General features: G+C 38.8%; 1 protein-coding gene across 3 annotated transcripts; it reads right to left on the bottom strand.

Annotated features, from left to right (window-relative positions):
* Window positions 1–14,730: 14,730 nt before the first annotated feature.
* Window positions 14,731–70,373, bottom strand: arhgef39 (Rho guanine nucleotide exchange factor (GEF) 39). Of its 3 annotated transcripts, none has more exons than XM_058417607.1 (12): window positions 70,297–70,373; window positions 64,227–64,428; window positions 63,430–63,524; window positions 57,051–57,171; window positions 52,980–53,098; window positions 39,249–39,319; window positions 32,071–32,199; window positions 26,042–26,271; window positions 21,000–21,088; window positions 17,990–18,119; window positions 17,729–17,838; window positions 14,731–15,867 (listed from the first exon to the last, which is right to left on the bottom strand). In XM_058417607.1, the coding sequence occupies exons 2-12, from the start codon at window positions 64,374–64,376 to the stop codon at window positions 15,828–15,830; spliced, it is 1,284 nt and encodes a 427-aa protein (XP_058273590.1). In that variant the 5' UTR covers window positions 64,377–64,428; window positions 70,297–70,373; the 3' UTR covers window positions 14,731–15,827. The 3 variants fall into 3 exon arrangements, with proteins under 3 accessions (XP_058273590.1, XP_058273589.1, XP_058273591.1); XM_058417606.1 differs by lacking the exon at window positions 70,297–70,373 and adding an exon at window positions 68,654–68,800; XM_058417608.1 differs by lacking the exon at window positions 70,297–70,373 and adding an exon at window positions 65,344–65,782.
* Between the last annotated feature and the right edge of the window lie 1,716 nt (window positions 70,374–72,089).

Raw genomic sequence — 72,089 nt, 5'->3', positions numbered from 1 at the left:
AGTAGAAAAGAAAATCATAATTATTTAACACTGATCATTGCATGTGTATACAAGTGTGGGAAATGAGCTTTCCCACAGAAGAGAGATTGATGAGTGCATCAACATCTGTTGCATTAGTCTCCACTTTAATATATTCTCTAATTAATACTCAATCGAGGCATGGTGTGTACAAAACATAGGCTTTCTATAATTGGTAGCTTTTGCATTGTATGCTGTTTGTCATTCTGTTTAGTAACTTCACACTCATACTCTTGTATGTTGTTGTTGATGTCACTAAAGTACATATGTTTATCCAGGGATGATTTACGCTATAATATAGACATTTTAAGCAAAAGGTAACTTTATTTCTAAAACATCCACTACACACAAAGTTGTCTCTCCCACTCATGGTCTCATGAACTTGGTCAACACATCTGGTGTTATGCATGTAGTTGTACTTTGAATGCATTCCTTTAAATGATCTGTGAGCTGTATCTTAGAATAGAAGAGAATAGAAAGCCTTTATCGTCACTGTAGAGCTCTGCACACAACGAAATTTGGAGCACTGTTCCTGAACATACACAATTTGTAAATCTTATCTGGAAAATTATGTTAAATGTTAAATTTTGAAGCACATTTTGCTAAAACGTGTTAACTTCCCAATGTATAGAGATTTTTGGGACATCTGAATATTTAATTTAGGAAACTAGTGTAACAAAGACGTCAGCTCCTGACTCCTGTACGTCTCTTCTTCTTAAACAATTTTATAGGCACTGTGCCTCCACTCTTCTTTTAATAGTCTCCACTCTTCTCTCTTCTAGAAAGGCTTTCAACAAGATTTTGGAGCTTGGCTGCGGTGATTTGCGAGCATTTGTGAGGTCAGGCACTGCTGCTGAGTGAGGAGGCCTGGAGTGCAGTCAGCGTTCATCCCAGAGGTGTTCAGTGAGGTTGAGGTCAGGAATCTGTGCAGGACACAGGACAGCTTGGCACATTATGTCTTCATGGCGCTCACTTTGTGCACAGGGGCATTGTCATGATGCAACATGTTTGGGCCTCTTACTTCTAGTGAAGAGAAATTGTTATGTTAGAGTACACAGAGACATCCTATGCGATTGTGTGTCTCCAGCTTTGTCCAACATTTTGTCCTTTCTTCTAAGGTGTGCCAAAAGTTATGGAACTGACAGTACATACAAAACAAATGGGATTTTATTCGGTCTTCAAAAAAATCTATCAACTACACCACAGCCATTAATGCACTGAGTTAATAACTTCCATAAAGGTTACTATAAATGAGTTTATATTCATGATTGGATTTAACAATATTCATAACAGTGTGAATTAGCTGAAGCCTATAGGAGCCAAGAAGATATACAAATAGATAAAAAGGTTTACAAATAGATATCCTTTCCTTCTACATCTGCAAACCTGCTAGAAGCAGGAACAGATGAGACTGATATATCACTCTGACATTTTCCTTCTCATACACCTGGCTTGAAATCAGTGCTTTGCTACATTCCCTGTTTTGCTGGAGAGTTCTTCTTCAGGCGATTGGTCTTTGAGGCTATGAGTTAGGTTGCCAAATCCTCTTCTCGCTGCTGGTGTTCTGCCCTGGATCCATTTATCATGGTGGATTATCTGACTTGTGTATTGTACACTGGGTTCTTTTTGGACCTGAATCTGAGAAACTGACTTATTACAGGGGGAGATGTGGAAATCATTGAAGCCATCAATTTGTACAACGTCTTCTGGAGTTTATCTATGCCATAAAACATACAACAAAAGTGCTAAAAACATAATGTGACCTATTACTCAAAATTCACAATGTATAGTGAATAAAAACATTAACAAATAAACATGTGATGCAATATAATGAATGCTAATGAGCTAAATAAGATGTTTGGATTGTATTACTGTGTTATTTTAAAGTCCCTGCAGAGATTACAAGGGTATTTACTAAGAGGTTTCTATGATAAGTCGAGACATGATACAAACCAGTCGAATTAAAAGGAAACTGTTGTACAGTATCTAGGTTATTGAGGTATAAACATATAAACAAAGACCAGGGATGTAACCAAAAATTAATATGTTATTTGGACTGACAGATAATGTGTGTAAAACAATGTAATAGGATGTGCACTATTTTTTATTTTTATTTTTTCTTTCTTGAAAGCATGCCAGAAAGGTTCTCGGGGCATCTGGCTGAGACTAGAGGTGTGCTTTGGGATTGGGATCCTGCCAACTGCAGCAAAAATGTTTGACTTTCATGGAGTTACAAATGGTCAGGTATAAAAAAAATCATGTTCTGGTATCTAAAAGTACAGTGGTCATTTATCAGTGTTCTGAACCTCGTATCCTACAGAGGGGAGCCTGGAGGAGGAAACCAGAGAATCCAGAGGAAATCCTCCAAGCTCGGGAAGGACATACAAACAGGAGGCAGGAATTGAACCCCCCAACCTTGGAGGTGGGAGGCAAATGTGCTAGCCATAGTGGTCATTCCTTCATCCTTATTAACTGTCTGGTCTGAGTTATGGTGGTATAAATTAGAGTATATCTTAACAGAACCAAAGAAATAAAAAAAAATATTGTACACGGATAGGAACAAATATAATAACTGTGAGAGTGGGAGTAAAAAATGCACAATGAATTATAAACTTGAGTGATGTAACGATACTGATAGTGTTTTTTTCCCCCAGTGCTTTGGGGGACATGGTAGTAGGGTCAGTTTAGACCACACCTAGATTAAGTTTATCTGAATACGTTTATTCATTAAACTGATACAAATACGCACATTGCATTACATTCCTAATATTGCTGCATCATTTCTTGGCTTGTTTTATCTTAATTGTTGTTCAGCTACAATTGAGTTCATGCAATAAAAACAGCAGGTCAGGATAAATCTGCTGCACATGTGTATTCATTTCATGTGTATAGCTATAAACGTTTTTTTTTTTTTTTTTGGGTAGATGAAGCAGGTTTTCTGGAGCCTGTGTTTGTCTTGGCTGCCACTTTAAAGCTCACCTCTAAATGGAAAATAGCTCAGAGAAAAATGACAACTCAAAGCACCGGAGACTTCTCAGCCCCACAATATCTCCCCAGCTAATCCACACAAATGGATAGGGATACAATGAGACTGGCAGTGAGGACATGTGAAGAATAGGATCTCATTTTTTCACTCTCCTCATCAGACTGATGTATCACTTTATCTCTGGCCAAGATATTCTTCCTCTAAAATCCATATCCCATTTTGCACACAAAGTTCCTATCTGTAATAATCTCCCAGAAACACAGCGAGCCAGCCAATGATTGTTTTCCTTAATCAGTGTAAATGATGCTGTCCGCCAGTTCCACCCTGGACTGATCAAGTCACTCATTAAAAAAAAAAAAAGGAGTACTATTAGAGAACACAAAATTCATGCAAAAAGCCAAACTCAGTGATTTACGCCAAGAGACTAAAAGGCTTCCAAACATGTTTTGCTTTTGGGCTAGCCAAGCCTGAAATTATAGAGTCATCCAATTAATATAGTTTGTTAAAAATGAATATCCTTTTTCGAATGAAATTTGTGTAGTTAAAGAGTAAATACCTGTGTTTAGACAGATGTCAGGCACCAAACAGGACAGCCTTTTGTCCCTGCAGACTAGTATAGTGGATATCCAAAGTAACAGGCTAATGGTCTATAAATGGCACTGAGCTTTCATTATCTCTAACATTGTCCAGTTGGCCATAATTCTGGCACTAAATGCACCCTTAAAAGTGGATGTTGTCAAGATTGGCCACTGTCTCATCATTAAATATTTATGTCATTTGTATTTTCCCATTTTATGCCCATAGCAGTGCTGGAAACTATTACCAGCCCTCTTGTACAAGGATAATCTATTTTTAATTCTCAATTTATAAAAACTCGTCACACACAAGTGTTCTGATAGCATGAATATAAATGTTTTAAATGTGAGTTTATACAAATCTTGATTAGATTGCTTTTACCAAATCCTCTTGGGAGCAGATGTGTCTTATAAAAGTGGAATAATTTGGGCCAAACACTCATTCTGCTTATAGTTTATTCATAAAATCACGTGTTATGGTGGCCATCTACACATTTTGAAAAGTACTTCCATGTTTCCTATAATAATGGTTCCACTTGTGTTTCTATCCTAGTAGCTCACAGATGAACTTTCATTCAAAGTTTCACAGAATTTCTATAAATCCATTGAAAGTTACATTAACCATTACTAACATGTCACTAGGACTGAGTCATGTCACTAGAATTGTTGTATTAGATAATGTTTGACTCTGTAGTGTTGCTTGGCAGTGACTCTTAGTCTGTGTTAATCAGTTTTATCGGGTGGTTAATCAAGAGTAGTTTCAGTCTATCCGAAGGTGTAAATTGTGGGAAGTGTGTACTATCTGTTTGACTTGTTTGGATCTAGAGTCATGTCACAAGAACTGATGTATTGTATAGTGCTGTTGATAGTGTAGTGTTGCTTGGAAGTGACTGATGGTCTTCTTAAAAAGAAGAAAACATTGATCCTGAATGCTTTTCTATGGTATTCAGCATTTATTCTGAATTGACCTTAAACTTCTTAACATGTTAGTTAATGTTAGTCCAATACTGTTTGTGAGTGACTACCTGCTGATAATGGTGCCAGTGGGAATTAGCTTCACTACATCTCCACTGAAAGAGAGTGATGCAGCAGAGCTTTAGTGCCTTGGTTTGTCACCTGCATCTGTACTTAAACAGATAGGGCGCATGCAGTATCACCATCAAGCACATCATGCTCGTCATCTCATAGATCTCTGACTAGTCAAACCGAGTCTCTGCTATAACTCTGTGTTCTGTAGCTGTGTTGTAGTCTGCAACTTTGAGTCCAATATTTGCTGTCTCCACAACTTCTACACTGTATTTCTCATTAATCAGACATTTGTATGTTTTTGGAAAATAATGATTCAGAAAAGAAACTCTTTGCTTTGTTTAGTTTAAGATATACCAACAGCTAATATTTGAGATTCATAAAACTTGTCATCTTATTAAACACCCTGATAATTCCACTAGCAATGCCTTCCTGTGACATCAGCATGACAGACAATCAAATAATCTAACAATATTCTTTAACTCATCACAAATAGTTTAATATAAATACTTTAAACAATGTAACATGTTTCATGGCTGACTTTTCTTATAATCCTTGAACTCCAGGAACTCTTGTGCATGCTTAGACTATGCCTCATGCCCAAATTATTCTGCATAAAAGTCTGAATTAATAAATGCAGAAAACCTTTGTTGGCTATTACGAAGTCAGCTTATAAACCCACCAGTACAAAACACTGTGCAACACAAAAACGTGGAGGAAAAAAAAAGATGAAAGCACAGTGCCGCTTTTTTACATACAAATGCAGCCACGCACCCTTTTGAACTGAGTGCCACTCAAACATGAAAATCCATTTGGCTTCAACGTTAAAGCTCTATTTTTATCTCCTCTTGATCACTGAGGTTTAGTAGAGAAAAGAACAGAAACTAATCTGCACGCAAAGCAAGAATGATGTAAAACATGGCATGATCCCTGGCTTGCAGTTCATCAGAATGTAGTTGAAAGGTTTAAATATTCATTAATATCTATATAAAGGTGGGTAGCATGGTGGCTTAGTGGTTAGCACTGTTGCCTCACAGCAAGAAGGTCCTGGGTTCGAATGATGTAAAAACATGGCATGATCCCTGGCTTGCAGTTCATCAGAATGTAGTTGAAAGGTGTAAGGGGCCTTCTGTGTGGAGTTTGCATGTTCTCCCCGGGTACTCCGTTTTCCTCCCACAGTCCAAAAACAGGTACGTTAGGTTGATTGGTGACTCTAAAATTGTTCATAGGTGTGAGTGTATAGTATATGTGGCCCTGTGATGGACTGGTGACCTGTCCAGGGTTTACCCCTGCCTTTTGCCCAGTGTGTGCTGGGATAGGCTCCAGCAGATCCCCGTGATCCTAATTAGGAATAAAGCAGGTATAGACAATGGATGGATCTATATAAAGGGATATTCATTAATGCAACATTAGGGATAAGCTGTGAATGCAAATGCTATTTCTGAAGTTATCTTTATGTGGATTACTTTGCATTTTATCATCATACAACATGGCCTACAGTATGTTTGCGTGATGTTTATCCATTGTTGCTTTCAGCTGAGCCTATATCATTTTAACGCGCCTAAATATACTACATCATGTAACCAGCAGAAGAAAAACAAGTGCTACATGCACAGTGTAAGCACCTAAAGTAAAACTCGGCCATGTTTAAAACCTAAAGCTTCTACATTATGCATGAATAGATGTAGGAGTATTTTATGGCTCAAAGGATTCAGCTGGCTGTGAGTGTTGGTGCTAGAGGCGAAACATACCAGACAGAAGAAGCAGAGATTTCTTTAACTCATTACATCTGTTATCACAGAGCTTCGAGAAAGCCAAAACGTGACATCATTGATGTAGGCTTTACTCTTTCATCCTGTTCATTAGCACAGAGCAGAGGAAGGCACACGGTATTTTATTAACAGCCATCAACACGAAACCTGATATCAGTTTCATTTCATTGGATGTATAACACTTTTAACAATAGACATCATCTCAAAGCAGCTTTGCAGAAATCCAGATGTGGATTTCGATCCCTAATGAACAAGCCAGGGGTGACTGCGGCAAGGAAAAACTAACACACACCAAGGCGCAGCTATATTAAATGATGTGTAATAATTTGCTTATTCAGTCATGCAAATTACATGAGTAGGCAGAGGGGAATATTATGGGTGATTTACAAATAACAATAATGTAAATTTAATCAACTTTCAAACATGATGCAGGAAATAATATGCAAATCAGGCTTTTTGTGAGCGCTAATTGTTCTCAACAGCTCAAGCAAGGTCAGCATTCAAAAAGTGCCTCTGGAAACTGAGACTACAGAATTAGAGGCAATAGTTAAAGAGATTTTGCTGCATGAAGAAGTAAATATCTCAGAAAAGAAAGCTGCTAGTTAAATAAAGTAATCCTTGGTGCAATGCAAACCTTACACACTTTTCTCAGGTAAATCTCACTCCAATATGTTTTTCAGTGTAGACCTTAGACATGTCCCACACAGTCCTGACAGATTTCCAGCGCCTTTGTGGAAGAAACAGTGATATAAAAGCAGAAGCTCTTCTTTTATTAAAGGGGATATTTATTGCTTAGTTGCTGCTTCAAAGGAAGACTGGATTTTGTAACATAGACACTCTTTCATGTGAATCCATCTTGGAGGTCACAGCAGGAATATGAAGATAAAGAGGTTGTTATTGTTTCCTGGTGCTGAACATTAGAGCTTACTGTGTTGGAAACCATTCTTTCATAAGATATCACACACCACACACACATGCACACACAATCCCAAAAAAAAAAACAAGGCTTGCTGCCAGAGGGAAGTATTTTTATTAATCTCCATTCATCAGACATATCTCCAAACACTCCACACACAAACTCTCTCCAAACTTAAACCTAGCCATCGTCCTCCCTATCTCAGAGCAACAACTGTATACGTACAGCGTACGCTGTGTTATTTTTACGTTATCTAGAAATGAAGAGGAAAGATAACTTTATATGAAGATGTATTGCTAAATGCAGACAGAATCAAATGGAAAGAGGTCATTAGTGTAGGAGAGTGAAATCAGACCCCGGCTGCTCAAACTGGGACTAAATACAAGTAGCAAATAAATGAACAGAGAATATTAGGAATGGAATGGAATTCCCAGAAAAACTTCCTTCATTTGATATCTGAACCTGGGTTGTTTTAATGCTGTGGGATTACTGTGCAGTGATTAATAATGCATTATCATACTGTATATACAGGTTGAGATTCTGAACCAATTCACCCCGATTTGGCACAAATGATTATCTGCATAGATGAAGGACGTATAACAGATCAGTTCTGGGGAAAATCAGTGTGAATATAGAGCTCTATATTTAATAACAGATACAAATGCTCTGTTCTGATTTTGAAGTTTTTCCTACAGTATATGACATGGCGATCTTTAACATGTATGCATATGAAGTATGTATTACTAACCAATAATTCATTAATAATCCCACAGCAGGAATGCAGAATTTATAAAATTAAACTAGCCAACATTTGAGCAGACCCTAAAATCCACAACAAAACCCAAAAATATTACTAAGGAACTTCAACGCATTGGCTCAGATTGTTAAACGAAAAAGATAGTTAGTAGAGGTAGCAGAAAGTTGTGTACTAAATTAATTCCTGTACATATGCAAATAAGCTAAAACACAAAGTTATTATGGGCGTTGAAATTAAGAATGGAATTCTCTTCATTGTCTTTTCACTGCTCACACATTATTTACATAATTCTCTATCTCTGTCACACCACACATGCTGTTCCTGAGAAAGCAGAGATCCTGACCCCAGGATCCTGATGCTGATTGCTAATCCTAAAATATGGGTTTTTGCTCAAGTCTCTCAATATCATATTCAGCCACTCTGGATCAGTCAAATGGCTGTATTTTGGACACAGCTCTCTCATAATCATACATGCAGTGAGAGTAGAAAATAGAGAAAAGACTAAACGAAAAGACTAAAACTAAACTAATGTCCTGGAATGAATAAAATAGGAAAAGTAAGCAGTGAATTATTCAAAAAGCCAGGGCCTGTGTTTTGATCCTAAGTTCTGGTTAGTCTATGGGCAGGTTTTCTGCTTTTTCTGAGTGGTGGCTCAATGGTCAAGGTTACTGGGCTACTGACTGGAAAGTCAAAGATTCAAGCACTGCCAAGCTGCCACTGTTGGGTGCTAGAGCAAAGCCTTTAACCCTCTGTCCATGGCTGACCCTGTGCTCTTAACCCAGCTTCCTGACAAGCTAGGATATCCCCCCAAAATAATAATTTCTCTGTGCTGTAATGTATATGTGATGAATAAAAGTTTCTTCTAACACATGTTAGTAGGTTAATGGGCTATGCTTAAAAGGACGCATTACCACTTCACCTATTGTGTTCCCAAGATAGACTCTGGACCCTGACCAGAATGAAGAAAATGACTGAGCAAGTGATAGCATATTAATGACCTTCATGGCCTGCTTGGTAAATGGCAAGAAATTACTTTAAGTGGAAGCCGCTCATTTAGAGTGAACTGGTAAGTAAGGGTAAAATGCCAAGTAAAAACACACCATAATCACTACATTCTTGTAATATTTTATGCTCATAAAAAATGTCAAGAAACATGAAACATAGTTAAATTTAGAATATAACACAATGTTCCAGTTCCAGTGCTGTGATTCTGCATTAGCTACAAACCTGTATTTGAAAAAGACACTGCAAAAAAAGGGCATCGTCGAATAAAAAATTCCCTCTTAGTGATCTGAAGATCCTAGTTGTTTAAAATGAGGTCGCTTAAATGTCAACTGTGCACACAGACATCACCAGACTTAGAGGGCAGCCGAGTGAAGTGTCGTACCGTCACTCTGTCACTGATGTGAGCCTCAGCCCTGACTCCACTGTTTGATCTGCTCCCTCATGCCTGGAAGCAGCAGGGGCTCGGAGCAATGACCTACGTCACCACAAGCTCCAACATGAAGGAAGGCAAGTAGGACACTCCACGGTGGGGGGGTGATCCATCAACCATTTTCATGCTATCATGGGGAACCGAATTCAAAACAAAATAATGAGCATTAGATGGATATTGAAGTGACATTTAGAAAAAAAGTGTGCCAGTTACTTTTCTAACTGTAACCTTTATACAATGCAAAGACAGAATCCCATGTAGGTCGTGTTATGAACTGTTTTAACATTGTTTGAAGGGTGCCAGTATTTTTGGAGTAGACTGCATTGTGTGCATGCATAAAAGCAAACAATCAGGATACACTCAACAGCATCACAACCACATTGCTCCTGCATGAGACAGAAGGGAAGATGTTGTCTTTAGAAGTCTTTGCGGATCACAATATTTCCTCCAACATGAGGAAAGTTATCAGGATTTGGATCGTGTCCATGGTGGTGGAAGACAAATCTAGGCGCCAAAGTGGCCGCAGATGTTTATTACCTCTGACTGGATCTTATTATATAGGGAATATTTTTAACGTGCAAAATCCCCTCCTAAAACACTTCCAGAGAAGTAGGAAGATTTCCTGCATGATAAGGATCTGACGCTTTCTATCAGAAATAGTAACACAACAGGTCAGACCGGCAACGGCTCAGAACCGTGTCGAGTGAGGGTTTGCATAGCTCATAAGCTAGACACATAACTCATAGTTGATCAAAATGAATAAATAAGAATATAATCTCCATGGTACTTTGAGATTATAATAAAGGATAAAAGAAGAGAGGAGAGCAAGAACAAATCATTTATGAGTCATTAATGGCTTTTAATAACATCTTTCCCAAGTACTGTATATCCTCATTGTCGTGGCACAAGTAAACAAACCATAAAAATTTATGATGCAACTGTTCATGGCAACAGCAGTCCAAAGTCATGTGCATGTTTTCTAAGCGGAACCATCCACAGCAATCCCATGTATCTCCAGTCTGTCCATGTGGAGTCATCCTCAGCAGCAGTGAACAGCCTTGAAGTGACCAGACTCCAGCCAGAAGGATGGATCAGGCAGGTCTGGAGAGCAGGATCTCTGCTTTCTCAGGAACAACGTGTGTGGTGTGATAGAGATAGAGAATTGTGTAAATAATGTGTGAGCAGGGAAAAGACAATGAAGAGAATGCATTCTTCATGCACTTTTAATATAACAATATATTTTGTAGTACATGTCACTTGGGGGACATAAACTGCTATTTAGATTTGAATAAAAGTAAAACAATTTAGATATCTAGCAGCAAAAGGTTGTTCATAATACATCCAGGTTACACATTTAGATTATGTGTTTAGACAGTGAAACACTTCAGGAAAACTCTGCTCCTTGTTATGCAGAGGCAAGATCTGAATCTGTCCTCATTCCAATTATAAAAGCAAAACCCTCCCTTTACTTAGGTCCCATTGGAAAAAGTAATAAAATGAAGATATACAGTTTCTGATCATTCCCGATAACTCACTTATAAGCTGATTAATTAGGAGTTACCCTTTAAGACCAATCGCAATGTCCGCCATTTGACTCAAAAACATCCATTTATCTCCATGTCATCATTTTTTTCAGCGAGAAAAGAACAGGACATAATGAGAGAATAGTTCACGTAGCTCAAAGATTGTTCATGAGCCAAGGCGAGTTTGGTTTCTAACCTGAGCTTCTTTTGTATTGTGCCAGAGCTTACACAACTATGGTGCTGAACATTTCCTCTGGACGTTCTGCAGGACAAAAGAGGTCATCTTCAGACACTGTATTTTTTTATTTATTTTTTGCTGATGATTATAATGGAATATGATGTAAATTTCATTTAATCATTCAATAATCCAAGCAACAAATCAGTGTAAAGATATCTGGCACCATCTACTAATATTTGCACCTGGTGAAGTAAATCATGTTGTTCTGCACATTATTATTTAATCTCTTTTCAGTACAAATATAAATCAGCACACTGTTTACATTAGAACTAGATTAAGTGAGCTTTAATGATGTGTTTTTCTCCATAATCACTTTCACTGAACTATTACTCTTATGTAACTTCTGTCATTTTGTCCATACACAACCACACACAGAAGTATCAGGCTGCAGGGTGACACTTTGTGTTGCCTCGGCTATTTCTAGACCGGTTTATTTAATCTCTGCAGCAACGTGTTGCAGTGCAGAGAGCCAAGCGTGGTGTTATCTGGCCAATTTCTTTTTCTTCCGATTATCCAAGACAACTCATCAGTTTGAGATGCACAAATTGCGATTTACTGTACTCCTGCTGAGTAACACAAACAAACATTACCCAGAAAATCACTTCTGTAGAAAAGTCCTTTATCTCTACTGTTTTTCTTTTTTGTACTGTGGATATAACAACTTTATACCACAGCGTTATTGAATTTTTTAGAGAATGATTGAAGATGATTCACAATACATTCAGAGGGACCTGTATTGCAGATGCTTCACATAATCCAAGCCTAACAATATACAGATTAAAAACACCTTAGACAATAGGAATCAGAGTTATGGTATATTTGAACAGGTTCCCCCTAATATTGCAATAAATCTAACACTAGAGATCAAGACTAGAATCCTGAACTCGGACTTGTGTTTACATGTGACAGACAGACATGAGCCTAATTTACTTTACAACAGTAAAATATCTGGCTGGTTACATGGCTATGTTGCCTAGAGAGCACAGTTAGTGGCAAACAGTATCAGTAAACTTCAATTAATTTGTATATATTGTCAATAATCACGCCACGGTCCTTCATTGTGACACCTGATGGAACTACTTCTGTCTTGTTTGAACATATAAGGAAGTTACTCAGGATCTGTGGTATAAAGTGCTTTGCACATTGTTTATTAAGCTGTTTATTGTTTATTGAGAGGTAGCATATATGGGGGTGGGGTGGGGGGGTGGTATAGGCTCTAAGACTATGTGGAACCTCACTAGAGAACTAGAGAGAAATGTTTTCAAACTTGAGAGAACAAAGAAAGAAAGTAATTATTGTATATAGAGGGAGGTAGCATTTATGAGGGGGGAAAAGTATAGGCTCTAAGACTGAGCCTTGTGGAACCCCACTAGACAGAAATATTTGTCAAACTTGTGAGAATAAAGAAACATGCCGCGGACTATCACAAGAGGTAATGAACAAACCAAGCATGGTGACCTCTATCATTTATGAATGATGCTTTAACTCCAAATGACAGAGAGACAGAATATATAGGGAGGGGAGATACATTCTTTTAAGCATCTGGTTAATTAAAGGTGCACAGGCAAAAGTCAACTTGGTTATACAACAAAACATTGAGGTAACTGAACCAATTTACTCAAACGTGTAGGTGAGATAAATTAAGATAAAGACTGTAGAATCGTATACAGTATTAATATCAGACAAAGAAACACTGGCTTTACACATCCAACAAAGCAGCACTGCCACCTTGTGGCTATCTCTAGCACCACAAAGCCACTTTCTGCCTGATCATAGATGGTATTTTTCAATGCCTCATCAAAATGCCTTTTCCAAAACGTTAAACCACAGACGCTCCAATGCGGATATCCTCAAGTTCCTACAGACTGATGACGGCTAAAGGAAGCTAACATTTTTTTCTTAGTTGGCTAGGGTTAGTATGTTTGCCACAAACGTCTGTAAACAGAGAGAACAGTTGAAGGATGTAATACAAACCTTATGCTAATACAAATGAGCATGTCTGACAGGGATGATGGACTGATAAGGATATAACAAAGTAGATACACAAAAAATTGCAAACAAAGCTGAAAGCATGAATCATGAACATTCTCCAGTAACAGACTTTATATATATATATATATATATATATATATATATATATATATATATATAAAATACAACTTTGTGGGAACAGTTTGGGGATGGCCCCTTCCTGTTCCAACATGACTGTACACCAGTGCACAAAGCAAGGTCCATAAAGACATGGATGAGCGAGTTTCGTGTGGAGGAACTTGACTGACCTGTACAGAGTCCTGATCTCAACCTGAAAGAACACCCGTGGAATGAATTAGAGTGGAGACTGTGAGCCAGACCTTCTCGTCCAGCAGAGCTGAAGCTGTTATAGCTGCAAAGGGCGGGCCAACTCCATATTACATTCATATGCATGTAAGGGCAGACGTCCCAGTTTTGGAATGGCTCAGTCTCCACTCTAATTCCTACAATTTTGGGAGCATGAAATTGTCCAAAATGTCTTGGTATGCTGAAGCATTAAGAGTTCCTTTCACTGGAACCAAGGGCGCCACTCCCCTCTCTTTTCTAAGTATTTACAGTCTCAGATCTTCTGTAGGCCTCTGTCTACTCTCTATTGTAGCCATGAACTACATGCTATTTTTCCAAGATATTTGGTGTTGCCTCACAGCACCATGATCAGTGGTCAGCTCGATCCTAATCTCTGGTGTCTGTCTGTGTGAAGGGTCATTCACATGCCCGTGTCTGTGTAGACTTCCTCCAGGTTCTGTGCGATCGAGGTCCAGTAATTTTGCAGTCAGAGTATACCAGTGTTTCACCTCCCTCATCAAAAAGTCACATACACATTTATTTTTGCAGCCCTTTAGTGGATTTGGCCCTGCATACCTTTATAGCATTCATCTGGCCCATTTCTTATAAGTTACACTGATCAGATTTGTTATGGTATTTTTCAGTGCACAGTTTAGTGCTGGATCCACATCTGGATATGTACACAACCAGTGGTAGCTTAGAGGTTAAGATGTTGGGCTACTGATCAGAAGGTTATGTGTTCAATTCCTGTTCTTCCAGTGACTGTTTGAACATGTACTACACTGCTGGAACACCTCCTTGTACCCAGTGTTTCATAGAGAACTTGACCAGGAAAAAGCACTTAGTGAAGCTGAATGATTTCCATGCTTAGAAGTGGTTACAGTGGTCAAATTCAATTGATTCCTCATTCATTTAAAAAAAGGACAATAATTGACACATATACAGTGCTTTGTCACCAGAAATCTTGAAAAACTTGCAGTATGGTCTGAATATATTCATTTCTGACAACAAACAACATTTAAAGAAAAAGGAAATAAAAATACAACCACCTTTCCCAGGCTAGGCCCCGGATCCTCCACGAACATGACTAAGATAAAGCAGTTCCTGAAGATGAATGAACGAATAATTAATAATTTATATAGTTAAACAAAGAACCTCTCACTTTTTTCTTTTCCTCAAGTAGTATTTTATTGGTTACTGATAAATGGCCAGTTAGTTTATAATGAAAGAAAGAAAGTCTAAACCAAGATTTGTACCTTGCCATTAAATAGTTCTGCACTGTGTACATAGTTGGATAATTACATTGACCACAAGAGGGCGCTTTTGGATATCTAATGCACCAACAATGCACCAAGAAGTTCTCCCAACATGCTCAGGTTTGCAGGTTTAATAAAGCAATGTAAATGATCGCAATATAAATAATAAAATATTAATATCCAGAACCTTCTCTGTGACCAGTTCAAATGTATTTAGCTCAATGTTGGACCAGGTCTGACTAACTGATCAAACCTTCCTCATAAAATGAGCCTAAAGCCAGAAATCTTCCACAGCCTCCAATTATAAGTTTGCAATTTTAATCTGTAATCACATTAAGAGTCACAGTGACTTGACCGATTTATTTAGAAATGATTCAACTGTTGTTTGGTGTAACAGCTTTCAGTAACATTAATGCACCGGGTAAAGAGGGAGTATTATAAAGACAAGACATTACGCACATTACAGTAATACAGCACACAGTGAAAATCAGTTCAGTTGCTTGTGGATGCAGATCACTGATGATTACATACTATGTTAATATAATTTCCCATGATTCGCAATCAGTAAAACTGATCCATACACAATCAGTAGTAAAATCCCTTCATGCACTCACTTTAATATTGCACTTCATCTTTCCTCCCCAATAATAAGAATACAGGATGATATGTTATGGTGTTATAAATAACTGTAGGAGTGTTGGTTATTAGTAGCCTTAATGATACAGAGTAAAGAGATATGATACGTTATAAAAGTGTTCAGTCGACAGTGTTATGCCTGATGAACGCAAAACAAAAGACAAATAAAACTCATTCGTACATAAACACTGCGTTTTTGTTCTTTGGCATTTAGAAGCAAAAATAAGACATAAAACATTTCAGAGAAAATCACTCTTAAAATGCTTGAACTCAAATATGAACTCATTCCTTCAATAAAAATGATACTAATCTAATATGTGGATATATCAGCCTCCCAGCAATAGCACCAGTTTTTCTCAGCATCGGCATCGGCTCACAGAATGACGCAGCTCGAGCCGGACGATTCCTGGGACCTGTTTGTGAAAGGTGCACATCTGATTACACTTTCAGAAACACAACAGAAATCCCTGCAAATAAAACAATCATTCTACTATGCTGAAATAATAAGAGTGACTCACTTTCACCAAGCACTCACCGAAGATAGAAGCTCTTAAATCACAAGTGCTTCATAGAATTATTTCTAGGCATGCACTGATCCTTAATTTTTGAGATGATACTAAATATCAGAGCCCTGAGTCATGGTCTTTTGACCTTCGCTTTATTTCAGCGAATGATGAGCCCAAGATGGAAAATAATGATCTTAAGGAAGCGGCTCGAGTTTGCATAAAATCATGATTCAAGATTGAAGTCATCCAGTCTGATCTGAGAACAATTCAGCATTTGAGGCTTATACTGGTCTAATACTGAACTCAGTACTGAATTGATATGGATTAAAATTACAAGTAGTTTCTTAAAAAAATAAAAATATTTTCTTTAGTACTTTTTCAACACTAACCTACAAAACAATAAAAAAAAAAATAGTAAGAATATTAAAACATATGAACACTATTTACAGGTCTATATTTTATAATACAAAAACTTTTGCATCTACACTTTAATGCCATGTATCTGGTTTGAAAAATTCAAGAACCAAAATAACTATAAACAAATAAATATTGTTTATTGACACAATATTTGCATAATTTAAAAAATATATATAAATAATTTGCCAAATATATTTCTAAAATATATTTGTGCTGAAATCATGTCAATATAATCATACTGATACTATGATAAAATATACTTCTTCTTCTTCTTCTTCTTATTATTATTACTATTAAAATATACATAATTATTATTTTATTATTATTATAACAAATATGAACATAGCTAATTTTATGTTTAATTATTTTTAATTTTAATCCTTATTTAAATTTAATAACACAAAATGCTATTTAATATTATAATTATTATTATTTTGGACTAAATACTTTTATTTGATGTCCACAAAATTATATTAGCATTGAGTGAGTTTTTCTAATAAGTGTCTAATAGAAATATCTTTAAATATTGTTACAGGATTTTGGGTGTGTGTGTGTGTGAGAGATATTGTCCACCCCTAGTGTGTGTGTGTGTGTGTGTGTGTGTATGTGTGTGTGCGTGTAATATTCTCACACTAAACGGAAAGAGTCCTTGGCTATGAAAAGTTTGACCTCTGACCCAGTGTGTGTTGGAGACAAAACATGAATGGCTTAAATAATTGTGAAGGTTCTGCAGCTGGCACCTTTTGGAGCAGGAGAAATCCTCATGTGAAAGTGTTCATGTTAATGTGGATAGAACCCTTTCTATCCTGATAACCTTGAGTATCAGCCAATACTGAAATCTAATAGATTTATTTTTTGCTTGAAAGCTAGTAAGCTTAAAAAAATTATTTTTAAAAGCAGCACTTTTGAAAAAATACATGACAAAAAACACATATCTAACACACTCCCATCTACTTCTCCTATACAAAAATCATTGCATATATCGTATAAACACAATTAAAATCAATTCATAACAAAATAATCTTTTCCAAATCCATTTCTAATGCTTTCCATTTGTTTCAGGATTGACTTATTTTTGTTCCACTATTTTTTTGCTGGTATTCTGGGTTCTGTGCTCTCTCTAGGTGTCAATGTGTATTTGTTTTTTTTTTGTTTTTCAATTATACACTCTTACTAACAATTTATAAATCTTATGTATATATATATATATATATATATATATATATATATTTATATATATATATATATATATATATATATATATATATATATATATATATATATATATATATATTATATAACTGTATCTCCAAAGGCTAGTATCATTCTTTGGAGGGATGTGTCTGTGTACCTTCCAGAAGGAGCCTCGGAGAGTTTTATCTTTTTGGATGCGCTGCCTGCACTCTCTCCAGCTGGTGGTCTGTAGTTGTTCGAGCTGCTCTCAGTCCCCTGTTCACTCGCCTGCACAAACACCACACGCATGTACAAACACACACACACAGACACACACACAAATTCTCTATGGAGAGTAACAGAGGATCGGCTGAATAATTCACCCCTTCAGTTTACTTTTCTTAGCATTCAAGCGAGTGTGATGGTGTGAGTCTCTGACCATAGCCCTCTTCCTGCTGTGAGTTTGGGACGAGGCCGGTGCGCTCTGCTGGCTGTGTGTGGCTGCACGGAGCGGCGGTCGGAGAAGCTCCTCTCTCCTGTGCACTACTGTGCTCTTGGTTTTTAGCTTTCTGTTAGGAGACACACACAGAGTGCAGACAATTTAAGCTGGTATATAGCATCAAAATGATACACACGTGTTCTTTGGTTACATGTTTGCAAACACGCAGAAAATATTTGTGGAACACGTGTGTGTGTGTGTGTGTGTGTGTGTGTGTGTGTATGAAGGAATGTGCAGCACTAATTGACCCTAAGGTGTCCTGTGAGATCTCCTCAGCTTTCTCTTACAGTCACCCCAATCTCCCACGGTACTGAACCCCAGACAAGGTAGAAGTGTCTGTGTGTTTATATTAGAGTGAATTTTTCATCTAATGCCAAATCTTTAAGCACTTTATTTCAGCTACTCTTAGCAAGAATGCACAAAAACAACTACAAAAACAATTATCCACGATTGTATTTCACTGAAATCAAAGATTATAAAACAGTCAGTGACATGAATATCTACTATTGCTAGAAAGCTGAAATTTCTCGAGCATGACCAAAAAAGCGAAACATGATCCTGATTTTAATAGCAGAAATCTGCACATGGAAAGAAAACATTATAAATGCATTACTAATAAATCACAGGGATTTGAATTTTATAAGCCAACAGGCAGCAGTGTGACACAGACCAGAGACATCAGCAGTTTTAGGTACAAATGCAAGAATGGGAAGGCAATAAATAAATAAATAAATAATTAAACAAATCACACTAAATAAATAAATTTTTTTTTTCAAGATTTGCTTCACACTTAAGAGCTTGTGGAGACAAAAAACCTCTGATAGAACCACTCTAGCCCTGTCCCGAATGCTCTCTCATCAATACCGTGTTTTTGCTCTATGTGCTCAATAAAATATTCAAGAGTTTATTGTCATATGTACAGGAAACAGTGTTACACCATACAATGAAATTCTTGCTCTGTGAATCCTACAGCAGTGTATGACATAAATTAAGGACATAAGAAAGGAAGAACAGAATACGCCAAATGCCAGAGACAAAAAGTATTGCCTGTATTAAGTGTATGGTTTGCAATATAACAAAGTCATGCAAAGTCCTGTAGAGGAAAATAAGTCCATGTTGCTTATTTGCATTAAACCTGCATTTGTATAAAACCTGCCCAATATCAGTACAGATAAATCCATGTCTCTATCCGGATATCTGTAAAGCTGCTTTGTGATAATGTACCATAATAAATAAAACTGAATTGAATAAGTGCTCCATGCTTTTAATTGCAGTGTCATAAAAGACATTGCTTTTGACAGAATCCTCATCACTGCAAAAATCATCAGGCAGTGCTCTGAAGACTCATAGGATGGCTTTATACTTGCTTTTAATTTCCACAGAAAATTATAAATCATTATGTTTGCAAATAAATAATAGTTCTGTGTCTCAAATTGCACAATAAGGTAACTAATTGAGTCTATCATTCCACTATTATGGTTAGTAGCAGACTCAATTGTTTTGGGATGCACTGCGAAAATCTCTATTTTACTTAAGACAACGATTCAAATATTATTATTCTTCAATTTTCCTGTCTCATAATATTTTTTAAATCGAAATTGTCATTAAATACTAGATTATTCAGCCTAGCCCTGCTAGTTTTTGTTAAAGAGATTTAACCACGTTAACCAATTCAATATAAGTTGCGGATCATTCAGGCTAATAACTCTAAACCTCGATAAATAAATCTAACGTGAAATACGGTGTGTTGTGGCTTCAACCTGTACAATAACCATAGCTACACTTCCTTGAGCCCACTGTGAGAGCTGTAATAGATTTAACTTTTAATTTGGAAGATCATGATATGCGATTGACGATGACAACAAATACAACGATGGAGTAAAGTTTGAAAGAAAATCTAACAGAAGATGCTTGTGTGTTTAACATCTTCATGCTGCTGCACAGAGGGAAATGTGTGTCCCAAAATAGGTTTACCAGTTAACATGGAAACTTGGCAGACGGAGATGTTTTGGCTGTGAACTTCCCTCTACTGAATATCGTCTATAATCCACCAGATGTACAAAAGGTATAGAGGAGAAAAAAAAAAACGCAGCTTGTGTATCTGCTGCATTCGAGCACACGCTTGCCCATTTCTATTGCCCTAAAGACTTGTGATGTGAAGGGAGTATGAAGTGTACAAGTTTGCAGGTGTTGAGTCATAAACGCAGGGGTTTATTATTATTTTTATGCGATTATTGGTCATCGGTTTCTCTGGGAACAGAGGTCTGTGTTTCTGTTGTCTATTAATGCAGTGGACACATCCGTCCAATTTAAGATTCAAATATACAATCCTTTAAAAAGTTTTGGCTGAATAGGTTTTCTTAATTGCAGGTTGAATTTTAACAACTAGTTCTTTTTTCTTTTAAGCAGCAGAGAAATAAAAAAAAAATCGCTCACTTGACTACATCTCAACAGGTCATTTGCTTTATCTTTCTATTCCTCACAAACAAACACACCTTTTCCTCCTCCTGCGGCTCGCCTCTGACCTCGGCCACCACAACCTGTCCAGCTCGGTGGCTAATTACACTCCCTTGAGCTGGTGCTTTGGGCACAGGGCCAGCGGCGAGAAGGCTCCTCACTGTGAGGCCTCTGTGCTCCGCCATCACTCTGACAGGCCTATAAACTAATTAGCCTAGCCATGAGAGTCGGGTCTTTTCCCCTGTGAGGAGCTCGCCCTGATGCTAACCTCTTTGTGCCCCCACGTCCTTTGAAAGAAGACAAGGTTGATGCTAAACTAGCCGTGACTTGCCTTGACTATAGGTTAGAGCTCTGGAGGAGGGGACAGAGAGAGAGAGAGAGAGAGAGAGAGAGAGAGAGAGAGAGAGAGAGAGAGAGAGCGCGAGAGAGGAGCTCTGAGCTACACAATTAAGTTTTACAACAGTGGAAAAATATGGACGAAGCGAGCGCATACCCGATAGCCAGGCAAAGACTGCGGTACCAATCGTTAATGTCCTCCTGATGGCTGGACATGAGGAGCAGCTTGGCATTGGAGAAGGTCAACTGCAAGAGATGAGGGAAAACAGAAAACATGAAAAAAAAAAAGACACTTTGTTGTCAAATTCTCTATTCTGATTGGTAGAAAATCTACAAGTTTAATAACAAATATATTATTGTTATTTAAAATAGCACAGGTGTTAATTTGATGAAGCTTTCTTTTAAGGAGACTTTTATTTTTTTTATCTGGTTATGGAAGGAGTCAGCCATGTTAGCACTTAACTAATAAGTAAGAATTCTATAACAGAAAAGCCTTCAAGACAGAGGACTCCTGGGTAACATGACAATGTATGTTATTGTTATTATTATTATTATCATTATTATTACTATTCATTAGAAAAGAAAGAAAAAAAGAAAGGCTGGTGAGGAAATGACAATTGTCTTCATGCTTGTCAAATAGCAAGTGATAACAGGAAATAACAGAGACCTACACATCATTAAATCTAACCATAAATGGCTAAAGCGCGATGTGTTGTTCATAAATAATTTAAAAAGTAGTAATTATGGAAATAAGAAAGACAAAACACTAGAAAGCCTGCTGTTACAGGAAAAAAAAAAAGCAACTTCAGGTAACTCGGCTTCGTGTCAGGCTGCGTCACACCACTGCTTTGATGAGTATTTTCCCGTAACAGAATACCCTGTCCTGTTTTATTCCTTATCTATACAAGTACAGTAGAATGAATTCCTATTCTTCCCAGCTTGTTAGGAAGCTGAGGTCAGAGCGCAGGGTCAGTGATGATACTGCACCCCTGGGGCAGAGCGGGTTAAGGGCCTTGCTCAAGGGCTCGGTAGTGGCAGTTTGGTGTTGTTCAGAGGCTTCTGATTGGTACAGAACCATAAGCACTGAGCCACCACTGCTCAGAGAGAAAGAACAGAGAGAAGGATCTTTTGTCGCTGGTGACGGTTCTGAAGACGTAGCCGCTACAGGAGCACATGACGCTTTGTGCTCACTAGAGGGCAGCCCTGAACCACTAACGGCAAGACTTTCCCCGCACTACCTAGAGGCAAATGAAGATTGTTTACACTACCATAATTAGCCATGCTCTTCACAGAAATGAAGGGACATTAATTACCGAAAGTAATAGCAAGGGCAAGACAACATCTGCGGCCTTCTGTGCGTCGCACGTCTCCTGCAAGAACCGAGCCTAACCTCATGAATCCACCTTCGACCACGCCGATTGTTCATGTACATGCCAGCATGTCAACTCACAAAGCAGGCCATCGACTAGAGAATAAAACAGCTGGATGAAAACCAAGAGAGACACCTGTCGACCAAAGATGCACATTTGATGCTAATTTGGCGGCCCCCCTGCACTCGAGAAGTTAGTTCTCTAGCGTCTCTCTTTTCCTCCTGCTATCAGCCTGCTCATCCTCCGAGTCAACAGTAATTACCATCACTCATCCATGCTGAGGAGACTTTAGCGAGAGATTAGGCATGTCAAACAACACAATGGGTGCTGTCCAAGACCAAACAAAAGGCACGGGCTTTATCCTTGAATAATTACAAACCGGAACCCATTAGAGTGGATTATAATTGGGGGCCTGGAAAATATTAAATGACCTTTCACATTTACCTGGGGCCATTGGAACAGAGGAAACAGCGGCGGTTACCGGCGGCATATCAATAATCAGCTCTAATCTTTATTACAGCCAGGTACAGAATCCTAACGACGAAAAGACAAGAAAGCAAAGGATACTCGGTAAAAATAACTGGTGGAGGGGGTAAGGTTTTGATTATATATTAAAAAGATTAAGATTCCAAATGTACTATCAAAAGTGTTATCGAATTACAGAGTTCAGTGAGCGAGGAACAAGCTGGTGTGAAGTGCCATTTATATCAGGCGGCCACCGCGTGGGGGACGGGAGCCTTGATTTATGCACACATAGATCCTGCTTCCATTGCGAGGCGGTAATTAGGGATTTGTCACGCTATCTGACCCTCTTAGGTAAGAATGACTATGTATAATGTGAACGGCGGAGCACGGAGGCTATATTCATGGTGCACATAATTTCGCTTGATTATTTATACATCAAAGAGATTCTGTCATGGATGCAGCATAATATTCAACAGGAGAAGGGGGAGACAAGGATAGAACTGAAAGATAGGAGAGGAGGAATTAAAAAAAAAATAGACAAACATGTGGAAAGGAAATCTTCAGTGTCGTTTTTTTCTCCTGAAAGAACCTCCTTTTTCCTTTTACTTCTTCTTTCGAACTTTGCATATAGATTGCCATGGCATTTCCAGCTGTCAAATTTAATTTGCCTTTAATTCTTCATGGCATGGATGAGGAGGGGCCTGAGAGTGCTGACAGTCTCTTTCGCCTCTGGTCCAGGTAGGAGGTGGGGTAGCACCAGGGATCGATAATGTGTCCTTATGAGAAATTACGCCTAATGCTATTGAGTATGCATTTGAGCCCTGGGTCGGATAACAAGCTAATGAAATGCCATTTCTTGCCATTAGATAACGTGCAGCAGCGGCAGCCCGCAAAGAGGCAGGCTAGAGTGGGGCTGGAAAACGAGAAGAGCAATAACAGTGCTTGAGGAAGATGTATTTGCTGGTACAGAGGATGAGATGGCTCTCTGCTCTAATCTGATGGAGTGGTGCGAGAGGGTTCCTCTTATCCCATCAGGACAAGCGTTTAAGCAGTCCATCCAGCCAGCTCTAAATGATGCCCAAACCATACAGGACATCACTAGGCCACTCACATGATCTCAGCGCTTCTCCCAGCTGAAATGATAGATTTGTGCTATTTGATGCTTTGATAATATCAAATGATTTTTGGTGTTTATGAAGCAAACAATGTGATATTTAATAAAATGTAGGATATGCTTTAAATTCTGCATATAGATAAACATATACATTCAGATTGTTTCATTATAAAGGATTAAAAATGATAAAAAAATTTATATTTATATTATATATTTTGTATATTTATAAATAAAATAGTTTCCCCCCCTTTCTTTTCTTTTCTTTTTTTTTTTAATTTCAGCATAATTGATCAGAGAGCAGAAGACAGAGATTACAGAACCCCTCGTTGTAGTAACACTGATAAACACAATGCTCAAACTGTTTGGTTGGGACTGCAGTGGTTGAAAGTGCAATACGTTCAGCTGAATGTTTCACGACAGCACACAGATCATTTAGATGTAATTTGTCACCCGACGGCAACACGGGCCTGGAAAGAGATCAAGCAGCGAGGAGACACATTAAAGCTTGAACCGTTATGAGGAACCAGAGCAATTAGAGAGAGAAGAATGATGCATGGAGCATTTTTGCTAACTTGGGGATCCAATCTGTCTGAAATCAATTAATCTTTTAACCTCATGTGTGCTGAAATGTTACACTTGATAGAGGGGATTTGCCAAGAATGGTGACAAAACTGAAAATTGCTTCAGACCAAATGGAGAAAACTTTTCAGTAATAATTCATTTTTTTTAGGCTTTGTTTCGTGGAAATTTCCAGACTGCTGAGTAAATATGTTTCAATAACTAGAGGGTAAGTAGCTAAATTTACCCTCTACGTCTTAACGCATGTCCCGCGATGGTGCAGGGTCTGCTTAAGTAGCTAAATTTACACTAAATATTAAGTGTTTAGTATGAACACCTAGTAATGTCTTTATCGTACTGCAAAACAGATCAAATCTAAGACATTTAACTTAATTTCACTGATATATATATATATATATATATTAAAAAATCCTGATAAATGAGAATTTTTAAAGTAACAAGATGGTAAGTGGAAAAACACTCAGAGTTAATCTGTTTTTAATGCTGGAAAGAAAATTGGAAAAATGTCAAAACCTTTTTTCCCTGTGGTGAAATCTGCAGTGTTTTTTTTACAGCACACAAACTGCCACTAATGCCTACAACCTGTCTACCATTTTAGAGTTATTTAATTAAAATGTCTTGGTACCTTATTATACCAAATAATTTCGGAGTATTTCTGGAATCTGTACTAAAAAAACATACATAATTAATACCGAGAGCCGTATTCAACTCAAATTCCTGAAGGTCTAGCTACATAGAATTCCTCCTTACAAAGATCTGACTAAGCAATTAACACTGCTGTATGAGGAGAATAGTGACCTTCTACTTCTTAACCCATGATGATTAGATTAAAAGATATTGATCATTTCTATTCCTTATATCTGCTTCAATTAGTCATTCAATAAAAATTAAACCTCTGATCAAACCCAGGTCTGAATAGTGGCATTTCTGCATCATGCTCTTCTACATACTATACATTGTAAACTGTTTTTAACCCTTTTTACCACTACACTGGCTTCAAAGTCCAGTGGTGGAATGGAAATCGACTTATCAGACATTTTCAATTCAGTATAAACAAATGAATTATTTTATTGCTGCAAGTCCGATATAAAATCAGTCAGGACTTTGTTGGCCTTCAGTGTGAGATGTGTGTTTTACACTCTGTTGGATAACCTTATACTGAATTTTAGTGGTAGAAGATAACTCCTTCAAATTTTAGGCACTTATGAACAAACACTCGGGGCATCTCAGAGAGCAGAAACGGATCTGACATCACTATTTACTTTGAAGATATACATGTGTGTAAAACAAACAAATAACTAAAGGCTGGTAAAAAAAAGACATACTTATGGAAAAACTGCAAATTCTAAAAGTCCTGAGTGTCTACTTTCACATAAGCCATTACACACCACTGTCCAGTGCGACCTGACAAAGTGCTGAACATAAGCATAACCAAAACAAATCTCTGGTAAAGCAGTTAAGTAGTATGTACAGCTGTACCTGCTTAGAGCATATTACTTATCATACACAATATTTGTCTGTGTTTAAAGCTTTAGGTTTGTTCATTTTTGTACTGTGTCTGGGTAAAACTGTGCAAATATAGCACAAGTATCTCACTATATATTGATGCTTAAAGCACTATTTATGCACATGACAATAAACTTGAAACGGCAGTATACATGTCACACTCACACTGATGAGGCCTCCCTGGCTCTTGGTGTGGCCAAACACTTTGTCCACGGTGCACTCACTAAGCGGGAAGATTCTCTGACAGGCCAGCTTGTCTCCATTTGTCGGATGCATTGGACTACACCGTTTGGCCTGAATCAAGATGTCTGAGAAGAGGAAAAACATCTTGGGTTTGGTCTCCGTGCCTTTAGGGGGCACCGTTTTCAGCCAACCTTCACGGATATACCAGCGACCTGACAGAGAGAGAGGAGAAAGAACTCGCGTCAGGATCGAGTCCTCAGATTCATTACTACTCCGACTTATCCATTTACATCCAACTTACAAACATCCAAACATGTGCGCTGGAAGGCGTTTACAAAGCCGTAAAGAGCAAAAACCCAGACGCAGTAGTTGTAGAGCCGTTGTGCTCTCTGCTCTGGCTGACTGGCAGGTGTATGATGGCTACTAAATTGGATGCTGACATTTTGCAAGATAAGATTAAATTTCACTCTCACCACCGATTCCTTATTTGCCCCGGCACACCTTGAGATTGCAGCCGTAGCGGAGGGTTCAAAATGGATACTCTGAGCAAAAAAAGAAGAGCTTTCTATGATTAGCGGAGGGGCCGAGCAGGGGTCAAATTGCTTTTAAAATGCCACGGGTTTTAATATGTGACTACAATAAGGACACGGCGCGTGAGACTCTCAGGTGGTGTGTGAACATTAGATTTGATGGCTCCTGTAAATCGGTTAAATCCATTTAACTGGCCAATGTCTGCTTGCTGCCCAACAAATGGTGAGGTTTAAATCAGGAGGCCATCTCTGAGGAAAAAAAAAAAACTCGATGCTAACAACATCCAGAGACAATATTGTCCCATGTGCCAGGGGAAACTACTCCTGTGGTAATAGGAGATAGATTACAGTCGCTTATGATAGTCAGTCAGTTATGTAACTATTCTCACTAGGAGGTGTGTGCGATATCAAACAACATTTTCCATCTGTCCAAGTGTCTTCATTTCATTGGAAATGTGAAGCAAGCCAAGCTTCTTTTTCTAAGAAACAAAGCAAAGAAATGAGACAGAATTATTTACAGTGTTGAGATTCTCAGCCTCACCAATCAGATAAAGTCATTAAATGTATAGAATTTTTTTAAAAACAGAAAATCCTCAACCATCCACAACGTCCATACAACATAAGCATTGGAAACAGTTTTTTTTTAAAAATTAAAAGAAACTAAAGCTACATATGAATATCCATACCAATACAGCAGGTGAAAAGCAGTAGGCAAAAGGAGTACCTCCTGGTTACACAATTGCACTTGACTCTATATTGTACAGTTATAGAAAGAAAATTATTGTAAATCAGACTTATGATCTGGTGTCAGATTGAGATGCCTTTTGAGTCTGGTTCCTCTCAAGGTTTCGTCCTCATGGGAGGTTTTTCCATTGCCACTGTTGCCTCTGGATTGCTCATTAGGGATAAATATAAATTCTTCTGAATTTTATATGCCTGTAAAGTTGCTTTGTGACAATTGAACTGAGTAGTATGTCTGAATTCTTAGTATTCGGTGAGAAATTCCAGGATGATCTATTGCTGCTGCTGCTGAAATCCTGCAGAATGGAACCAATGGACATCTCATAAGTCATCAGGACCGAAGCTGTCGGAATCAAAACTAGCGGAAGGCAGCGGGTTGTCTCTAAGTGCTATAGGTGTTAAACTTTGCTTCTTGTGGTTAAACTGTACTTGTTGTAACACCTGAGAAAACTGGTCACTTGTTGAAGGTTTAAACACACAAAAAAATTGTGTTTTTATGACATCATAGGTCACATGACATTTACATTTCTGGCGTTTGGCAGACGCTCTTATCCAGAGCGACATACATCAGCATAAAAACTTTTTCTTGTACAACATACAACAATACATAAAACACACAGGGAAAATAAGCACTAGTATAAGTATTTCAGGAAGATGTAGTTCTTCATCCGTCGTTTGAAGACAGTCAGTAACTCGACTGTACGGACATCTAGGGGAAGTTTGTTTCACCAACTCGGTGCCAGAACAGAGTCTAGATGTATACCTACCTCTTACCCAGAGATGATGGGACCAGTCGAGCAGTGCTAGTAGATCGGAGGGAGCATGGTGCAGTGTGAGGAGTAATAAGAGCTTTGAGGTAGGCGGCTGTATCATGTACAGATAATGAATTATTATATTATAAATTGAATGCAGTTATTTTCATGGTATGTGGATAGTAGAACCATCATGGCACCACCAAGGTGGTGGATTCAAACTGCTGTTGCCCTGGTCTGACTTGCGCTCGAGTCTCCATCATTGACCTTCGATGGCTTGAGCAGGTAGGAATTTATGTTAAATCTATAATAATCTTAGAAATCATACTCATACTTATATATTGCTCAAAATCTCCTGGTTACACAACTCCACTTGACTATATACAGTAGTAGAAAGGACATTATTGAATTGCACTCTCCAGTGTCATCCAGATGAGATCTCTTTTGAGTCTGGATCAGCTCAAGGTTTCTTCATCATATCGTCTCAATGAGTTTTTTCTTGCTGCTGTTGCCTCAGACTTGTTTAGTATGAATAAATATAAATGTAAATATTAAACTTTGCAATCTTTATTCTGAATATTCATATTTCTGTAAAGCTGCTTTGTCCATTGTAAAAAAAAAAAAGTGTTAGAGAAATAAATCTGAATCGAATCTAGTTCAAAGTACATGATGATGGATGCATGCTAAGTTTGCACTTCTTTTTGGAAGCGCTAATACCATAGCATCATCCTGAGTATACCTGTTGTAAACCTGCCATCATCTGACAAGCTCATCACTTTGGGGTCTGTAATTTCTGATTTGATGACATTAATTTTGTATTGTTTTATTATTAATCTTGTGCAGAGGAATATGAACCTCTGTACTGCTCCTGAATTCACTGTCCTAGAGATCCTGACTCTGTTGAGAAGTTGTGAACCCATAGTGGTCTAATGTTTTGGCTTTCACTTTGGCTGACGGTTTCCTAAATTAGCCACAATGATGCTTGATGCTAGTGGCACTAGTGGGAATTAGCCCTTGCTTCATCTCTACCCAACGTGGTGATGCAGCAGCACTTTATTCCTTTTAATCTGCCTCGCTCTCTCATCTGTACAGTGTGCTCAAACAGGTCAGGTTCCAGCGCTTTGATTTTTATGCTAATATTTCCATCAGTGCCATTGAATTTATCACCTCGTACATCAGTAACTAGCTACACCGAGTCGCTGCTGTAACTGTGTCGTGTAGCTGCGCTGCATTAACGTGATGCTGAATATCCCTGGAAAATGATAAGCATAAACATAAGCCCTTCACTCTTTTTTTCTTTCTTTCCAGGAGCATTGTCATTTATATTTGTATTTGTTTCTCTTATTAAATGCTGAAATAATTGCACCACACGGCATGTTGATTCAGGGTGTTCAAGTTCTTTTTTTAATTGATATAATTGTTGTAATGAAACCCGGTCATAGAATTAACATAGCCAGTGACCTGCTGATGCAGCGAATATAAATTTAAATTAGTATTTTCTTTCATTCAGGTGCTGTCATTCTGCCAGTTCCTTTGTCTATGCTTTAGACTGACACACTGACGAAAAACTCTGTCTGCTCCATCAAGAGTGTGCAGTTCAAAGAGCAGGAACTTTGAGCGCCCCTCTCTATGTCGTACGCTTTCAACTCCCCCTGTCAAAGAGCACCTCTGCCCAGCTACAAAGGCCCGATGAATTTCTGGGTGCTAAAGGTTGCACTACAAAGGCTGCCGTGTCCTCCTGATGTGACCGGGCCAAAGACTGGGAGACACATGAAAGTCTGTGTGCGTATGATGGGTGCTGGATGACACCGAGCGTGATCATTGTTAATTTGAAGCTGGACTTGGTTTGATAGGTTATACTTTCATGTCAGGGATCTACAAAGGCTTGGGTGGAAAAAACCTTTTCAAAGCCTGCGAAGCCACTCTTGACTCTCGAGACACTGAAGTTCTCTTCTTCCTGCTGAAACATACACATGTGCTCAAAGTTCTGTCCTGCACTGGTTTTATAAAGGAAGAAATAAAGAAAGACGTTGTTGGGTATCCTTAAGCATTGGTATAAGAAGAGAAGCAAGGTTGTGGTGATAATCAATGATTTTTTACCCCCCGCCTCAGCATCCCTCTTTGTCCTTTACCGTGTGAAAAGGGGAGAGATGAGCCGGAGCTTGTGGACAGAAGTAGCAGTAGTGGCGGCAGAGCGCCCGCTCATGGCTCTCAGGAAACAGACAAACTGTCTGCCGTATCGATGTCCCATTGATTCAGCCTTTGCTTCTGAGAATCGCTTGCACCGTTATCTCCATGCTCATCACTAAAAGAAAAACTTCTCCCTGACACACATGAAATGTGTTTGTACTGCAATATTTGTGATCTGCTTAGTGATTCTGGTGCGAATTTGATTTTGCTGGTGTCCCTGGGATTCGTTCAGACATCCCCAGTCGCTGTACTATGAAGTCGCTGGTAGCCGCTCCTACTACAGGTTGCAGTAACAATAATGTTCATCAGCGGGTAATGCAACTAGCATTCCAAATTTTCTTGAAATGATATAGAGAGAGATTTGGTGTTTCTTTATAAAATTATAACAGCAGTGTATATCTGCATCATATCATATTGGATAAAGGAGAAGAATTGTGTGCTCTTTGTCATGGATCAAGTGCGCTCTACTGGTCTTTACTCCCAATGGTAGTTGTTGAACCATATTTGCATACTTGTTTCATATTTTATACTTTCCTCAAGTTTGTCATGTCACTGGACATGCCCTCATCTAACTGTCATGGACACTATTGCTCATGTCGCCGGAAGTCACCAGCTCTCATTAAAAATAAATAATCTCCGGTCGCTTTGTAACTGCGAGTCGCTGTGTGAACGAACCATGAGAAGTTAATGGTTACAATAGTGGAGAAAAAGTTGAGGTTTTAAAAGCTGATCTCTTTGAGCACAGTGTACAGATAGTGAGGTGAGAGAGCAGGACAGGCTGAAACACTAAAGCTCTGCTGCAGCACACTCATTACATGGAGTTCAAGCAAGGGCTAAATCTTTCTGCACCATTCTCAGCATGCAGTCCAACTGTATTGTTGATAATGTAGGAAATCATTAGCCAAAGAGAGCCTGTTATTGATGGTCACTTCTGTTTCAGACTGTTTTTGTCTTTAATATCAGAGGTGCCACTTGCATCAGCCTCTTTTAGGTACTTAGAATAAATCATGGATAAAGTCTGTGGAGTTTGCTCTTTTAAAAATTCAGCAAGAGGTGGAGAAGCCTTAATGGACAAAAGCAAGGAGCTTGGGAGGAATCTAGAGGCCTGAAAATCCTGCCCGAGAGGGAGAGTGAAAGGGATTTTTACACTTCCCACATCCGGCTCTGCGTGAAACGAGACCGCTGCTCGTTGGGTATTCATCGCCAGCCTCGAACCACCTTTGTGCACGCGCACGTACACACTCTCTCACACACGCTCTCTCTTTCTCCCCGGCTTGCTTTTTATCTGCCGGTCCACGAGATGAGGAGAAGCGCTAATTGGTCCTGGGGGAGATTGGCAGGCCAAGGCATTGACGACAAGGCCCTCTCAGTCTTTCTCTCGCTCCCGCACTCTCTCTCTCCATCACTAGCTGTCTCTCTTTTGTTACACACGGCCATTCTCCCCTGGGACAAACAACAGGGGAAGAAAGGACCTCCACTCCACAAGTAGTGAAAAAGAATGGAAAGAGAGAAGTGATAAAGGACATTCTCCACCTTTCTAATTAGCACAGGGAGCACGTCGATGCATGTCGATTAATCCTTGGGTCAGAATATAAGATTATAACGCGCACAGACAAACTCATCTTGCGTCAACGTCCGTGTTTCAAACAGCATTGTGTTCCAGATTGCTTCATTCCACCCGGTGTGTACTTCCTTCTCTTTCTCTTTCCAAGATACAGACGAAGAGAGAGATGGAAAGAAAGAGAAAGAGAGAGAGAGAGAGGTTAGATGAAAGGAATAGCAGATCACAGGCTCTAACCTGGAGCCAGCAGCCTGGTCTTTCGGCCCTTGAGCAGTTTTTGGACCCTCTGCAGCTGCAGGTGGTTCTCATGGCTGCGGGCGTTGTCCTGGATGCGCTGGGCCACCTCAGAGACGGCGCTCACTGCCCCTGCAGCACCACACACACGCACACACAAACATACAGCAGATGAAACACACACCCAGACTGCCCTGCAAACACAAGGATCTTACAGCTACATAGGCAAGCGTGAATTGTTTCTTAATAACATCTGTGAGTTTTGTGAAGTCAATACAGTGCAGTCTATAAGGATTCAGACACTGCTGCATTGTGTGTTGGGCTGACTCTCTCACACACCGAGTTTGAAACGGAAGAACGGCCATGTACAGCAGCCTTGCTGAAATTACAGCCGTTTTCATATATACTTTAAGGTAGTGGTTCTCCAGTGGGGTCCAGTGACACTCCAGGGACAGTAAAGTATTTTTTCTGTTATTTATTTTATTAAAGTGATGGAAATCTACTAAATCAAACCAGTAGAACTATAAACAATGTCAATTTCAACCTAAAAAATTTTATTAAATAAAATACTCATTGGATATGGATTGAATAAAAAATCTAGAGTATTACTGCGCATACTTAAATTATATAAGATTTTTAAAATTATGTTTATAAAACCAATCCATCCATTGCATTAGTTCTGCAGTTTAAAGGCAGTTGTGAACCCCTGTTTAAAGCACTTTGATGTTGCATTTGCATCTGAAATGTTTTGCTACTGAATATGAGTTCTTAATAATTCTCTTACTAAAGACAAGCTTTATAAAAACCCCTCTGAAACAAGCATGAAGTGAAAATTGGTGCATTAAAGGCCTGTCACTGGGGCATCAGAGTAAATACCCACACACACTGGCAGATTTCAGGAATTTAATGAGAGATGATTTTCAGCCCCGTAATAAAGAGATGAAGAATACAAATACACACAAAGACACACACTTGTGCACGCAGAATAGGAAAAATATACACGTAAAAGAGCATTTTTGTGATAAAAAATTAAACAATCATGTCAGGTTTTTTACATTTTTTTCCACCCTCAATGTGAAATTACAATACATACAAATTAAGTAAAAACAAATCAAAAACATTTTAGGTAAAACTTTTGTTTGAAAAATTTTTTTTGGATTTTTTTTTTACATTGGTGACAAATTAAAAGAAACAACAACAGAATGTTGGGAGACTAAACCATTTCTCAAACTCTCATCTCCTGTAAATGGGGGAGAGACCACTCCCACCAGGATAGAAAAGCTGGTCAGAAAACTAATTTATTTACAGTGCCACTTTTCTCTAAGAGAAAATATAGACCCACACTCTGCCAGCCAAATGCCTTCATAACATAGAGATGTCATTCTTCTGTAGATAAAACAACAGTCAAAGTTGATTCTAATGGTTCGTATTTTAAACTCAGTAGCAGATGGAGGCGTGCTTTAACCAGAATCGATAGCAAGAACACGGGGGAGTGGGAAATTAACTTATCTGTCTGGGTTTTATTAATGGTGGTATTTTATAACAAATTGAAATCCAGTCACAGCTGTAGCATTTGAAAGACCAGTCTGTTTTATCACATTTTTTTTTGGTCTTTGTTTCTCTTTTTCCAAAATTGTGACCTTGGGTATGTGAAAGTGCTAAGCGATAGAAAAGAAAACCTGTGACAATGTATACAATCATTCTAACTGCCCTATACAGATGGCTAGGTTTAAACAGGCAGATAAATTCTGATTAACTGGCATGTTAGTGGAACAGGAAAGATTTCCTGCAATCTGAATGCCAAAAAGAGGGAAAAAATCTTCATGTGGGGTGTGGTGCTTTCTGTCATGAAAAAAACCCTGCAACTCAGGCAACAGCATGTGTGAAAGCCAGCATGAAGGCAGGTCAGGTGAGAAACACAGGCGTACAAACACAGCTTGTGCACGCACAACACACACACACACACACATATATATATATATATACACACACACACACAGTATATATAGAGCTGTAGTACCTACAATGACAGCGAAAAGAATGCTGTATACCACCTTCACCATTTTCTGTTGCTGTTATCTCTGAAAAATATCATTAATATCAATATCAATATTGATATATCATATCAATAATCATTTCCTTAAGTTTGCCATATAATCTATGACAAAATCTTCAGGCTGCTAACTACCTAAAAATGAATAAACAAATATCCATCCAAATATCCATCCATCCATCCAAATATCCTTCCGAATATCCATCCATCCATCTAAATATCCTTCCAAATATCCATCCATCCATCCAAATATCCTTCCGAATATCCATCCATCCATCCATCCATCCATCCATCTAAATATCCTTCCAAATATCCATCCAAATATCTATCCATCCATCTAAATATCCTTCCAAATATCCACGCATCCATCCATCCATCCAAGCATCCATTCAAATATCCTTCCAAATATCCATGCATCCATCCATCCATCCATCCAAATATCCATCCATCCATATCTACTCAACATATATATGATATGTTTTATCAGATTTGATCACTTGTAATATACAATGTGGACACTCAGTCTTGTAGACGGTGTTTGATAAGAAATAAGTCTGATTTGCTCTGCTGTGTAAACAGTTTCTTCAAATTCAGGTCTTTGCTCAAAAATTTGAAACATGAAACGATCTCTAGTGTCTAGTTTGTACTGTGTACTCCATAGTAATGTCATCAGAGGTGTTCTCAAAGCCAGTTAAACCATTATACCTACTTTTATACTGGACCATTTGCATATATTGACTCCTCATGACAAACCGAGCCTCTGTATATTTACAGATTCAGACTGGACTTCACCACAGAGTGACAAGAAGTAAGGTGTTTATTCAAGGTATTGCTCGTTTCCCATATACATGATATGACAATAGTGGACAAGCCCTCACTATTTCCCATGCAAACACATCTGCATGTACTGCACGTGTACACTCTGAACATATAAACAGAATGTGTTTGATTTTTTTGACATCAACCCCCTGGAGACAGATGACCCAGCGCGAGTGTATTAACACATGCAGACTGCACTGATTGAGTGCGATATACCGCTGTGCAGTGTGTGTATATGCTTGAGGCTCCTTTAATTAGCCATAGTATGCAGTCCTGCTCACAGGCTACAGAAATGAGTCCTAAAGCAAGGAAACGAGGAGCATTTTAGCACTTCCGGTTCCATCGTTCTATATTCAGTGTTTTTTTTTTAATGGGTTTGGGGTTAAATGTCTAAAATAAGGTCTTAGGTTAACGCAAGCTTGAGATTCTTTTATGTTTTTATTCCTACAGCATAAAATCTATCAGTAATAACCCACTTGTGTTTTTTTAAAGCTTTTACAAATCTTAAAAATTGCTAACAAGTGGCTAAATGGAACTTTTCAGGGACATTGAAAGTAATCATGTGGAACAGAAAAACTCTACTACTGCCTCGTTGTGTTTGTACATTCGCTCAGATTCATCCACAAAAAGAGCACAGAGGATACTTATCAGGAAACATGGTTTTAAAATCGAAAGAGCTGAGAGCTTAGTGTTGGTGACGTCATGTGACCATGATGTATTTCATAAACTCTAGCTTTTCATTTCTGGAGATTGTATTTAGGCTTTAAAACAGTTGTGTTCATGTGTGAAAATTGTATATGATGAAAAAAACTTACTGATCACAGAGCAATAATCCAATAGCCAGTGGAAAAAAAATCCTGTTGGCTTTTTGTTGAGGGAACCAGAAAGATGCTCACTTCCAAGTTGGCCTACAAAAAATACATCATCCCTGCAGCACATTATTCAGCTAGTAAATATACAAGGACTATTAGGATTTTGTTATAAAGGGATCTGATTTTTAAGGAGTAGTTAATAAAATTGTTCATCACCACAAATTTGTTGCACACTTTTGTTTTTACACATATCCAAATCATTATCTCTTGCACATCAAACTGAGTTGAATGGAATTTACCAAACTGTTTTGTAACTGAACTACACGCAGAGGTGAAGCTTGCTGTGCTTCAAATAATACATTTTCAGTTACGCAACACAGAAGCTGTGAATAAACGGTTTGGCCAATTATCGTGTGCTGAGTATATTCGTCTGCACAGGCATTAGCGCCGTTGAAAACAACACGCAGCAGATGGATACTAATTTTACATTCCACTCTTTGCGCTTGCGGTAGAGGCAGTGCAGTCGCTTCTTTGTGATAAAATAATTACTCTCTAATTGGGACGCTTATCCTCAGAACAATTCTATAAATTACAGCAGAAACCAAAGACTGAATCGTGTCTTTAAGTCGAAGATTTAGCGTACATTATTAGGAGCAAAAGCATCTGAAGGATTCTTGATTCTTCTCTTAAAGTTTCTATGCAGAAGTCTACGACAGGTTTGTTCCTTATAGAAAAGTTTCCAGTTAGAATCTCTCTATGACACCAGATCCTTTAACCACCTAAAGAACCCTGAACTGTTTCTCAACTAAAAGCTGTTTCATTTTGAAGCTTCCTTTAAATCTGGCTGATAAAAGCAGTCTAACCTCAACTGTTTTTTATGGACATGGTATGAGTCACTCAGGCCTATAGTACACAATTTTCTTGTTTAAAAGTTTTAAGAAATTGTCAGAGGGAAGGACGGCATGGTGGCTTAGTGGTTTGCTTCACAGCTACAGGGCTGGGGGTTTGATTCCCATCTTTGCCCTGTGTGTGGAGTGTGCATGTTCTCTCTGTGCTTCGGGGGTTTCCTCCTGGTTCTCCGGTTTCCTCCCCAATTCAAATACATGCATTATATGCTTATTGGCATCTCTATATTGTCCATGAGGTGTGATTTTGGCCTGTGATGAGTTGGCACCCTGTCCAGGGTGTGTCCAGCCTTAATTCCCAGAGTGAGACTCCTGGGATAGACTGCAGGTTTCCTGCAACCCTTTAAAGGGAATGCAGTACAAAAAAATGGATGGATGGATGGAGTCAGGGGGAACTTTCACAAAACAGCCCTTCAGGGATCAAGTTAAATGCAACTGATTGAATTAAACACTTTTTCTGGTTAATGGTGGGCAGTGGTTGTGTAACATGTAGCTAGGGAAGGAATACAACATACCCGAGCATGCTGTATCAAGAATATACTCAATGACAGGGTGGCATGAAGCAGCCCGATGCAAAGAGGACTTACTGTTATAACCAGGAAATGGAGCTTTATTTCTCTTTTAACACAGCCTTTTGCCAATTAATACATTTTTATTTATTACTGAACTGCACAGTTTACTCATTATCCATTTATTCAACTGTTAAATGTTATTTATATAATGACTTCAACAGAATTTATTACTGATTTTATTAATTAATTAATCCCTTTATGAGCAACCCAGAGGTGATGGTGTTGAGAAAAACATGCAAAGACGGCAAGAACTAAATGCTAAGTGCTAAATGTGTCAACCAGCTCTTGATTATGAGCATCTTTACGTCTGCTGTATCAAACTGAAATAATTCACTGTTCAGTGATGTTGACTTGAGTGTAAAGTGTTCTTAGAAAAACTATCCAAAGGAGAACATCTACAACCATCTTTAGCATGTCTGAGTGCCATCTCCGGTAATCTCACAGTGATCTTTAAGCTATCCATGCAGATCCTTCTTCATCTACTGTATAATTATATTCGAATTTGTGGAGACAAGTTTGCTACTGTTATGGAAAATGAATCAACACCTTCTAACCGATTGAGGAAATGAGTACTTCACTGTGAACCACAATAAAAATACTAAAGGTGTCTAATTTTTGGGACGTACGCCCATCAGATCCGTCCATCCCTGCGTATAAGAAAACTACGTGTTTTTGACAGAGCCTTGTCTCCCGATCCGAACCCACTCTCATTATACATTCCACAGACAATTTCTCACCGCTTTTTTCCCCCCCCTTTCCACATTATCCATCTAGAGTGTTTAAATGGAAACTCTTGAGTGTTAACTTTTTTTAATTAACCTTTGACAGCGTTGGATTGGTCAGTGGGTGGCTGTCATGCTGGCCGGCTGACAGGCATGCAAAAGTACGTGCTGAAAAGGTGCTTTAATTTATGATTGACGAGGAGTGTGAAGTGCGGCAATTACCACAATTAAAGCTGTGCCATTCCACATGAAACGTCAAAGGGCGGGGGGTGGGGTGGGGGAAGAGAGAAAACACTTCAGTACAACAAGGGTGGAACTAGAAAACAACAGAGCCTGCTGGAATATTCTCAGTGCTGGTTTGCTTAATCAGATGCAACATGATTTGTCTGGGGTTGTTTTTAAATAATTCCCTTTACAATGTGCTTGGGCTGGGTGTGCAAACCCCCGCCGCCCCCCTAATAAAAAGCAGGCGAGCAGAAAAAAGGGCTTTAATGAGAAGAGGAAGCGGCGGCATGAGGGGCAAATTTGGATATGTACCTTCATCTTAGAATCAGCCGCTGTTTTAATTTGTAAGCAAAAGCAGCACGGAACCAATGAGATTTTAATTGATACACATAAATAATTCTGTGTGTACACTGCCGCTTAAGTCTGATTTGCTGTTTATTTGACGATAGAAATTAGTCATTATCGGAGCTTCTGTTGACTGTGGAGATTTTATTTATTTATATTTTACACGGTTGATATCCTCTGATCTGGTCCCAATTAATTTTGTCAAAATCCACACGGGGAATTTAGACTCACGTTAAGCTTCGCCGTACTTTCATCCTCTGCGAGAGCTACAGCAGCAACGGCTGTGACAATAATAACAAATGAACGATGAAAGGAGAGCCCAAAGTTACTCTGTTTGTCACCCTAACAAAGACAAGAGAGGCTCTTTTCCACTGCTAGCTAAAAACTTCACAGGCAGATTTGTTTTTGCCACCATATGCACCACTTTCTGCACCTTTTTTCCCCCTCCAAAGGGCCCAAGGTATCATTGCTTAGCGGAGCAAAAGCAAAGCGAGATCACACGAGCGCTGAATGATCTTTAGAGGTTTCTCAGAAAGCGACAAACTAGAATGGAAGGCAAATGAATAATACGAGTGGCTTTGGGTGATTTTTTTTTTTTTTTGATACAGATCTTGACAATAAAAAGATAATAAAAATAATCCAGGCTGGATGAACCCATCAACATTTTTGTCACAAGGATGAGAGAGTGTTTGTTGAGCTGTGAGACAGAGAAGGCTTGAAACTCTTACTTGAAAGCTGCTGGAACTCTGGGTTGTCTGGACTGGTGTTCTCTGTCAAGTCCCTCAAGAAATTATTGTACCTGCAGAGAAAATCCACAAATAAGCAACGGTGAAACATCAGGCTTTTTTTTTTTTTTTTGGAAGATGAATAAAAATACATCTTTAAAAGAGGAAAAAAAACCCCAAAAGAAGCGTTCAGGTGAAGAGGTCAGACAGGCGGCATCACAACATGAGATTATTCCTACCAGGAAAATATCAGGTCACTTAAACAAGCACTTTTGGTGAAGAATAAAGAGACATTTGATTTTACTAAACCCCATTGAGTCCAAGTCTGCTCATGGTGAGAAATGAGGGGACAGGAAAAGAGAAAATGTGATAGGAAGTGAATATATTTCCTGTCATACTCTACACATAAACAAGTGAATGGATTTGACAGGGTTAAGCTCCACACATTAAGGAGAAATTAAATATTGATTATTGTGCTATCGCCAGCCTGTCCAAAGATAAAGGTTATTAATGGTCGACCAAATGAAGGGCCCTATTAAGGAAATGACCCCTATCGCAAGGTGAGAGTGAATTGAGAGGGAGAGAAATTTGGGGGTAATTCATTTCGCCGTTTCAGAGGCTGAGATAAAGACAGAGTGAGCCTTAATACCGGAGATTACAGCTCACTTAAATAGAGTCCAGCGCCCGCTGACATCAAAGACCTCTCGCAATTCAGACGGCACTCAAAAGTTACAGACTGTTCGATCCTCCGTGGGCTTTGCCACTTACTGGAAATCTTTCAAGAGATTTCGTGGAGAATCCGCTATCAGGCGTGTATTCTTCTAAACATGCTTTGTGTATAAAACATTTCTCAGGAAGTGATTAGAGCAATAATACATTTATGAAATGATATCGCACATTCAGCTGAAAGCCACTGATTTGATCAGAGCACTACTTAAATGATATCCTCTTAAATGCAGTCTCACTTCCAGCGTGTTTCTCTTTGATGATATACACTCACTCGTCAACCAATCATCTGACTGCAGTTCAATGAAGGTCAAGAGCTTCACTTAATGTTAACATCAAACAACAGAACAGAAAAAAAAAAGTGATCTCAGAGACCATAGCAGGGTTGTGGGTTTGAGTATTTCAGAAACTGCTGATCTTCTGGGATTTTCACAAATAACCGTCTCTAGAGACAGATAGGTGCGAAGAAAGGGAAAAGAAAGTAAGCAGCAAGAGGTCAGAGGAGAACGGCCAGACTCATTAAAGCTGACAGATAGGCTACAGTAACTCTAAATAACCACACTCTACAACCGTGATGAAAAACATCTCAGAAGGAACAACATGTCATATTTCAGGTGGATGGGCTACAACAGCAGAAGACCACATCAGGCTCTACTCCTGTCAGCCAAAATCAGGACTCGGAAGCTAAAATGGGCACAGACTCACTGAACATGGGCAGTTCAAACCTGAAAAAAATGTCACCAAGACTTCTGCTGTTGTTTCCCATCCACCTGAAATATGACATGTAGTGCATTCGGAGATGCTTTTCTGCACACCACGGCTGTAATGAGTGGTTATTTGAGTCGCCTCTGAACTCTCTGGACATTTTTTCTGTGTGTGTAAAAATTACAATGAGCAGCAGTTCTGCAGCTTTTGCAGGTCCCTCTGGCGCAAACACACACAAAATCACTGAGATTTTTTTTACATTATGATATTGGATGTAAAAATCCATTGTAGCAGTTGGTGCCAAATTTACAAATTCTGCATGCCTCAGCAGAAATCAAGGTTAATCAGACCAAGCTACATTTTTGCAGTCTTCATATGTCCTGTACAGCCTCAACTTACTGTTCTTGGCTGGCAGAAGAATCTCAAGGTGCAACATATTGTGCATTCTAAGATACATTTCTGCTCAGTGCAACTGTACAGCATGGCCATCGGGATTACTGTTATTTGAGTTACTAAAGCCTTTCCGTCGGCTCAAACCAACTTCTGGTTATTCTTCTTAGACCTCTCTCATCAATAAGACATTTCTGTCCACAGAACTGCTGCTCACTGGTTATTTTTTCTATATTGCAGCATTCTGCTGTTTTGTGTAAAAATCCCTTGAGATCCAGCAGGTATAGGAATACTCAAACCAGCTTGTCTGGCACTAACAATCAAAGTATGGTCAAAATCACTGAGATCAAATATTTCCCCTTTCTGATGGTTGAGGTGAAGGAGCCAGCATGGGAAGCAAGCTGTGATGCACTGTGGGTTCTTACACCTGTCTATCGTAGCCAGTATGAACTTTTCCAGCAATTTGTGCTACAGTAGCTCTTCTGTGGAATTGGACTAGTTGGGCAAGCTTTCGCTCCCCACGTGCATCACTGAGCCTTTTCGAGCCCTTGACCTTGCCGCTGGTTCACTGGATGTCCTTCCTTGGATCACTTGGAACACCCCATAAAACCTGTTGTTTTGAAGATTTCTAGATGATTGGGTCAGAGCGACACAATTTGGCACTTGTCAAAGTTGCTCAGATCCTTACACTGCCCATTTTTAATGCACATCAACAATATTCAGCACTTGCACTACAAGGACACCAGCAAAAAATTTTAAATGCTTTGAGGCACAAAGGCTGTATACAATACCCATAATTCATTGTTAAAACAGATGCATATATTCAAGCTTAGAGCTTTGTTAAAAGACCTAACAGTGACAAAAATGGTCACCTTATTCTAATTGACCAGAAACATGTGGCAAACAGTTGTCACAATTCTAATACTTTCTGAGCTGAAAAGTTCTGATACTTGAGGGCTGGAGCAGCACATGGCTCTGTTTTTTAATTGAAGGAAAGTGATGCGAAAGGTAAAACGTCGTTATAATAACCCTCTGCCCCACGGCCATGTTGGAATAACAAACAAATAGCGACAGGCACTTTGACACCATGCCTGCCGCCAACCCGCATGTAGCATTTTTTTAAAACTTTTCTTCTTAAGTGCAGTATTAGGAGGTTGACACTTCAAGGCCTTAGTGAGGGAACTTCTGCAATAAGCCCTTCAAATTTGCACTCTTCCGCTCTCTAACAAGGAATTGAGTCAAAATAGCATGCATAGAAAATCCTGTTAAAGTAAATGCAGGAATGATGGGTATTTATTTACAACGGTACAAAACTTTTAATGAGTGAGTAAAATCCCAGAAAGTGTACACTTGTTTATAAAGGCATTAATTCCTGATGATGTACTCCGTAGATCCTGGACAGTTTTATCAGGGAATTCACTGCACCTCACCTGAATTATCAAGCATCTTGCTTTGAATCTGAAAAACAGGTTTTCTTATTAAAAAAAAAAAAGGAGAGAAAGAAAAACAGATGCGAGCGGCATCTGTCGAGAAGCAGCAAAACATCTCACAACTCAGATGAACCTGAGCGACTACGTACGGAGAAATCTCCACATCTACATTACTACACATTCTGGCTCTTATGGTGATTTGAACAGTCACCAAAAAACTGACAAACAGAAACAAACTGTGGAGAGTGGAGCGTGAGGAATCCAGGTTTCAGGGTTTCAGCCCGAACACAACTACACTGTAAAGCACTGAAACGTAACTAGAAACCAAACGAGCTAGGAAATATCATGATATGATATCTATATTGTGGTACAATAGCAAAATATACTTTTCTAGTTATTAAAAAAATAACAGTTCTAGTTAACTTTTAGTGGGTAGAGTTGAGTAGATGATATAATTTTAAAGATTCAGTACAAAATTGCAAGATGCAAGATTTTATAGAGTTTTTTTCCTCTTCCTTCCTTGTTACTTGTGGTTTTAATCTATAATTAAACCATAGATGTTGGTAAATCAAAGAGAGAGAGAGAGAGAGAAATATCAAACCTTAATATAGAAGAATGTATTTTTAAATGAAATAAAAAATACATATATTCCCAAAAATGTGTGTATATATTCTCTCTCTTTCTCTCTCTCTTTCACACATGCTCCTGTAGCTATTCAGCTGTATTGTGTTTTTCCCCCATTATTAGTTTGTATCCTGTTACCATGTAGTATACGAAACTACATGAAACTAACATCCAGTGATATTTGATGGGAATTTTAACTGGTTACATTCACAATGATATTTTGCATGTTCCACTCATATAAATTGAATGTATAAGACTAACAGGAATTACTTTTTTTTTTTTTCAGGAATTAGTATTTTTGCTTAATGAAATGAACTCAGCCTATTCCTAACACTTCTTTTTTTAAACATTACCGTTTTGCTGGCAATTTGTTAGAAAAGAACGAAATATGGTGACATAAACCATGTCCTCACATGATATATTTTGTCATATTGCCTTCCCCAGGCTAGAAGACTGATAAGAATTTATGGCCTATTAGACTGCGCTTTTGTCTTATTGCTGGAAAGTCAATATGGGATCTCTCTGCAATATGACGCAGAGCGACAGCAAGCTGTGCTAAACTGGAGAAGAGGACGAGAGGTCACTCGTGAAGTGAAGATCGGGAAAAGTAGTTTTGCTAAGCGATCACTCTCTTAATCTATCCGTTCGGGGAGGAGGGGGCGCTGTGACCTTGAAGTGCATTGACAACTGACATTGATTTCTGCTCTGAGTGCTTCTCCCGGCCTCTTTTTCTTCTCTTTCTCGCCCTCCATCAGATCGAGACAGGAGCAGTCCTCTTCCATTTGCAGTCTACCGATGGCTGGGACAGACAAACGGGTGCCAAAGTGGCTTTTAAAGGGACAATCATGGCAGTACACATGGGATGGAGAGACTAATGCGGTCTGGTATGCAAGCGTTGGAGGAAAATGGCTATCGTCATCATCGTTTTCTTTTCTTAGCTCTCCTGATTCTCTATATGCTAGAATATTAAGGTGACCAAACAAAGCTAACGGGCTACAAAAAGTCTGCAGCAGTGGTTCTCAAACTTCCTGCTGCCAAAGACCCATTTAATTATAAAATAATTTCCTTAAATTAATTCTAGTAGAGATTTAATTTAGGAAAACAGTGGAACCCCAGCATACAAATTTAATTTGTTGTTAAGGTGAAAATTTGTATTGCAAAATGAGTTTTCCCATAAGAAATAATGTAAATGCAAATGCAATAATCCGTTCCTGCCACCCAAAAATATTACCAATACGATGTGCATGTAAACTTTATGGCTGCTTACAAAGAACTGACCCAAGCCAAGCATTCCATGTCAAGGGTCCTCACAGGAAGTCATGCCACCAAGCTTGGGCTAAAAATAAAACAGACCACCCACGTCACCAATCTGCAACAAACAACGCGCAGAAAATCACGTAGCTTTAAACGCATCCAGAAGGCAACGTTGGTATCGTGGGCTGACCCTTACAAACAGCTTTTGCTGACTGAAAAAAAAAAATGTAAAATTTGTACAACTCACTTCGGTTGGCTTCGCTTGTCTCTCCACTGACGCAAACAAGTTTTGAACGGCTCCTGGATGTACGAGCAACTTAGCCGGCATTCAGTTCATTTGCACAAAAATGCTTTGTATGCTGATGCAAATTTCTTGCAAAATTAAGCTTTAGGTGAAAATTCATAAGGAAGAGCATTCTGATGCCAAGGTTTCACTGTATATTACAATTAGTAGAGCTGCAAGATTTGTGACTTTTAAACTTTTGGAAAACAAAGAAGCAAAGAAAAACAAACCTGTTGGTCGATTTCTTTGGGTTGGTTGAAATAATTTAAGGCCACTACATTTTATTTTAAAGTAAATAATCAGAATAAAATAGAATTACTTTCCACAAACACAAGATATAGCAAACATAGTGCAAGTATAGGTGCAGACTTTTTATTATTATATTATTATTTATTATTATATTAGCAAAAGGACACCCATACATGCTCCTCCACTCTTCTGGGAAGGCTTTCCAGTAAACTTTGGAATATGTCTGTTGGGTTTTGTGCTCATTTATCCACAAGAACATTAGTGAGATCAGGCACTGATGTCCTATGAGAAGGTCTGGGGTGCAGTAACTGCTCCAAGTTCATCCCAAAGGTGTTCAGTGGGGTTGAATTCAGGGCTCTGTGCAGGACATTCCAGTTCTTCCACTCCAACCTTGGCACAGTAAGTCTTCATGTCTATTCATTGTGCATTAGGGACACCGTCATGCTGGAACAGGTTTGGGCCTTTCGGTTCTAGTGAAGGGAAATTGTAATGCTACAGCATCTTACACAATTGTGTGCTTCCAACTTTGTTGAAACTGTTTGGGGAGGAACCGTATGTGTGTGTGAGGGTCAGGTGTCCATATACCTTTGGTGTACCATATAATGTATATGGTAAAGAAGCAGAGAGAAAATTGTGATTATGAAGTGGATAACAGCTGTACCAGGTGAGAGTAAAAATGTGTACTGCAGAGACTGCATGAGAAACAAGTTCACCATGGTGCACACGCATCTCTGATTTGCAAAGACTGAGGAAAAATAACAATTTTGTGTCTTTTTTTATGGGCTAGTTTCAGGTCTTAAGACATGCATTGTGTGTGTGTGTTTTAATACTTGCACTGGAAACTATGCAACCCTGCCTGAATGTTCCTGGACCCCATTTTAGAGAAGCATTGTTTTAAATAAACCTTAACAGAACACACAAGCCTCTGAAATGCTTTATAACTGATTAACAATCAAGGGGGGGGATCAAGCAAAGCGTCTGTCTATTATGAGGCACTTAAAAAGAGAAATAATCTCGCCTCTTTTTCTCTGTGTCTCATGTTGTAGTAACAAACACATTACAGGCATTATCAGGCACGAACGCCCTTATTAGGGCTGAAGGGGGTGTGTGTGTGTGCATGCGGGGAGCAGCGGAAATCTAATTAAAGAAGCTGCTTTAAAAAAGGGAATGGCCTAATGAGCATTATTAAAGCACATTCCAAATAATGTCGGGAGAAACGTGCTCATTTAGCCACCCTGTCCCACTCATTAACACCAAAGCAAAGAGAAGATAACAAGACAATAACATAATCCGAGCCATATTTATAACAGTTCAGATATTCTAATGAAGAGGCACGGCGTGTTAGAAAGCACGGCTGGCCTAGTTACCGTCGCACACGCCCTGCCGCGCTAATGCCTTTGTAGCATGTAGATGTAGACGAAATAAGCTTCATGTTTTTAGCCCCCCCTCCCCATCACTTCCCTCTGAACAGACACGGGTCATTCCATACTTACACACATGTCAGTGCGGAAGAAAAGAGAAGAAATATCTGCCTAATTATTTCCCTTTAAATACGTGCATTAAGGATTAAAATTCCTAATTAAGAGACAACAGAAACTGTCAGGCTCCTACACGGGTTATTGAACACTGCACAGGCGGTTGCATAATTACGGCGTTTTAATAGCTTGCTGAGGATGAGCAAGACGCTTTGAGGTGGCGACTACACTTGCCAAAACTCGGCAATTAAACGGTAATCGGGAAGGAAAACAGACTGAGCATTGTCCAAGTGAAAAATACAGAGTTTTACATAGTTTGAGAAGGAAAAGCTTGGTCAGCTTGGTGTGAGTGGGAGAAAAAAAAAAAGATTAATTTGAAATTATTAACATCTCTGTAAACACATTAAACACAGAGTGATGAAAATCCTCAAGAATGTCTTATATTCTACATTCTATGTCTCTAACACACACCTAAGGAAAGGGAAGGAAAGGGAATAAACTAAAGGAATGAAAAGAAAACTAAAGGAAAGAAAAGGAAAGGGTAGGGAAGAGAAGAAAGAAAAGGAAAGAAAAGAAAAAAAAGAAAAAAGAAAAGAGAAAAGAAAAGAAAAGAAAAACTGAAAGGAAAGGGAAAGGGAAAGGGAATGGAAGAGAAGAGAAGAGAGAAAAGAAAAGAAAAGAAAAGAAAAGAAAAGAAAAGAAAAGAAAAGAAAAGAAAAGAAAAGAAAAGAAAAGAAAAGAAAAGAAAAGAAAAGAAAAGGAAAGTAACAGAAAAGAAAAGAAAAGAAAAGGAAAGTAACAGAAAAGAACAGAAAAGAACAGAAAAGAAAAGAAAGGGAATGGAAGAAACGGAACAGAAAAGAAAAGAACAGAAAAGAAAAGAATAGAAAAAGAAGGACAGTAAAAAGAAAAAGAAAGAAAGAAAGAAAGGAAGAAAGAAAGAAAGAAACTCAGGAATGACAGAAAAACAACAGAAAAGAAACAAGAAATAATAGAAGGAAAGAAAAGAATGATAAATGAAAAAAGAAAAAAAAAAAAAGAAAAAAAAGAAAGAAGGGAGGGAAAAAAAATCCTGCAACAGATAATACCTAATTACCAAAATATTAAAGTATGTAATGCATCGAAGCCCAAATAATAAGTACCTCTTAAACCTTCAATTCAAAAGTAAAACAGCAGAAAAATCAAGAAATAAACACATTCGATTCTTTCATTGCTTCCAAGAATTTTTTTTCCCCAATTGCTTCCAAGAACCTTCCCTCTCATGAAGCAGTTATCAGAAGCATTCGCGAGCTGAGGTCAACATGCGAAAGTCGATAAGATGAAGGTAATGTTATATTTACGGGATCAATAGCCGTGGCGAGAGTAAATGCATGAAATATAAAGCTCTTTAATGAGGCTGCTCAGTGTAGCAGCGCTGCTTAAGCAGATCCTTAAACCTCTTTGTATGTAGAGATGAAAAAATCAGGACAGCTGAGGTATGGGCAGGTAACTAAAGGTAAAGAATAAAAGATGACGGAGATCCTGAATCAGGAAAATAATCAATAAGGAGCTGATGCCACAGAAGTTTACAATTTTTCTATAAAAAAAAAAACTGCACATTTTTTCATCCTTTTAAAGTTATATTATAGAACATCTATAAAACACTTGTAAGTGCAGCTTAAGATGTTGAGTAAATATCTCCTTACATCTCCAAAATGTCACTTGGTTAAACAACAGCAGGCTTTTTTATTCGTTTATTGTTCTTAGATTTTGTGGTGTTTCCGAAATAAACTCTGTGATAAAGTATTTAATAAAGTATTAAAATGAGCGCATTAATATGAACCACTTATTTGTGTTGCAGCTTACAACAGTGTCAATTATAGCACAAAAAGAGAAAAACTGAAACTGAAAGCTCAGTGTGAGTGGCAGAGGAAATTTAGGATAAGAAAATAATAATTTTCAGTGATTAGTATATTTGTGTAAACAGAGCTGTCTAATATACAGCTACTTAAAACCTCAAGAAGAGAAGAGAAGGAAGGAAGGGAAGTACAGGAAGGAAGAAAGGAAGGGATGTACAGAAAGGAAAAAATTAAGGAAGGGAGGTACAGAAAGGAAGAAAATAAGGAAGGAGGTACAGAAAGTAAGAAAGTAAGGAAGGGAGGTACAGAAAGGAAGAAAGTAAGGAAGGGAGGTACAGAAAGGAAGAAAGTAAGGAAGGCAGGTACAGAAGGAAGAAAGGAAGGAAGGGAGGTACAGAAAGGAAGAAAGGAAGGAAGGGAGGTACAGAAAGGAAGAAAGTAAGGAAGGGAGGTACAGAAAGGAAGGAAGGTACAGGAAGGAAGAAAGGAAGGGAGGGAGGGAGGGAGGAAGGAAGGAAGGAAGGAAGGAAGGAAGGAAGGAAGGAAGGAAGGAAGGAAGGAAGGAAGGAAGGAAGGAAGGAAGGAAGGAAAGAAACAAAAGGAAGGGAGGAAGGAAGTACAAAACTGAAGTGGGGTTGGGTGAGAAGAGAAGAGAAGAGAAGAGAAGAGAAGAGAAGAGAAGAGAAGAGAAGAGAAGAGAAGAGAAGAGAAGAGAAGAGAAGAGAAGAGAAGAGAAGAGAAGAGAAAGAATGAAACAAAGAAACTCAAGTAAACTCAAAAAAGTACGTAAGTAGGTAATAAAGGAAGAAAAAAATAAGAGAAGCAGGATAGAATAGAAAGAAAGAAAGAAATAAAGAAAGAAAGCTGTTATTTGTATACCAGCTGATGAGAGTGTAAACTGTACACTGAAACTGCACTGTTGTATAAAAAGTCTTGACCAGATTGTTAATAACATTTTGTTATCAGTCAGTCAGATAAAACAGGTCATGAGGTCATCACTGATCCACAGTGGAAAAAGGGGAAGATGTGGTGGGTCATATGCGAGAGAAAATATCACGTAACATCAACATAAAAACAGAACATTTATCTTCCATGATTTTGCTGCTTATACTAAATTTAATTTAAACAAGTAGCTAATCTGATGGGGCAGTGGTGGCTCAAGTGGTTAAGGCTCTGGGTCGTTGACTGGAAGATCAGGGGTTCAAGCCCCAGCACCGCCAAGTTGCCACTGTTGGGCCCTTGAGCAAGGCCCTTAACCCTGTCTGCTCCAGGGGCTAACCCAGGCTGACCCTGCGCTCTGACCCCAACCTCCAAGGATGGGATATGTGAAGAAAGAATTTCACTGCGCTGTAATGTATATGTGACAAATAAAGGCTGTTTCGTTTCGTTCATTAATCTATAAGGGTGGACACCACAGCCTCACCAGGTCCTGGGTTCAATCCTGAGCTCAGTGGAATCAAATTTAATCAAATTGTGTCTCTTTATACCTACTGCGTTAACAACGTACATTCTTCCACACTGAACAGATGTAAGCATTTGAATTCTTTTAGCTTGTGATCTTTTTTATGTCAAAGCAAATTGGCGTTCTCGATAGAATAACCTGCGTACAACGTAACCCAGGGTTCAAAAGTGAAGCAAACAAATGCTTTCACCTTAAAAAGGAATTCAATCCAATGCTTTCTTTCAACTATAACTGGAAATCTCAGTAAAAGCCTCGTGACCCGTGAGCATTATACTCGACACTGACTGGAATGAACAGATGTTTATATGTAAGTTGCGATGTACTGTAATGGTGTATTAGGAAATAATGTCACCTGATATTTTTCTGTGTCTGTTCGTGTAAAAGTGATGCTACAAAACAAAAAGGGGAAGGTGAAGGGTTAACGATTTTACAGGTCACTGACCTACAGTTTATTCTCTAATTCAGAATTTTTTCAATGCAAACACTAGCCACAGATCTTGCCTGTATTCTGGGTCATGGTCACATGACAGAAAGGAAGCAACTGAAGACAGGATTATAAAATAGAGATCAGGCTGTGAATAGAAACAAGAAGGAGAAAAAATAAAACAATTTTCCCTTTTGCTCGTCTTGAGTAGCCACTGGAAACCACTAAGGGCCTGTTTCCTGAATTTTGTGTCTCAAGAAAATAAGCGTTCAGGGACTGATACCGAGTATGCCCTTACAGAAAACCTCATACAGCCTGCTTTTTTATTCATTTTTATTCTTTTTAGATTTTTCTGTGTTTCCGAAATAGAAACTCCAGTGATGAAGTATTAAAATAAATGATAAAGTATTAAAATGAGCGCATTAATATGAACCAAGTGTCAAATATAGCACGAAACAGAAAGAAAACTGAAACTGAAAGCTCAATGTGAGTGGCAAAGGAAATTTTGGATAAACAATTTTAAACACCTGTGGGGTGTTCCTGGTCTGCAGTGATCTATAAAAAGTGGTCCAAGGAAGGAACAGTGGTGAACTGGAGACAGGGTCATGGGTAGCCAAAGCTCAATGATGCACATGGGGAGTGAAGGCTGGCCCGTGTGATCCGATCAAAGAAAGAACGAAAGAAAGAAAGAACGAAAGAACGAAAGAACGAAAGAAAGAAAGAAAGAAAGAAAGAAAGAAAGAAAGAAAGAAAGAAAGAAAGAAAACGAACGAACGAACGAAAGAAAGGGAAGGAAAAAAAGAGAAGAGAAATTAGGAAGGAAGGAAGGAAGGAAGGAAGGATAGAGAAGTACAGAAACAAAGGAAGGAAGAAAGAAAGAAGGGAAGAAAAATGGAGTTCAGGGACTGATACTGAGTAGCCCTTTTAAACTAGGATGAGAGAAAATTAGACGATATCTTACTATCAAGGGATTCAGGTCACGGTACTATTTTCAGGAAAACTGCCCAAATTTGCTGTCATTTGATGTGAAATCAAACAAAATCCATTGAAATTTTTCCGAGCTTTGAGAAGAGAATTTCTATTTTTCCGTATAGGCGCACTTCACTACAGCAGATGGAGGTGTCAAAACAGAAAAAGTGCTCATATAGCATTATATAAGGCAGAAAAGACACACAGTTATGCAAGTGGAAGAAATTTAAAAGGTATAATTATCTCCATTGCAACGCTGACATCGTGTCTGCTTCTTTCATGTTCCAAAACTATATTTACAAAGTCGGAGTGACATGAAAGCCTAATTAAGATCGACTTGAGCAGCTTGATAAAGCAATGTCACATCATTTTCACTGGCTCTTAAGCATGTTTCAGCCCATTTCGCACCCTGTTACACTAATTAACAGCTGAGACCACGACCGCATGAAATTACATCCAACAAAATCGTCTGCTTAACAAAGGCGATTTTGACAGTTCTTGGACAGTCTAGAGGCTGGTGTGAGCGTGACATCAAACAATAATTATGTCTGTCATCAAAAAGCCTTTCCTCTGTACGTACTCTGTGTTTTGCGGCGACTCCGCCGAAGCAACCAAACAGAAAAAGGGACGACTCAAGCATGGAAAGCGTAACCTGGTGGTGACAGCTTTTCTGCACGGCTACAAGTGAGTCCCAACAAATCCCCCCTCCAAAATAAAAAAAAACAAAACAAAAAAAAAAAAAAACAAACCCCCCCCCCCCAAAAAAAAAAAAAAAAAATCAGTTTTTCCCCTCTCCCGTACGGACGCAGTCAGATGTAGGAAAGAGAGCGTTGAGTGATTTGACAGCCAACGAGAAGACTTTTGTCACGTCAAAGGAAGCAGACTGGCCAGTGTCAGGAGACACTGATGCATAACCAAAATGCATTACGTTCACTTCAGAAAATGACTACATATCCATGTTACCATCTTGTAGGAGCTGTCGAACGGCCGTAATCTCCCCGCAAAAGCAGATGGTTTAAAATGCACTGTGCTGGCGAACAATTCATTTCATTTGCACGTAATATGGAATTCAATGCCTGAGTTACTCTGACATCTGATGAGTCAAAACTTTCTGAGCCAATCTTAGTCAATACTTCAAGCGCTTGGGAAAAAGAAATATGTTCCACAGAACCGAAGAAGAGAGACACATGTGTATATATGTGTTTTACACACACACACACAGTATGCATTATTTAAAAACTACAAAGCAAACATAATACTGTGCGTGTGTGTAATACTGAGAAACAACAATGCCTAAATAATAGTGTGTGTGTAATACTGAGAAACAACAATGCCTAAATAATACTGTGTGTGTGTGTGTGTGTGTGTAATACTGAGAAACAACAATGCCTAAATAATACTGTGTGTGTGTGTGTGTGTGTGTAATACTGAGAAACAACAATGCCTAAATAATACTGTGTGTGTGTGTGTGTGTGTGTGTAATACTGAGAAACAACAATGCCTAAATAATACTGTGTGTGTGTGTGTGTAATACTGAGAAACAACAATGCCTAAATAATACTGTGTGTGTGTGTGTGTGTAATACTGAGAAACTAAAGTCTAAATAATATTAGTATATATTTTTAAGTATCTTTTCAATAATTAACTGCATATAGTTTGTGTGTGTGTGTGTATAATATTGAGAAACTATAAAGTCTAAACAATAATTTTATAAAGTATAAATAAGTATCTTTTCAATCATTATATAGCAATATAGCTTGTGTGTGTGTGTAATATTGAGAAAAGTCTAAATAATACTGTGTGTGTATGAGTGTGTGTGTAAGAGTAATATTGAGATAAGTGTAAATAATACTGTGTGTATGAGTGAGTGTGTGTGTGTGTGTGTGTGTGTGTAGAGTCACATACTGCTGAATGCGCTTTAGTGGAAGAGGAAGCAGGTCTTCAAGTTTCAGTTTGTGGAACTCGGGTCTGGCCTCCTGAAGCTTCTTAAATCGTCGGAACGCTTTGTTTTTCTTCAGCTGCACCTACATGAAACCGAAAAATAGAAAATATTCAACAACACAGCTCAGCACTCAAGCCATCACAATGTATAAAATCTATTAAAATACTTTACACAACAGTGCCTCCAGTGTCAGCACCAGTCAGAGTTAAGTTTTCCGACATGCCAAATTCATCAGGATAGTGAAATTAACCCTTTCCTGTTACCCAGAAATGTGCCAAGCTTCCCCCCCCAAAAAAAAATATTAATAACAGGAGCTAGCTTGTCTACATTCCACAACATTACATGTAACTATAAACGGAAAAAAGGCATGACTTGCCACTCTTTACTGAACAGAAAATTCTGACCAACTGCTATTGCATAAAAGGAATAAAACACTACACAATATTCTGATATTATAATATAATCCACTCAGGTGTGATCACAGTAACTGTCACTGATACAACATTTAATCTCCTCTGTAACTTTGTCATCACTTACCATGTCATCAAATCATGCAGCTAGCTAAACTGTATCAAGCGTGCACTGACCATTACACATCCACCTACACAGAGGTCGACGTCAGCAGCCAGACGGCAGGAACAAACCTCTGTTTCTCCTCAGAGCTCAATTTAAACCTGACCTTTATTTCTACATGTCACTAAAATAACTAAAACACAGCCTACAGGGTCAGTCTTCGCTCTCAGTGGTAGCTGGGGTCTTCATGTGTGAAGCTGAGAGACTAAACACACAGATATGTAGATGTGGATGGTCATTTAGAGAGAGAGAGTGAGTTTTTATTAGAACTGGTGGAAGAGAATGGTGACATTCTGTACATTGTGGTCCAAAAGTCTGAAAAGTCTGAAAATACTTGTGTTTTTTTTCCCTTAATACAGCAATTTTCATTATAATTGATATTAATGACAACTTAAGTGACAAGTGAAACATTTACATGAATTTCAGAGATTTTAAATATTTGGTTCGTCTTCGTTTTTTTTGCTTTAATGACATGAGGAAATCTGACCATTTGTTCAAAGCAGGTAACATACTTAATACTTCATATGTTTGCTAACATTTATACTGGGGGCTAGAAATAGTACAGTAATCCCCCTCTATATCGTGGTCCCAGTATATCACAGATTTTTATATGGAACATAACTAATTTTTTTGCGGATTTTCCCGGTATATCGCGGTATCCGCAAACCTCATAGTGAATTGTTTTTATGTTGAAATAAAAATATAAATAAAAATATAATTATTAATTACAAAATATAAACATTAATTAACGTAAAGTACAATGTTAATAATATATCAAATACTGTACAGCGTAGCATTGTTTAGGAAAGCGCAGTGCGGGGAGGCTGAAAATCAAAATACAGTAAGGCTGGAGGAACGTGTCTGGCCAATCAGAATGCCCCATGCATTTAATCACGGTTGTGATTGGCTGCTGGCTATGCGTGCAGCTGGGGAAAGGGAAGCAGAATTCTCCAGCATCCCAGTTCTTCGCATGTCACTGTCCTGAGCACCCAGCACTGCCAAGTTGCCACTGTTGAGCCCTTGAGCAAGGCCCTTAACCCTCACTGCTCCAGGGGTGCTGTATCATGGCTGACCCTGTGCTCTGACCTCAACCTCCAAGGCTGGGATATGCAAAGAAAGAATTTCACTGTGCTGTAACATATGTGACAAATAAAGGCTATTTCTATTGTATTAAAGAGTGTGGGAGGGTAATTTACGGCTTTAACAATAAAAAAAAGCATTTGGTGGTGGCGTCCGTGTATCGCGGATTTTCGTTTATCGCGGGTGGTTTTGGAACATAACCCCCGCGATAAACGGGGGATTACTGTACAGAATTTTTCTAGGAGAATGTGGTACCCTAGTGGTTAAGGTGTTTGGCTTCTGCTTGGAAGGTTATGAGTTCAAAGCCCAGGTCAACCAAGCTGTATAAAATAGTCTTTCTCGAGAACGGTGTCTGCCGAAATCTGAATGTAACTTTGAATATTAGCTCTTCAAGATAGTAAACATTTAGTTTATTAGTTTTAAATATTTCACATTTCTGAAACTTCAAGGTTTCAAGGTTTGTTTCACTAAAAATACACTTCTGAAAATGACAAGATTCCTGAACTGAAACAAGTTTCTCTTTTGCATGTACAGATTACAGACTGAACTGATTAAGCTTATATCAGTGTCTCTACAGCACAAAATATCAGTGTAGGATGTTCACCGTGTGAGAAAATCACTCTTTCACTCCAAAGACTGTTGTTACCACCATGTTAAACTGGCTCCTTACCTGGTGTGATCAGTGCAGGAAAACAGCCCAGGCATGATTAAAAATCAATCTGAGAAATATATGAAATATTGTTTCTTGAAGCTGAGGTCTTGTAACATGTTATAGGTAGAATTTTGGCCAGAACAAAACTTTGGAGTTTTTCATCTCTACCTGTTTTCAGGGAAAAAAACCAAACAGCCAGACACAGCAACATCTGAGGATGCTAGAAAACTGTGCAATTTATAGGGTTATTAATAAATAAATAAATAAATAAAATTAAATCAATAAAAACACCGGCATGTGTACATATTTCCATATCTAATAAAATTCATGAAAGAAAAAAAATAAATAAATAAAAATAAAGGTGTGCAAACACATTTAAATCTTTATCTATTATCAGAGCTTTAAATGTACTGAAAAGGCTGATTATGGATCTTAAACATAAACAAACAACTAAACAAATATACACCAAGATCTAATAAGCTAATGATAATCCTTGCCATTAAACACAAATAAATCTGCCCCTTGTATCTGGAAGAGATGCTTTATTAGCTCACCCCACGTCAATGACACAGTGGTGATCTGGAGGGACAGATTGCCGGTGTGTGAGTCACGCGTCAGGGCAAACATGCTGCTCTGTGTTCCTGCAATTACTGCCATGTAGGCCTAGTAGGGGAAATCGATGCTAACTCACACAGCTCGGTCCCGAATCGATGGGAATCAGTCAATTTGGCGCGGACATATCCCTCCTCTTAATTAAGACATTAATATCTGCGAAGCTCCAGGCTTCCCACGGATAAATAAGAGCAGATGTTAGTGATGTTAGCCTCGGCTTCCGGGCTGATAGGTGAGGAAAACATTTGGAAGGTTTTTTTTTTTTTTGCTCTTCCTAAGACGTGTTCGAGAATCACACTTTAATTTGATTCTGTCCGGTTTGGAAAAAGGCGCCTGTCTGGTAGTTACTGCTAGCATTAGCATAGTGTGGTGATAATTCTTTAACTGCAAGCTGATTTGGCTTAACAAGGAATCAGTCATCCATAGACGAGGGTACAGGTGCCATACTGAAGGAGGAGCTAATTAGCAGAGAGAGAGAGAGAGAGAGAGAGAGAGAGAGAGAGAGAGAGAGAGGGAGAGAGAGAGAGAGAGAGAGAGAAGATTCCCTATTACACTTTTTTTGGGGGGGCCAATTGACGGAGGCTGCCCACTTAAGTCAGGCCTAATGAGACGGGAGTGTTGGACTTAATGGTACCACTGGGCTTTGCCTGAGAGAGATCTGTTTGCACAGGGTGTCATCCACCAGCCTTAATCAGGTAGGTGGTGACGTTATTTTTTTTTTAATCGCTCCAAACGTCAATCATTTTGAGTGGCGATCTTTGAATTACTGACCCAACAGTGATTTCTCTTTTCTTTTTGCACAATGGGAGAATTTTTTTTTTTTACATTGATGAGCAACGATCCAAAGGTTTAATAAGTTCAGACTAATTAGAGCTGAAGAATGATCTACTGTCAATCTCACATATTAGCATAGATCTATGACAAATACATATTTATGAATGTATAGAGACAGGCATAGAAGTAGCACAATAAATGACAAAACAAAGACTTATCCAAATTACAAGTGAAACAGCTGAAATTCTAATGGAGAGAATAGAGTTTTGGGAAATTGTACACGGCTCATTTAGGGATCATTCCGATTTGTTAAAAATAAGAATGCAGGTCTGGGTGAACTCACTGCGAGGGTCTTCTTTGCTGCTTGGAAGTTGTCAACGTAAGTAGTGTAGAAATGCAGGTGAGGGCAGAACTGGTCAAATCCGACGCCGAAGTTGCTGTCCTCCAGATGGCCGAGCAGCGTCCTGGTACGAGCACAAGACATTTTTTTTAAGCATTTAGGAGAAGTCATTATCCAGAGTGACTAATTAAACTGATTTATAGCCACTAATCAAAAATATATAAATAAAACAACTTCAGTCTACTCCAGATGTCTGGTGAACCCCTTCATATAGTGACCTGTAAACATTTCCTACTATATACACCTCTCTGAAAACGTACAGACTTTCCTGACTCTGTGTAATACAGTATAGAATAGCATTATTAAACTAAAAAGAGTGTAGATTTCGTCTAAAGTTTAGCTTCTGACTGCAGGAGCAGCACTACAGCAGACATTTTGGCAGTGATTACAGACTGTCCGTTTCACTGCAGCATGCAGCCATCCAGCCAACCTGATCAAAGCATGACATTCACTGCATGAAGGGGGAAAAAAAAACAACACGTTTAACCAGCAAGGTTTTAGACATCTTTAAGCAGACTGGCGTTTTTTGTTTTTTTTACCACGGTGTTTGTTAAACTGGCTCCTTATAAAACATGATCTTTGCAGAAAGACAGCCTTGGCAACGAGTAAGTAAACACAACTGGGTGTCATTCTGCTGAAATATATTTACAGTTTCTTAAAGCAGGGATGTCAAAGGATGTTGAAACCCACATTTCTGGCCAAAACCGTCAATTTTTGGCCGTTTTCCCAAACTACCACATAAATAGGCCAAGATCTAAACCAGAGTCTACTGCCATTAACTTAAACCCCTTTAACTATTTTTACCAGAAGACAAAATTTGTCACTGTTTTGTTGTGTTCATGTTCAGCATTGAATTTCAGTGTCATGTCACACTCCACAGTGGTGCTTAATGGCTTCTATGAAAGTAGACAGGCATTTTAAGAATTTGCAGTTTTTTAGAAGTATGTCTTTTTTTTTATTTTACCTAGCCTACTAGGCGCCATATTTTTTCACTGTACAGAACAGTGCCAAAAAAACCCTCAAAATGGTTATTTTTTATTTCTATCTTCAAAGTAAATGTGGATATCAAACCCATTTCTGCTCTCCGAGATGCCTCAAGTGCTTCTTCATGAGCGTCTAAAATCTGAAGGTGTTATCTTCAACCACTAAAAATCTGTGCAAGGTTATCCAACAGAGGGGAAAAACCCACATCTCACAGAGAAAGCCAACAGAATCCTGACTCGCTTTTATATCAGACTTGCTGCCTTAAAATAATTCATTTGTTTTCACTGATCGAAACTGGTGTACTGGTTAAAATGGGTTACAAAGGAATTGGTAGGAAAGTTAGTACAATAAAAAATTCACATTTGAATTGCACACTTGTTTTATTAATGAGTAGATTTCGATCCTGCTTGAATGAGTGTACAAGTGTTTAGAAAAGAGGTGGGTCTTTATTTAAAAGACAGCCAGTTACTGAGCTTCTCAAAAATCAAGAGAAAAGCCTTGAGGTGTATTTTCCTTATGTCCTGAGAGATGAAGAGTCAAGAGAACATGATACACAGCAGTATGATTTGTCAGTTATGTAGCGGTCCGTCTTTGGCTTTGTAGATGAGCATCAGAGTTCGAGGTAACGTGGGAAGTCAGTACGAGATCCGTTTTTGTTGACTTCATTCGAAGGATCTGCACATCAACAGATCGCTAATTAACTATAAAACATATGCTAGATGTAGGAGAAATATTTGCACCGTATAACACACGGGTGCATTGATGTTGGTAAATAAATACAGCTTCACCTGGCAGCTTTCTCCCGAGCCGGAGCTCCCGTTTAAAAAGCGTTCTGCGTGCACAGCCACGAACGAAATATAAATAACAAAACGTAGTGCTATTTTGAAAATTGAAGCGTTTGTAAAGTGGGAAAATAACGAGGAGGGTTATGCAAAGTTCGTAGGTAGAGCTGTTTGCAAATTAAAGCATTTGTGCGGCATCGAGTAAGGCCCTGACAGTTGGCTGTGACAGTGGTTCAAGGCCAATGCAGTAGGGTTAGGGCCTAAGGGCATCACTGTGGCATTTTCTACAGCACAAATCCAGGAACAAAACACTCCCAAAGTGGAGCACGCATGCACGCAGACGCCTCGGCTGCCACGCGCATTACAGCGACGCAGACGGAATTCAAGGATGTGAGGGAGAGGGCGCTGACGCTTGTGAGGAAGCTTATTATCCAAACTTACAGAAAGGTAGCACACACACTCACACACTTTCCCTCTCTCTCTCTAATGATGTTCCCTGAGACTTTACATCCTTACATACAGGAAGAAGGAACACTTTTTTGCAGTTGAAGTTGATTTAAATAGATTTTAATGAAGTTGCAAGCCAAAGGTAGCCGCTGTTCGTAATCAGTAGATGCCGGAGAAGCCGAGAGAGTTGTAACGAGGGCAAAGGCCGGAGAAAAGCTGTGCAACCCATTTCCCTCCTCTCACAGCCAGAGGCTACTGTAATAAATATGATATTACGAATTACATTTTTATGTTTTTTTTTTTTTTTTTGGAGAGCAATTAAATTTTTTGGCCACCAGGAAGACGCCAAAGATAACATTAGCATTCCTTGTGTGCCGTTTTAATCCACTTTAATTTGTAGCAGTTGCGACATCTGGGGTGGGCACAGACTCGACTAAACAATAGCTTCGTTTTTGGAGGAGTGGGACAGACGAATATTAATTATTAGCGCTGCGTAATTAACACACAAGCGATCGAGAAAACAAGACAATACTCAGGAAGCCAGTTTTGGTCCCATTTCCTTCCATTTCCAGAGTCATGATCCACACACAGAGCATCACTCAGCCTGAACACACCTTTCCTCACCAGCGCCAGTGAGGTGTCCTATATAAGAGCTATTATTAGATGTTTGTGCACCACATTTACATTTATAGTCACTGCATCCGTTACATATTTACTTTTTAAGTGTATTTTTGTCTTGGCACAATCCCAACGCTTGTAAGCTAATTAATCTGGAGAAATTATGATACTATGAATTATAATAAGCTAAGACAGCCATGTGTAAGCGTAAGCGTTACTATTTACATTAATTCTTTACATAAACCCAGAAATGCTATGTCTTAAATTAAAATTTCAAGATATTACGTCTAAACAACAAGTTATAATGTGGATGATTCAATAAATCTTATTAAAAGACTGTTAAATATTCTGTTGAAATAAGTCAAAATTGTGAAACATTAAGTGCACTTTAACTGCACAATTTTTAAGTTCAGGGCTTCTGTAGTTCTTACACCTAATAGGACACACACACACAGTCCACTTTATTAGGAACACATGTGTATTCATGCAATTGTGGCAGCAGCACAATGTAAATAAATCAAGAGCTTCAGTTAATATTTACATCATACATCAGAGTGGGGAAATTTCACCGTGGCATGGTTGTTGGTGCCAGAAGGGTTGGTTTGAGTGTTTCAGAAACTGCTGATCTGTTGGGATTTTCACACACACAACAGTGTCTAGAGTTTAGAGGAAAATCCCCAGAAGGATATAATAAATCAAATAATCACTCTTTACAACCATGGTGAGCAGAAAAGCATCTCATCATGCACAAAACACTGAACTGTGAGGTGAATTGGCTACAGCAGGGAAAGGACAAATTGAATTCCACTCCTTACAGCCAGAGCCATGAATTTGAGGCGTAGCCTCATCAAAGATTAAGAAAAAAAGGGACTCTAAACAGGGCTCCTGAGTAAAATGGCTAAACCGTGGATGTTTGCACCCCTGTTGCTTGTTGTATTTAAAAGCGTCTTTTCCTGGAAACACAGCCAATCAGATCACAGCCGTAAGATTCTGTATCTTCTCTCCAGACAAGTGTACAAAACATATCATTCACTCAGCGAGCCATGAGCACAATGTCTGAAGCCTGGATGATTTACACTGAAGCACTTTTACCCTCAGCTCCTGACAGCTAGTTTATTTTTGTTATAGTTTATAGATCTACAACAAGATGTCTCTTTAGCTGACAGGTCGGTGTTCAGAATGATATGCAGACGTGATTACTGCTAATAACAAGTCATTACCTTAAAATGGACTCCATGCTTTGACTTAATTTGTACGTTCAAGAGTCGCCATCTGTTGCAAGATGGAGTTTAATCGAACCCCAGGCAGACCTAATCGACAGTGCGCCACTAAATAATCAAGCCTTAAGGTGTTTAACTTGCAGAGACTTGAATCGTGGGTGGGTGAAATGAAGATCTTATTCATGATATTCAGAGAGAAGATCGGTGTGGTTTGACTTTAGTATAAAAAAGATTAATAATAATAATAATAATAATAATAATAATAATAATAATAATAATAATAACTTAAAGCCATGCTTAATTTTTTGCTGCAATTTATAAAAAAAACTGATTTTCCTACATCAAATGTTACAGCACACCTGAAGACCTGACCCGATAAGTGCAGATTAGACAGCTCCTACTGTCTGTTCAGGGATGTAAATTGAGAGGCTGGCATTACGGCTCATGCAGACATTCAATAACCGATTCTAATGATGATATATGGTAACTGAGTACCAATTTATCCAATACATCAGCCTCTGTAACTCAGCCCTCCATCTTCATTCAGCCGCCGCAGCCCGTCAGTCTGGCAATGATGGGAGCCTCCGGGACTCGTAGTGATTCATTATTCACACCGCAAATATGATTCTCAATCAACACGGCAGAGGATGAGTCCCTTTCGCTGCTGTCACGGGTTTTGTCTTGCCGCTCGTCTGAAAGGCTAAACGTGTGCGCGGTCGGTGTGGAGCCCAACACTGTCCGATCGTGTTAGAAGCCAGAAGATCCTATTAGACGTGCATCTGTATTGATCACTTCATTAAACATGTCAAATGCCAGTCCGGCTTCAGGTAAGAAAAATAAACCCCACAAAACAAGCTGGAGGCTTTATTTCTCTATTGTTATTGGACACTACGAGAGGAAATTTGGCTGCTTTTGTGCTGCTTTCATGTGCACTAAACCTGCACCACATCAAAAAAAAAACAACAAAAAAAAAAAACAGCTCTTCACAACAGCTCCTTAGTCCATACAGAGAAATCCAGCGCTCACGAGAGTGACTTCTTGACACTTGTTTAGTTAATTTGGTAGTTTGTTCTACCCACCCTGGAAGATCAATGCTCAGGCTGGACTTCAAGCTAGCTTTTTTCTTCCTCCCGTTGTGTTATTTCATCTTCGTCCTTTCATTTCTCCCTGGCCCGGCTTTTCATTCGGGCCGGCTGTCATGAAGCGAGGTTCCCTCAAGCAGAGAATCCGAAAGGCCCGCTCGCAAGTCACAACTAGACTTCATAAATGAGTACTGAGAGCTCCGGCCCCCATTAAAAACAGCAGGCCTCGTAGCAAACAAGCTGCTTTCTGAAGCTCAAGCTGCTACAGGAGGGTTAGAAAAAGGGGGGAAAAAATAGAGTTGGAACGTCCCTGAAAAATGCATGTGCTTCTATTCAAAAACATCAGCATTTATTAAAACATGCTGTAATCAGTGTGTGCTGCTTGGAGGACATAAGTGCCAGTCATTATGAGGAAGAATGGGGGTGATAGTGAGTGTTTGAGCAGAGGAGTGCAGTTAGGAGAAAGTGCAGCTGTAAGGAGCTTCATTGATTCCTGATTTCACTTTACACAATACACAGATAAGACTCAGAACTTCATTTCACCGTCAGAACGCAATTAGTACTCGCAACCTCCTTATTCTCTTGAAGCGTTATCTCACGCTGTCTCTCACCACCTGTATGTCTCCTGCTCCCCTATGCCACAGTGTCTTCTCTTCCTTTCTTTCAGTCTTGCGCTCTCTCTATATCTTCGTGTCTGTTGCTTTGTCTTTTTTTGTCTTTCTCTCACTCTGTTGCATGCTCCATTTCTCTTGCTCTCTCTCTCGGTCTCTCCATGTCTGTTGCTTTGTCCCGATTTCTCTCTCTCTCTTTCTGTCACTCTGTTGCATGCTCCATTTCTCTCAGCCTGTCTCTTGCTCTCTCTCTCTCTCTCCCTTTGTTTTTCACTCTCAGCGTCTCATATATCCTCAGTCGCTTTCTCTTTCTGTCTGTCTTCCTGTGTCTCACTCACTTGTGCTGCCTGTCTTTCTCTCTCTCTCTATGTCTCTGTCCATCTACAATAGTTCTGTCTCTTTGTACATCTCTTCTATACTTTCTCTCTCCCTATTCATCTCTCTTACTCTACCTATCTACTTCTTTCAGTCCGCCTCTCTCCCTTAAACTTCTCTCTCCTTCCATCTGTTTCTGTTTCTCTCTCTCTCTCTCTCTCACACTCCAGCAATATGCAGTTAATTATTGAAAGGATACTTACTGGTTTACTAAATGAATTGATTTAATTGAACTGAAGATGCTCTCTCTAATGTCCTGCCTCAGGGTTCCTTTGGCCTTCAGAATCTCCACAAAGTACTAGAGAAGAGAAGGAGAGACGAAGAAAGAGGAGAAAATTAAATCGTTCCGACGCCTCTCGTTCATAACTCTTCATCTTGTGAGTGTCACCTTACACCCAGCACACCCTTGAGACACACAGGAAAGCATTTCGCATCAATGGCACCTCAATTATTTTTAAAAGGTTAGGCGCATAACTAATTCAACACGACCCAAGGGCAGGGGAAAACCTGAAGGAGAATATATAGATTCTCATAAAAATGTGCGTGGGGTTTAATAATCAGCCACTTACCTAACAAAACACGCTGCAAAACAAGAGGAATAATGCGGTATGCCGTGCTCGCTCTCCGGGTTCAAATATTAATCGTTATGACGCATGCAGAAACAATGGCAAATACAGAAACAGCTGCAGTGCTCTCAGGTCATTTAGGAATAAATTGAGCTGTGCAAATTGAATGTGCTCAAGGCCTTCGGTGAGTTAGAAACCACAGAAGGAAAATTGTGTGTGATAGTGTCGAGAATCACTCAAGAGTAAAATAGAAACTTTAGGAGTGCTACTTTCAGGGACGGAAAGGAGCGTAACTCGGAGATATCGAGCAATTACTTGCAATTTCTGAGCGGCTTCGACGTTTCTGAATAACAAAAAAACTCCCTAAATTCTTAAAAAGCAAATTACTGTTGTGTGATTGCTGAAATGAGATAGAGAAGCACTCAATTCCTCACTGTGGTGATCAGGTCCAGCTTTTCACAGTATCTCTGCTCACTCTGGACCAGCTCTCTTCCTGTCCGCTTCCTCTTCCTGTCCCAGCGTTCCCGCTGCTCTTGAATACTGCGCACGCCTGTAGGAACACACGGGCTCGGAGAAAAACTCATAGCTGTCCAGGGGAGGTACCGGCTCCAGACCAAGGGACGGGTTTCCTTTATTCTGAAATAACATTTGATATTCGTCATCACAATGGCAAAAAAACAATCATGTATTGAGAGAACTAGCGAAGACACACCGGGGGGGATATTATATCATCTTTTATGGTTGATCAAATTCCTGAGTGGATGTCCTTGATAATTTGATTAGGCCTGTCATGCTATTATTACTACTTACAGATCAGGTCATAAGTTTACATACATCTTGCAGAATCTACAAAATATAAATCATTTTTAAAAAAGGGGGTAGGAGGGTTGGTTTTTATTTACTTCCATCCTGAATAAGCTATTTCACATAACAGATATTTATACACTACCAGTCAAAAGTTTGGACACACCTTCTAATTCCATGGTGTTTTCTGATGTTTATTTCTTTCTACATTGTAAAATGGCCGAAATACACAATAATCTCGTTTGAACAGTGGATATTGAGATATGTCTGCTACTGATGCTCTGTAAAGCCTTCATAACGGCTCTAATCTGAGGTGTTGTTAATTGGTGATTTCTGAGGCTGGTAACTCTAAATGAACTTCTCCTCTGCAGCAGAGGTCAGTTTTGGTCTTGCTTTACTGGGATGGTCTTCATGTGAGCCAATTTCATCATGGTGCTTGATGGGTTTTGCAAATGCACTTGACGATACTGTTCTTGCAAGAACTATTCCAGAACACCTGACCTTCGTGTCTTAAAATAACAACTGACTGTTTTTTGTTGTCATTACATATGGATTACTTAAGTCCATGTGTGTTATTTCATAGTTTTGAAATCTCCAGTATTGTTCTAGAATGTAGAAAATAAATCCCTAAACAAAAAACATTGAATTAAAAGGTGTGTCCAAACTTTTGACTGGTAGTGTAAATAAAAGACACAAAAAAATGAATGTACACAAATTTTACATATGGTTTATTATTAACACTGATACCTGGATAATGAACAACTGTTTTCATGTTTTCTGACGCTTGTTCATGAGTGATCCATCTTTTAACATGGAGGACAACTGAACGACTCGAGCACAACTATTACAAAAGCCACACACAATCACTGACGTTCACGAAAGCAACGGTATACACATTTACATCCGGGAAGTGGAGGGGGTGTAAACTTTTGAACAAGATGACCAGTGTAAATTGATATTCATTTAGTGCTGCCGTTCAGAAGCTACAGAAGATATTGAAATGCTTTTCCGGAAGACAAAATAAAAATTTAGGGCTTCACAGGTTTTAAAAGTTCAAAAAGGATAAACGCAACATAAAGATCAGAGAGCTGTCTTTGGGAGAAAAAAGGGAAAATCAATCAGAGCCTCTGCATAAACACTGGGTACAGACAATACATTTTGGAATGTCCTGGTGTAATGAGGAGACGTGAAAAAGGTCGGCCAGGGAAAACGACAGCAGTCGATGACAAACATTGTGAGAGCCGTGAAGAAAAACCCAAACACAACACTCAGTGACATCGACAACAACCTCCACAGGGCAGGGGTAAGGGTCTTATAATCCACTGTTTGAAGACTTTTGAGACCAGATGCAAACCACGCATGAGCGGTAATCTGAAAGGTCAGATTGGATGGAAGGATGGATGGATGGATGGAAGGAAGGAAGTGTTTTTGCAAGAAAAGTCAAGATGTGCCACAATGGACTCTTAATAAACTCTGTAATAAAATCAAAACTTTAGGGGAGTGCATACTTTTGCAACCAGGATTATTTTTTTCCTATTTTTCCTAAATGTGTCTGACGGTTGTGTTATAATTTTACATTTTTATCACAAAAAACATTAGGAGGTGTTCAACTTTTGATCTCGAGGCAGAACATCTTCAGCGTGTTGAAAAAACAAGGAGAATTGACCTTGTTGTTCCAAAACTTTTGGAGGGAACGTATATTGCTATATACATATAGTGCATGGTAGAAACGCCATTAAGTATAGTGACAAAGTTTGACATATCTCCCTCCCTGATCCTATGTAAATTAAATTTTTTAGCAACTCGACTGCACGATTGAACTCATGATAAACCATATGTAGGCCATCAGCCCAGTCTGAACCTCCAATTAAAGGAACGCGGTTACACACATCCGACACACACTTCCCATCACTACGGCACATTCTTGATCTATGACCTAGCCCGCTCTCTGCTAAACACAGTTCCTCCATCACTATCTCCTGCTCTTTCTTTCTCTCTCTCTCTCTCACTCTCTCTGTCTCTCTCTCTCTCACTGTGCCCCAGCTCTAGGGTGTCCTCCCTGCACTGCCTCATTAGTGTCAGCTCTAATGGAGCATCAGGGCAGGAGAGAGGGACAACACCACCACTTTAACAGCAATTAACCCTTGTGCTGTCCCCGGGGAAGCTGGCGTCAGCCGCTCTCTAACATGGTAAACAAGCCACCTCCATCAGCGCGAACCAAAGCAGGGGGAGGCTCGAGCTCTTCTCCTAAGAGCCGGTGTACGACGGCTGCCAGCAGAGCACTCATTAACACCTCGGACCAGTAGCTTGACTGCTAGCAAAGGTGGATTATAAAAGGTGCCATAACAATGTGCTGTTTGTCCACTTTTGTGCGGCCGTGCTTGCATAAGCAGTGTCAGTCACCTGGCCTCGGCTCAGCTCGCGTCTGGCAGCCAAAACAGCACAAATAAGCGAGTTAAAAAGTCAGAAGTGATAAGTACACCATGTAGCCCTGGTTATATCTACAATAAGCAAAAGCCAAGATGTTTTACTCTAAATTGCATCACTTCTCTTGCACAATCATCCAATTTTTAAGGGGATACAGCAGCATTTTTGGCCAAGTGAAGCCAATTAAAGGCCAACTGACGAGGGCTAGGGGGAAACGGTGCACAGTAAGCAAATCAAAAGCATTCAAAGGATAAACAGGCGTACGCACAACGGGCTCAGGTTCCAAATGATGACTTTCTGATGCTCTAATTAGGATTTATGGGCTTTCTATTACCGCATGACCTTGCAAACCGCTCACAGAAAATAAGATAAGCCTATTTCTAGACTTTATTCCTCGTTTCAAACTTGAACTCATATTCTCTTGGTAGGTAAGATTGCTTATTTCTCTAAACAAACGCCGGAAATAAGCGAAACACAAGAATCTGCAGTATTACAATCGACAATTGTCCTCTTTGGAAATGAATAAAGCAGAGAGACGTAACTCTAAACACCTTGAGATTTAGGCAGACTGTGCCGATTATTTCTATTCTATTTATCGCACCAATAAGTAAAGTGACTAGTGATCGATGAAGGCTACAAATAAAATGGCAACGGAGGCAGACAGCTTAAATAAAGTCACACAAGAGACATAAATGAGACATATGAGATATAAAACAAGATGTTGGCTATATTATAAAGTGAGGAAATAAAACACACTCATGAGTGCTGTCACAGGAAAACTTTCAACTAACTCAAAGTCTTGGAAACTAGTTTATTTTCCTTAAACAGCAGCATATCCCAAAGCTGTTTATTCCTCTTATTCAACCGTACTTTCCAATGATTACACTTAGATTTTATTGCACAAAAGATGACATGATTTGTATCCATTTATAGTTACCCTTAATGTTATGGAACATCCATGAAACAAAGTAGTCATCACTCACGTTATATCAGCTAGAAAACAGGCGTCCCTCGCCAGCTTCTGTTTATTCTCTCTCGCAAAATTAATAAGACAAATAAAACAGCTTCTCATGCTACCCAGAAACCACAAAGCCCTCTGTTCATTTATGTAAACAAATCTTGCAATTTAATAATGAGCAGATGGACCAAACAGAAAAATCAACCCCATGCTGCCACCAGTTATATTCATTTAGCTTACTTCAGGAAAGGAGAGTAATTAAAAACCGCAAATACCTAAGACACGATAAAATGTTATATAATGATTCCTGAGGCAGTGATAAGAAACAGAGGCTGCAAACATGTGCCGTAATTAGATACATCTGAGTCCATCAGCTACAATTTACTGTTTATTTATTCATTCGTCTTCAGTAACTGCTTTACCCAGGCCAGGGTCATGGTGGATCTGGAGCCTGTGCCAGGAACACAGGACATGAGGCAGGAATACACTCCAGATGCGCCACCTGACCAACACACAATTTTACTCCCTACATAATAACAGACTGAGGTGTCACTACTTTCTCCCTCAAAATGCTTGATAAGAAAAATAATTTAAAATCAATTTTTATGCTGTATTTTTTGCTGTCATGGTTTGGGTCTTTTAAGTTGTCTTTATTTGTCACATATACATTACCATGATACAGCACCCCTGGAGCAGGTTGGGTTAAGGGCCTTGCTCAAGGGCCCCAACAGTGGCAGCTTGGCGGTGTTGGGGCTTGAACCCCGATCTTCCGGTCAACAACTCCAGAGCCTTAACCACTTGAGCTACCGCCACTAGTTAGTCCTCACAGAGGGAAGTTTTACTGCAAATAAGTACAACGTTAAACTGTGATGAAAGATAAAGACAGAAAGAACTATGATGAAACACTTCTACACTGGTGGGCATGGGCTCTTCCAAGATGGCCCTGCCCCCGTCCACTGGAATGGCTTAATGAGAATGAAAATGCTGGAAATCATATGCTATGGTCTTATTGTTTTGCGAGCAAGCTGACAAGATTTCATAACTTTTTTAAAACCCCTTTAGCAAACATTATTTCATGTTTAAAAACAAAAAATCTAGTGATTTTTTGATCAGACTGTCCTACATTTGATACAATTTGGTGTAGATCAAGTGGTAAAGACCTGAAGATCAGGGTTCAATCAGGGTTCTGCCACTGTTGGGTCCTTGAGCAAGGCCTTTAACCCACCCTGCACTCTGACCACAACCGCCAAGATTGAGATATGCAAAGAAAGAATTTCACTGGGCAGTAATGTATATGTGACAAAGAAAGACAACTTAACTCACTGCTATTACCACCAACCAATCAGCAATCACTATTGCTCCTACCAACCAATCACTATTGCTCCCACCAACCAATCAGCAATCACTATTGCTCCCACCAACCAATCAGCAATCGCTATTGCTCCCATCAACCAATCAGCAATCGCTATTGTTCCCACCAACCAATCAGCAATCGCTATTGTTCCCACCAACCAATCAGCAATCGCTATTGTTCCCACTAACCAATCAGCAATCACTATTCTTTTCTACTATTTCTATTTCTTTTTTGCACCGATTCTTTTTGCCTGTGTTCTGCACAGAAGTTTTAAAACGTTGGTTTGACTCAGTTTGTCAGTACATAAAAAGACGACCTGTTTATAAAAGAAACATGTTATCTATTATTTTCCATTCTGATCATACTCAAACATGCATTGCACAAATCTTTCTGCTGCATCGAACAACTTCCGATATACAAAATGATCACGACGGACGAACAAATATGCAAATTAGGTCTCTTACGTCACTTGGCAACTTCTGAACACATGCATTAACAATATTCCCATGCAAAGAAATCACTAGATGTTGATCAGTCCAGCACAATCTCAGAGACATGTCCAGTCTATATGGGGCACAGTGAAGATATTCTGAAGGCTTCTCTCATTGACCACATGTCTGTATATAGTTATTTGAGGAATGTTCTCACCACACCCAATGAAATCACCAGTCGTTCTTTTTACTCTGAATGTAATGTAAACTATCCAGGCGATCGTTTGTTTTTTTTCCTACATATAAATCCCCCTGCCTAATGTATGTTACTTCTCCTAAACAGCCCTCATCATCGATTATTTGTTTAGGTTTACTACCACGAGGGGAAAAATAAAAAGTATAAGAAATGGCACGGTTTGTTAACCAAAACAACTTATTTGAATAAACATGAAACATAATCAATGGAGTCCTTCGGTAATTGTTTATAACGATGCATATTATTACAATAATAATAATAAACACGGACTAACCTGACACAGTGTGTATCCTTTTCAAATTGAATCCAGGCGGTCTTTTTTGCCAGTTTCGGAATTTCCGGATTTGCGTCGATTTCTATTGGCTCTCTGCTGACGACGTCTCGACGTCACGAGCTGTGTCTTGGGATCACGCTGTCCCAGCTGACCTCCCAACAATAATAATAATAATAATAATAATAATAATAATAATAATAATAATAATAATAATAATCGTTATGTTTTAATAGAAAAGTGTAGACGTAAAGTTATAACAGACAGAGAACTTCAGCAGTAATCTGCTATATTAAATCAGCCTTGAAATACAAAATAACTTTCATGAAGAGAAAGAGACAAGACAGAAAATGGCAAAATATTATGTCTTATTTGTTTATTTTGCAAGCTGGAAGAATTGCCAATATTAAAACACCGTTGCAGACTTTCAATGCTCAGCTTTATATATATATATATATATATATATATATATATATATATATATATATATATATACAAATATATATATATACAAACACACACACACACACACTGCTGTAAGAGTGTTTAGTCAAAGACAGTTAAGTTGGTCAAGGATCTGACTTCTAGCAAGCTGAGAGAATATAACACCTTTTCTAAGCAATTTTGGTAATAAGTAGTTTGGTAGTTTGGCTAATAAGCTTTTCTTTTTGGAGACTAAAATAATTTGCCAAGCCTGTGGATCAGGGAAGCTATATACGTTTCAACTAATAATGCAGCAAGTCTAGAGTATTGGCTTAATCTGTAATATTTATAGTCATACCATGAAATTTAAGGAAAAATCCACTCAGAATGACTGAATGCTCATTTATCTTATTATTATTTTATATCTTGTCATTATTTTCTATCTTATCATTATTTTTCATCAACATGTTAGACATTTTCATTAATGTTTTTGTACAGCCCCTAGAATGCAGCTTGAATACCTGCTGAGAGTGATGCAGCGGCATTTAGCTCTTGCTTCATTGCTTCATCTCTACATAAAGAGATTCAGCAGTGCTTTAGCCCTTTAGTGTGTCCTGCTCTCTCTGGACAGCACTGTGTGTGTGTGTGTGAATTAGCAAGAGCCAGACCACCCACTTTAAAGTTAAAACCTTATCATTTCAAATCATCATATCTCTGACACCCCAAAAACCCACAAACACATACGCAACCCTAGTAACCCACATTAGCAGGAACACTGACATCTAGTGTTGCCTGTATGAAGGTAACCAGCCCACACACCATATTTCAGATTCCAGAGCAATAAATTCATTTTCTCTTTATCCATAACACATTTTATATTATGCTCCTCTCATATCTGCAGTAAAGCATCACCAGACTAAGACTGTATACTGCTCTTTTGTGAACTAAGAAACAGGACCTTGATGGTGTTCATAAAACACACGTCATACAGCAAGATCTATGGACGCTTGTCTCTGCTGTGGTCAAGCTTCTGAGGGCTAGGACAGAATAAGAAGACAATGAGGAGGATGTTCTTCCTACAGGCCATTCGGGCCCTCAACCAGGAAAACACATAGAACTCGTCTGAACAACACTCGCTACCTCACTTGGGTTTTGTGCCACATATATTGCATACTATTGCACACAATTGCACACATCTACACTTTATTCTTACAGTCATACTTTTTTCTGCCACCAATCTGTATTCTCATATATTTTAAAAATATTTTCTATATATTTTGGTCCTTTCCTGTGTATAGGTAAATGTAATTTTATTGCAATTCTATTCTATTTTTATAACATAGATCTAAAAAAAAATTTTTTATAACTTATTT

This window comes from Hemibagrus wyckioides, linkage group LG19 (assembly GCF_019097595.1).
Source record: "Hemibagrus wyckioides isolate EC202008001 linkage group LG19, SWU_Hwy_1.0, whole genome shotgun sequence".
Taxonomy (NCBI): domain Eukaryota; kingdom Metazoa; phylum Chordata; class Actinopteri; order Siluriformes; family Bagridae; genus Hemibagrus; species Hemibagrus wyckioides.
The sequence above is the reverse complement of the archived record's forward strand: the minus strand, read 5'-3'. Positions and strand labels throughout refer to the sequence as shown.

What these genes read in the sequence shown, in the direction of transcription:
- arhgef39 (XM_058417607.1), bottom strand. Translation starts at nt 64,376, where the DNA reads ATGAGTTTTTCTCCGAGCCCGTGTGTTCCTACAGGCGTGCGCAGTATT. An exon ending in AGCTGGACCTGATCACCACA is followed by an intron (nt 63,525 to 64,226) that starts GTGAGGAATTGA and finishes TCTCTTCTCTAG; the next exon opens with TACTTTGTGGAGATTCTGAA. An exon ending in AGTCTTTGCCTGGCTATCGG is followed by an intron (nt 18,120 to 20,999) that starts GTATGCGCTCGC and finishes GTCTCCTAACAG; the next exon opens with AAAGCTAAAAACCAAGAGCA.